At 41.3% G+C, this 54,613-nt stretch overlaps 2 protein-coding genes across 2 annotated transcripts; both read right to left on the reverse strand.

The window, feature by feature from the left end:
- Positions 1 to 222: 222 nt before the first annotated feature.
- Positions 223 to 16,954, reverse strand: PTGER3 (prostaglandin E receptor 3). The gene is made up of 2 exons (XM_083743116.1): positions 14,146 to 16,954; positions 223 to 1,979 (listed from the first exon to the last, which is right to left on the reverse strand). Exons 1-2 carry the CDS (start codon positions 15,067 to 15,069, stop codon positions 1,695 to 1,697), a joined length of 1,209 nt encoding a protein of 402 aa, XP_083599242.1. The 5' UTR covers positions 15,070 to 16,954; the 3' UTR covers positions 223 to 1,694.
- A 3,641-nt stretch (positions 16,955 to 20,595) lies between these two features.
- ZRANB2 (zinc finger RANBP2-type containing 2) lies at positions 20,596 to 35,107 on the reverse strand. Its single transcript, XM_083743127.1, has 10 exons — positions 34,764 to 35,107; positions 32,152 to 32,204; positions 31,953 to 32,061; positions 30,830 to 30,912; positions 29,476 to 29,552; positions 28,863 to 29,006; positions 26,512 to 26,684; positions 24,812 to 24,892; positions 23,215 to 23,376; positions 20,596 to 22,746 (listed from the first exon to the last, which is right to left on the reverse strand). Exons 1-10 carry the CDS (start codon positions 34,817 to 34,819, stop codon positions 22,683 to 22,685), a joined length of 1,002 nt encoding a protein of 333 aa, XP_083599253.1. The 5' UTR covers positions 34,820 to 35,107; the 3' UTR covers positions 20,596 to 22,682.
- Between the last annotated feature and the right edge of the window lie 19,506 nt (positions 35,108 to 54,613).

Raw genomic sequence — 54,613 nt, forward strand, 5'->3', positions numbered from 1 at the left:
ACCCCAGTCTAAAGGTTTTCTATAATGTAGCATCTATGTCAAAAAGCAAAAGAAAAGTCTTTCTTGGCTCAGATTCCAAATATTTACTCATAATGATTCATGAAGTAGATGCTGAATGACATCCGTATACCCAAATCTCATTTGAAATGTATTTTTTTGTCTTTTCATGGTGCAGCTGCTTTTCAATTACTGTTAAAGGTTATGAGTAAGTAGGAAAAAACATACTATTTAAAAGCAATTTATTTTCAGGAAGACTATCTCCCCTCATGGTAGATGAAGCAGCTCAAACACGTATAAAATGGGAGAACATTGCTAAAGCAATTTTAAAGATACATGCTAATGCGACTTTAAAATAAAAATACCTGAATAAAATAAAACAAACTGCCCATGTTTGAAATTCCCATGATACTTACTTCACACTGAGCAGATTATTTTCAACACAGAGTTAACATGAGAGTGCAGAGAGCAGTTTCCACTCATTTCTCTCTTTTACAAGAAAAGTAGTTGAGAGAAGGACTAGCTAGATACAAGGCCTTTCATCAAAAGTCAGAAATGAAGCTAGAAATACACTGAACAGGAGGCAGTTAGAGGTAGAAGTGCAAGGAGGAATCTTCTAATTAAAGTTGCAGGTGGTCTTTCCTGAACAGGACATTTTTCTATTATGTTTACGCAGAAGTAAACCCTGGGCTCCTTTGGAGGAAGGTGTGAGGTATAAATCTAATACATCATCATAATCTTAACTATTACTTAGAAGAGGTATAACATAGAGTATTTATGATAATCTGAAAAGGGGGTAATTAACTGTATAATATAGAATTATATTAAGTGCCTTGTGGAACCGCTATTTTATTTCTGCTTCTAATAGATTGAAGAAAAGCACTGCCTTTCCAGGGCCAAGAATGCTAATATAGAAGCAACAATTTTTTTCAGAGGCAAAATGCTGTAGTTTGAATATTAGGACAATGTACTTTCTCCAGAACATAAATTCTTCACTGAGAGTAGACACATGGATTCTCTGCAGCAGCAAATAACAAGGGCAACTTACATAAACAAGTGAAAATATACAACAGGTAACAAACTATCATTTGAAAAAGACCTTTAGTGTTTATTGAAAATGAGTAATTAGTGTGGTGACTCCATGCATTTGACAGGCCTCTTGCTACTTTCCCAACTTTAAGGAAAGGACACAGGCCATTAACACCCACACCATAGCATTTTTGATTCCTCAACACCCACCCTATCCCTCACTTCTGGAATCAGCATGAAAAAGGATCATCCTTCCTTTTCGGTTAAATCGGTAAGTCAAAAAGAAGACCGGAAACAAAGGAAATTTCTGACAATAATTTTAGAGTCAAACAAATGTAGAGTCTTCAATAACTTAATTGCCACTGAATATACAGTCAAAGTTCCGATTTTTAAATGGCAGGTTCTTCTCCCATGCAGTAGGAAAAATCCCTGCGATGTCTTTGGACGTACACAAAAAGCTGCACTCTTAGCTATGGATTTCAAAAGACAGGCAGGTTTCTTATTTATATCATTATAAGTTAACAATTTCTGGCAGACATTGAAAATACTAGTCAATGGAATATATTATGTCCTTGCAATTCAGTTACAGAGGGAAACGGACAGAACGTGGATGCCCATATTCACAGTAAGGTGGCGGTGCAAGGTAAGTTGTTGGCATGCAACCTGCTTCATGGTGTGCGCCTGATTTTGTCTGACAACATGATGTGCCGCCCTTTCCATCCCTCCTGGGAGCGGCAGGAGATGGCACTTGCCAACTGGCAAATCTTTCGCAGGAGGATCTTCCTAAGCAGCAGGTAAACCCAGGGGTCCAAGATCTGATTCAGTGAGGCCAAGCGGATAGCGGTCAAGAAGAAATTGCACTCTGTCTGCAGTTCTGTGCTTCGGGTGGAGTTGCAGGATTCTCTGCAATGATCCATAGAGGTGTGGTTGAACGTCACTTTCAGCATCATAATCTAAGGGAACAAGAGGTGCAGTAGAGACAGAGTCAATGATTTAAAGACATTCTTTGATGTGGAACAATAGTCTATATTAAGGCAATTTGACGGCATTCCCTGAAACCACTGCAGCCTATCAGATCAAAGACAGTCATGAGACCGTAGCACTACCTGCTTCAATTAGTTCTTACATGCCAATCCTCATTCCAGAAGGCTGCATTTATGGATGCCAAAATGTGACCTGGGCCATTTAATTTGATTTATGTCTCCCAAAGGAAGATAAGAGTTTGCCTCACAATTTCTAAGGCTTGAGGTAGACCATGTTTTTTAAGAGAGTTGAAGGAGCTGTGATAGAGGCATTGCTGTGATAGAGGCACGCATCTCTTTTGTCCTATTGTCCTCTCAGTTGGACGCTCAGCTCTCTCTGTTTGAAGTTTTTGCAGGTTTTTTCAGCACTGCAAAACTTGTAAACGTAAGGCAGCCATTTTGCATTTATAATATTTGTATACCAGTATTCATTAAACAAACAAACAAAAATCAAAGCAGTTTATAACAGTCATACACATATACAATAAAAAATTGGGAAAATTAAAAATCTGGGATCATCCCCGCCTCCGGCGAAATATGTATTCTTAATTGCCTGCATAAACTTGAAAGTACAGAAATTTTTTCACAGGTCAAAACAGAAGGTGCCTACTGAGTCTATATTAGAAGAGCATTCCATAGGACTGAGCTGATGACACCAAGTTCACATCACCAACTTGGGAGATGACCTGTAGATGATGGCAATGATTGAGCTGGGATATAAGGGTATAAGGTATGATGAGTCATGGACTGAGTGTGCACACCATTCCTCTATCACACTCCCTTCAACAAACAGTCCAGCATGAATCAAAACAAGACTTTTTCGGGGGGCTTTTTGGTGAGCTGGCAGTCCTATCCTTGAAGTCAAGCTCAATTAATGAGCAACAACTATGTTGTATATCTCGGATTGTATCCAATAAGTTTTACTCGGATCAGAACCAGTGAAATTAATGGGCCCAAAGTTGCCCAGGCCCATCAGTTTCAATGGGTCTACTTTGAGTAGGACTAACCTTGGACATAACCCCTGGAATTTTCCATCACTTCCAAATTAATACGGGACAGAAGGAGGAACGAAAGCCCCATTCTGTACCTATGTTGTAAGTCCATTTCCCTCATGTAATAACCATAAAATGTTATCAGCATTTACAACAACTCTGCAATCCAACTTTTATTTTATACAACACAGACAAACATGGGGTACCTTCTGATGAAAGGCAAAAAGGTATTTATTTTTCCATGGATTAGTTGGCATTCTTTCTTCTATTTTCCCTTCACTAAGCTCTGCCTATAAAAACACAGCTGCCATATATTTTAGTGCCTTTTAAAAGGTACTTGATCAGCTTCACCCATTTTAAGGTCCACCGGGTTCTCTGGCAAAATATTTCCCATACTTAAATAGTAAGAAATTAATCCAAAAGCCCGTGTGGAGTATTCTAAAGTGCACCTGTGGTTCATTTACTATGCCCCAAACACAGTATATTTTACAATGGCAATAATGAAAACCGAATTAGCATTTTAATGAACATAAAGGAAAATCAATTATATTGCCTGGGTTCACTAATTGGCTTGGCCATTCTGCAGAAAAGAAAGCATTTGGGCTGAAAATTCTGAATGGTACTTTTATTAAAAGGGCTCTTTAGAGACTCGACTGATATCACCCACATTATTTGGCTGTTCTGCTGCACATTATTCACACCGCATGCAGGGGGAGAGCAGGACTGTGCCCACTGCCATGACCCCACTGGCCCCCGTCCCAGTGTGAATCCATCGGAGGAAGGTCTGAAGAGGGGGAGGATGCTCTATATGTGTTAAGTTGTGGGTGAACATATCAGACGACACAGCGATTCTTCAAACAGCTCTTGTTTATTCACAGGCCAGAACAGAACTGAACTGAAGGGTTCAGCCAGCCTGCTTATATAGAGCTCCCCTACAACGCAACAGTAACCACTTTCTGTAACTATCCAATCAATGAACGTCACTTTCAATCCCTTATTTGCATATGTGGACCTGAGTGAAAACTATCTACAGTATCCCTCTGCTGGCCCAGGGTGAGAACTTCAGTACATAACAATATGAACCATGATTAACCAGAAGGCAAATTTCACAGCCAGCCCACAATGCTGGGAAGGCTGCACAACTTTTGTTATGAAAACAGAGGGTTGGATCCAGAGTTAACTGCATGTAATGTAGCTAGCACCCTGGTAGTAGGCAAGGAAGCAGTACTGCCACACTGCCAGAATATGCTAAGAACATAAGAAGAGCCTGCTGGACCAAGCCAATGGCTCCATCTAGTCCAGAATCCTGTTCTCACAGTGGCCAAACAGGAGGGTTGCCATAATTCCCGACACCCGCAAAGTTGCTGAGCTTAGAAACGCACTAAAATTGTTTAGCTTTTTTTTGAGAACAAACCCAAATTGTTGAACTTTGGGTGGGGTACCCCCCCAATAGTGATTTTAAAGCTTTTGGAGTTGTTTCTCCAACTTTTTGGAGGGCCTTCTTGGTAGTGGCTCCCACCCTGTGGAATGTCCTCCCATCAGATGTCAAAGGAATAAACAACTATCTGACGTTTAGAAGGTATCTGAAGGCAGCCCTGTTTAGGGAAGCTTTTGAATGACTGATGTTTTAATGTATTTTTAATCTGTTGGAAGCTGCCCAGATGGGCGGGGTATAAGTAATTAATAAATAATAATAATAATAATAATAATAATAATAATAATAATAATAATAATAATAATTTCTGATGCATTTTCCATTATGTTGCCATGCATACTGGCCCCCCGACACCATTTTTACACCCGAAAACCAGGACATGTCAGGAGCTTTCTTGACATATGGCAAGCCTACCAAACAGATGCCTGTGGGAAACCTGCAAGCAGGAGCTGTGCTCCAAAGCACTCTCTTCTCCTATGGTTTCCATTACTGCCTCCAAGCAGCGTTCGAAATTAGCAAGGCGCTAGGTGCATTTCGCGACTAAGAAATCCCTGATTGCGAACACTTCCAAAAGCACAGTACAGTGGTACTTCGGGTTAAGAACTTAATTCGTTCTGGAGGTGCGTTCTTAACCTGAAACTGTTCTTAACCTGAAGCACCACTTTAATTAATGGGGCTTGCCGCTGCCGCGCGATTTCTGTTCTCATCCTGAAGCAAAGTTCTTAACCTGAAGTACTATTTCTGGGTTAGCAGAGTCTGTAACCTGAAGCGTCTGTAACCCGAGGTACCACTGTAGTGGTATTTGGCGCCTGGCTGAGACTCAAGATGAAATTTAAAAATGCTGCCGCTGGCCATTGCCTCTCTGCAGGCAACACAACTTATATGGCTTTCTACTGCAAATGCATACAGCTTTTTCACTCTGCTCAATCTCTAATCTCTTGCTTATATATAGAAGCAATATTAATATTGTTCTGTCTAAATAAAACCACCAGAAAGAATGTTCTTTTTAATATGTGTGTGATGCATTTAATCTTAGCACACACACACACACACACACACACACACACACACACACACAGCATTTCCTGAAACCCTTCTTTAAAAAAAGCATCACCTCCATTTTGAAGAAGCTTCAATGATTGATCAGAATTCCTGTGTTCCATTTCCAAAAGACAAGATAAATTTGAACACTGTGTAGTATAAAAACTCAAACCCTTTAAAATCACTGTATGTTGCTTCTGAGTTTTGAGCAGACTAGTACCACTGGTTTTATGTTCTGCATAACATAGTTAACATACAGTAGATTAGTCAGAGACAGACCATTTCTAAATGCACCAACAATGTACCTCTTAGATTAACAGAAAATGCAGCAAGGGAAAGGGAAATAAACATAGCAAGAGATAATGTTGATATTAGATGCACTTGGGAATAGCAACAGACTTATTAATGTCTTATTATTTTTAGTAAATTGAGCTCAGGGGCAAGAGGCAGGAAGAGAGACTGAGGTTGAGTAAATTTATTATAACTGGGGTGGCTTAATCGAATGAATTTTTTAGGTCCACATGCATGTTGGTATTCCTGAGCTGAATCCAGGAAAGGTACAAAGTCCTTCTCCTCCCTTTAGATGCTTATTAGAATTCTGTGACCAAGCAGTGCTCAGGTCAGGTGAATGCATTCAGTCTACTCTGAGAGAAGGAAAGCTTCTGTTCAATCACAGAGCACCTCCCCCTTTAAAATTTAAACAAGACAGGGTTTGTTTGTTTTTTACACATTATAAATCTGGTGCATGTGGTGCAAAAAATCTCAGGTTGAATAGGTGTCATTTAGAAAGGGGTGAGAAGAGTAAGTGCAGGGAAATAACCAGAAGGGCTGCATATGGATATGTGTCAAGGTGGCAAAAAGACAGCTATGGCAGCTTGCTCATCATGTGGATCATGCGGTTCAAGCAGTGACTACCACAAGTGAAGCATGAGTATATGCTCATTCCAGTTTAAAGGAATTGCTCTCTTTCCTATATTTTAAAAAGGTAAAGGTGCCCCCGACCATAAGGTCCAGTTGCAGAAAACTCTGGGGTTGTGCGCTCATCTCACTCTATAGCCCGAGGGAGCCGGCGTTTGTCCCCAGACAGCTTCCGGGTCATGTGGCCAGCATGACTAAGCCACTTCTGGCGAACCAGAGCGGCTCACGGAAACGCCGTTTACCTTCCTGCCGGAGCAGTACCTATTTATCTACTTGCACTTTTACTTGCTTTTGAACTGCTAGGTGGGCAGGAGCTGGGACTGAACAATGGGAGCTCCCCCCCTTGTGGGGATTCGAACCGCCAACCTTCTGATCGGCAAGTCCTAGGCTCTGTGGTTTAGACCACAGCGCCATCCGCATCCCTTCCTATATTTTACCAGTGCTCAATTTAGAGGCGGCACTTTACCTTCTATGATTGCTTCCTTGGCTCTTGCTTTCAGAAAGCTATGGGTGACATAATTTGGCTAGGACTGTAGCTAGGCAGTGGTGTAGCTAGCCGCTCGGGTGCCTGGCGTGGTGCGCACGCCCTGCAGCCGGGGGCAGAGAGAGCCAAGGCAGGGCGCACTGCGTGGAGCTTCTCTGCAGCATCCCCCTCAGCTGTAGGGTGGCTGAGGCGGTGGGCAGATGCAAGCCCCATGCTGCTTGAAGGAAGAGAGCTGTCAAAGGCTACTAGCTGTGCTCTGCCTGCAAGGTTGGAGGCAGCAAACTTCTGGTTTCTGTTAATCACTGCAATAGCGTAGGAAGGGGTGTGCGATAGATACAGGAGTTATTTTTTCAAAAACACATATTTTTGCCATTTTGTCACCCCCCTCAGTGATGACACCCGGGGCGAGCCACATCCACCACACACCCCTTCCTACGCCACAGGATTCAGGGGTAGGAAATCTCCTTCAAATCTTCCTTAAGTGCAAGCCCCAACATGTTGCCTTTCTCAAGACTGTTCAATGGAACTGGAGGAACATAGCTGGGACTCGTACGGATCTGAGAAGCAGCTATGCAAAAGCAACAGTCACAAGTGGACTCCTGTGTTTAGAAAGAGTGGAGTACTATCCTGGCACAGATATAAAGCAACAAGTCACAAACCCTGCCCCATGTTAGTCTTAGATTTCTCTAGACTGGACACTTAGGCTCTCTGGAAATTTTACACCCCATCGAAACAAAAGGGATTTTAATCTCGTCCCCAATAATTTCAGTACTAGAATTAATGGTACAGTGGTACCTCGGTTTCAGAACTTTACCTCAGTCTAAGAACGGAATCTGAACACTGGAAGGGCACCAGCAGAGGGAGGCCTCATTAGGGAAAGCACACCTTGGTTTAAGAACAGTTTTGGTTTAAGAACGGACTTAACGGATTACGTTCGTAAACCAAGGTACCACTATACTTTGGTTTCCATTTCCCTAGTCTCCCTCCTTTCATCTCATGTTGCACCCCATTATGTGGCAATAACTCCCATTTATTCCCCTGGGTTGGGTTTGGCAAAAGCTTTCAGTAATCATGGTTTTTCAATATGTGAACACATTAGATTCAGGTTTGATTGGGCATTAAAAAATGGTTTTATACGAAAAGAAATATAGGAAATAGAAAATGATTGTTTCTATTCTAGAGCCTGAAGGCACTAGAGAAACAGGCAGGAGTGTGTCATTTGCTACTGTGCTAAGTTCACGTTATTATGTGAATTTCCACTCATGAGACACCTGGGTAGCTTTTGTCACACTATCAGAAAAAGAGCTCTCTCTCTCTCTCTCTTTTGTTGTCTTGTTGATATTCACCTTGAAGAGCTTTCATCCAGCTGTTGGCTGAGTGTGGTTGTGACAAGCACAGAAAGCAACTGTTAACACAAAGGCCCAGTGAACAGCAATTATGAGCAATGAACAAAGGGTAATTAAAAATGAGGGGGTTTATCCACATTGCATCTGTTTGCATAACTCCCTCAGAGCTGCGAATTCACCCAAGTGTGTGTAAAGCAGGGGTCAGCAAACTTTTTCAACAGGGGGCCAGTCCACTGTCCCTCAGACCTTGTGGGGGGCTGGACTATATTCTGAAGGGAAAAAATGAAGAAATTCCTATGCCTCACAAATAACCCAGAGATGCATTTTAAATAAAAGCACACATTCTACTCATGTAAAAACACACTGATTCTCGGACCGTCCGCGGGCCAGATCTGGCCCCTTGCCCCTAGTTTGCCTACCCATGGTGTAAAGCAATTTCCGGAATGGAAGAAAATAGTCACAGCAAAATTAAAAGATCTAAAGCTGTGGGCCTAGAGCCCTGAACCTCATAGGAAACCCCCTGTTGCTAGCTAGGGACAGGCAAAATGACATTCCCCACACTTCAAAATGCCTTGCTGCATAGTTCAGACACCAGTTCCTACATTCCCTAATTATACCCCTTCTTCCCCTGGCTTTGGTCATTTCACCCTGCTTGCATGGCAGGGCCATGGCGAGATGTATCTGACACATTCTCACTAAAGTCCAAGGACTTTTGATGGCCTCTGCATGTTTGAAGTCATGAAATCCCTCCATTGCCCTGAAGAGCTTCAAGACCATGGTTTCCATTCTCTCATTCAAATGCTCATACCGACACAGCATCTCAAAAGCATAGAATTGTAGAGTTGGAAGAGAACTGACATAGCTCAGTAGTACAGTATCCACTTTGCATTCTGAAGGCCGTAAACTCAATCCCTGGCATCTCCACATAGTGCTAGGAGATTACCAATGAGAGCCCCCACTAATCAATGTAGAAAATTCTCAGCTAGGTGGACCGATGGTTTGACTCAGTATAAGTTTCCTATGGTTCCCAGAGCTTATGTTGAGAGAGAGAGAGAGATGCGCCCTGTTCTGATGCTTTCTTGGTGCTACATGATGTTGGAATTCTCATGTCCAGGAAAACAATAGTGGGGAATGATTTTTTTTTTAATTATCCATTCCACATCTATTTGGCATTTTGTACATTACAGTTTATACAAAAAAATTCTATAGATGACAATCTATTCTCATCTACTATCGCAGGGAGTTATTGTACAAGGTGGGCCATTGAGCTGATTGTACAAACTCATTTTTCTTACTCATATGTAGAGATTACTGTTTTTTTGTTATTCCATAGAAGATAATAATAATAATATTAATAATAATAATAATAATAATAATAATAATAATAATAATAATAATAATAATAAATTATTTATACCCTGCTCATCTGGCTGAGTTTCCCCAGCCACTAAGATAAGGTTAAGATAGCCTTAGTAATTTGATTAAATCTCAGTTTCCTTTTCTGTGAAATAAACCAAATGATCAGATCTTATAGACCACATAGAGGACAAGATAAATCAATGTTTCCCAACCAAGCTGTGGACCTCAGACAGTTTTTAGACTAGATTTGTTCCAACCTTATGCTGTATCTACTGTACAGGCAATATTGACAAAACAAAATAGACTTCATGCTTGGACATTTGCTAAACATTTGAAATAATATTTTGAAAATATTAATCAGTAACATGACATTTTGATCTATTATACGTATGGGAGGTCAGGTCTCTTTTAAATTAATTGTCATCATTCATCATGATTCACTAGTATTCATTTTCTGAAACTCATTTTTTAATTTAAAATAACCATGTTAATTATGTTAGAGCACCTTTTCACCCCCCCCTACTGAAATTAAATACGTGTTCTCTAAACAACTACCCCTTCCAAAAGATTAACAAACATCTACAGTATTGCAATTTCTGGTCCTCCCTGTGATGGATGAAGACATAGTTTTAACCAAGTAAAACCACAGCATCTGATACTTAGAACTATAATTGAGTCAAGGACAAGTGAGCCAATACTTTAGCTATTTCTGTTTACCAGTCTATGAAGTTACACTTGATTCAGCAGATGGCAAACTGGGCCATCATATGATCATGTTAGCTGGAGGAGAAATACAGCACTGTAGCCTAGGGCTCACCAACATTTTAGGACCCAAGAGCTGGAGAAACATTCACTCCTTGTCCTGATTGAGAGGGAAATTCTGGTTGTTAAATGTCTTTTTATATCTATTTAAATGCATTTCACAGTGTAATGATCTCATCCACATGGGGCTTCCTGGGTTATTTACTTACACATTCTTTGTGAATGGGTTACTGTTGACATTTATACCTTCTACACCTCATTTGTATCTGACCTCACTTTACAAAGTACTCATTCACCCAGGAATCTCTGGAGGCCACTCTAGATGGGAGTTTAAATGCTCACTCTCTCCATTTAACTTGCTCCAGGTTGCTTTTAAAACTATGTAAATAGAATCTGTTTGGTATGGGGGAAGGGTGTGAATCTGAATGTGGGTGGAAAACTAAGCCCTCTCCTTATCTGCTGTGGTCTTGATGAAAATCTCTCCCTCTCAGGTTGGGAGTTTGCTTCTAATGCAAACAGCTTCTTTTAGAAGAGGGGTTTTCCTTAGGACTGCAGTAGGGGAAGAAAGGGTTAAATCCTCCACCACACAATTACCAGCCCCTCTTTAGCTGATACTGTTTCCTGTTAAATGCACTGATGTATTTAACATAGCATGTTGTTTGGCCAGCCACAAGCTCTTGATTCATTCAGTCCCACTTCACAGGTGCCCAAAGGTACAATCTATTCTCTATCCTCAGCAAAATTCTAACCTTTTTGCAAGCTTCCCTCCCAGTGCAGTAACCACAAGATCTTCCCCGCCCAGGAACTCCTTGGTAAATCCTGAGGAATCCTTTATCACCTCAGATGAGCAATTGGACAAAGGCAAACTATCGCTGCAATCAAATATCTCTCAGGGCTGTGCATATGTAGCCTTGCAGGATATTCACAATTGGTCTGCTCAGGAAGGGAAACGAAGGGCCTGGATTTTGCCACTCCCTACCATTCTCTTCCTTGACAAACATCTGGTTGCTGCAAGTGCCGCTTGTCTGGGAGGCTTATGCAAGAGCAGTGTTTTGGGTAGCTCATCAGTGATCTCAATTACAGCCCAATGATGATATACTCACCATTGCTCTTAATTACAGCCTAAAATGCATGCCCAGCTCTCTCTATAAGCTTTTGTGCACAATAATAATTTATTACTTATATCCCACCCATTTGACTGGGTTGCCCCAGCCGCTCTAGGAAAGGGAACCAGTGTAATGTAGCACTGAGATACCAGACTTCAATAAGGCAAACATGGCCTCACCCAAGCAGTTCACTGGGTGACCTTGGCTCCAGCACTCTCTCTTAACCCAGGGATGGGAAACCTGTGGGCCTAAGCTCCCATCATCTCCATCCACTGACCATTCTGCCTGGGGTTGAAGTCCAACAAGACCTGAGATGCCACAGGTTCCTGGTCTCCATCTAACCTCATTTATTTCTATTTACTTGTTTGTTTTCTTACATTGACATCCGACCTACTTTGCTACAGCAGCATTTTAAAGCTGAAAGGGAGAAAGAACCACGGCTGCATGTCAGGACAGAAACATAAGAAATGCATGAAACTAAATGCAACATGCACTACTAGTTGCAAGTGGCAAGGGAATCGCAAGAGGGACATTTTGTTCTCCCTGATCATCTAAACATCCCGCAAGAGTTATTTTTCTTTTTCTCCTGTCATGGGTGGCAACAGCTTCTCTGGAGTTTCATAAGCAGAGGAAATTCAGTCCTCTCTTTTCGTTGGACTAGTGAAACTGGGGGGTGGAACATGTTTAGCTTAACGGTGATGAAGTTTGCTGAGCTGTATAAATAGGGCCTAGGAAAAGACTTCAAAGATCAAACATCCCTTTTGCTAGATCAGCCTGATATAGAACTACAGCACAGTCAAACTAAACACGATTATGACAGACCCACATGTCAGGAGCAGGAAGTTTGCTACTGACTTCTAAGAGAGAGCACAACTTAAAATGATGCATGAGCAAGATACCCGTTTGCCTCAGCTGTTTTTCTCCTGGTGAGGCTGAGAGAACCCAAAAATAACCCCTGCTGGGGACAAAATGAAGAGCAAGAGGATTAAGCAGCTTCTACTTGCTTATTATTTGTCAAGTTTATAGCTTGCCTTTCCACCAACGTAGCTTAATGGCAAGAGGATGCAAAGTAAAATGCGAGAGAGCAATCAGAACCGCGAAAACAAGAGTAGATAAAATGTACCCATAAACTCCAATAAAGCTGAGAGTTGCAGCAATTTTTATGAAAGCCTATGATGTAGCAAGTCCAAAGACCAGTCTGAATTGAAGGTCTGTGGTGTCTTGGTGGGACATGGGTAAAAAAAAAACCCTCCCCCCCCCATGCTTGGAGCTTTTAAATTGCTCCGCCCATCTTACATAGGGAAATAGCTGCATTTTGGCACATAAAACATGTGTTTTCTTTCTTTCTTTCACAGAAAAGCATGGCAACCGGTTTGTGTCACCAACTGGTGCCCACACGCTTCCCCAAGTTATTCTCTAATTTATTTTAAAAGGTTACAAGTCAACCTGGTACGCAAATATCAATTGGAGCTCTCGTTTCTTATACTTGTGTGGCTTAAAATGTTGCAACCATTTCTAAAATAGCTAGAGTAAGTCCAGTAATTTTTATGCCTCATCCTCTTTTTAAAGACTGTTAAGCGGGGGGGGGGGGGGGGAGAGATGATCAATACTGTTTTTACAGGGTGCTGAAGGCAGTCCATAGCTCAGTGGCAGAAGACATGTTCTGCATGCAGAAGGCACAGAGTTCAATCCCTGGCATTTCCAGTTAAAAAGGTACAGGTAGCAACTTGATGGGAGAGATCTTGGAGATCTGCCCACCAATACTGAGCTAGATGAACAGCTGGTTTAAAGCAGCTTTGCTTCCTACTTTCCCATATGAGAGAAGAAGATGCTTCAGGTGTGTACATTCACCCTACTTTAACTTCTAGTGAAAAACCTCTTCACACTGCTTCAAATGTTTGCAAAACCTGTTGGGCTGGAAGCACCAGAGCGGCAAAAGAAATGAGCAGAGGGCAGGAAGGACATGGGAAGCAAGCTCTCTCAACCCTTTCATCTTTCCTTAAAACTATAGTTCAACTCTAGCCTGATGCAGCCAAGAGTGTGCACAACTCTTCAAAGAACATTTAAGATGTCTAAAGAAACTGGAAGGCAGGAAATACGTTTTCCAAATAATATACCTGCACAAAGTGCTTAGCATAACATCCAATAATAGGCTCCCTTGCATCGCCAACTCCCTCTCTCCTGCTAAATCACTTTCTAGCATTATGATCTTAAGAAGCGTGGCACACAAAAGCTTATACCAAGAACAAACTTAGTTGGTCTCTAAGGTGCTACTGGACAATTTTTTTATATATATTTTGACTGCGTCAGACCTACCTGTTTCTAGCATTATGGTAAAACTTGGGAAGTTTTGCAGAAGTTATTTGCTGTCCTCATCAGAGGGCTAAAAGCAGAAGCTATGCTTTTTAATTTTGCTCATGACTTCTTTTTGTGTGTGTTCAGGTATTCAAGCCCTCCAAATGGGCAATGCAAACTATAAAGTTTCGTGTTTATTTACATTTGTCCAAAAAAGGAATGATTCACATATATTTTATTCTGAGCACAGGTTTTCCCCCCTATTATTATTTTCCAAGGGGGGGGGGGCGGGTAGCCAGCTATTCTACGGTGAAGTTCGCCACACACACACAAACACAAGAGACAGGTTGTCCACCTACCAAGAGCGGCGACCAGCAGGCAAAGAGGACACACATGATCCCCAGCAGCTGGATCAAGGTTTCCATGGTGATTCTGCCCCACTGCCTCCTGGACTGAGACGCGGAGTTTTTGGAGCGGCAGCGGCACACCAGGGCGACGATGGTGGCCAAGTTGCAGGCCACGGTGACGGCGAGCGAGAAGAGGCCCAGGAAGGCGAAGGTGGAGGCGAAGATGACGTTGCCCACGTGGGGACCCCCCTGATCCCCGGCGCTGATGAAGCACCACGTGCCGGGCCACTGGAGGGCGTAGCGCCCGACGCCCACCACGGGCAAGCAGGCGAAGGCCAGCACGGCCACCCAGACGCTGAGCAGCACGGCCTTGGTGACGCGCGTCTTCATGTGGGCCGAGTACCAGTGGGGCGCGCGGATGGCCAAGGTCCTCTCGACAGCCATGGCGCTGGCGATGAAGAGCGGGCACAGCCCGAAGACGGTCATGCTGAGGCCGAAGAAGGTGCACAGGCGCAGGGAAGGGTCCACCGCCCGCCAGTCGCGGCCGGCCCGGTAGACGGCGATGACGATGGGGCTGGTGAGGAGCTGCCCGGTCAGGTCGGTCAGGGCCAGGGAGCCGATGCAGAGCAGGAAGGACTTTTTGCGCGCGTTCTGCTTCTTGTGGTAGGCGCGGTACACCAGCAGCAGCGCCAGCCCGTTGCCCACCAGGCCCGTGGTCATCATGGTCAGGGCGAAGACCACCGACACCGAGCCGCACACCTCCGGGCTGGTGGCGTTGCCCTTCTCCCGCCCCGCCGCCGCGGCGCTCAGCAGCGCCATGGGCGTGCAGTTGAAGCGCCCCTCGTAGGGCCCGTAGGAAGTCATGTTGCTGCTGGTCGGGAGGGCGGCGGGAGCGGCCGGGGCAGCGGGACGGGGCGGGCAGCGGGGCAGGCCCATCCCATGGTGGGGCGCCCGCGAGAAGGCAGCTGGGTGCGCGCGCTAGACGGCCACAAGCCAGACGGGCTAAAGGAGCAGAGCGAGCCGCGGCTGCCTTTTAAAGGCAGGCGAGGGGGGCGGAGCCCCGACGGCGGAGCGGCTCCATTGATCTGGGTCTGGCCGCGGGGCGGGGGCGGGCGGCCTTCCCGCAGCGCCAAAGAGGGGCGACATCCGCTTTCTTGCACCTGCCCGGCGCGGAAAGGGGGTCTTCCGTCCGCCAGCGAAACCGTTCAGCAGACCTTGTTGTGAACTCGCGGACCGATGTCAGGGAAGCCGCCGTCGGAAGTTAACCCCGGCGCCCATACCCGCCGCTTCGAGACTTACTAGGCTGCCAAGCGCGGGTGCTCTGTCGAGGATTTCTCGCCCTTAGAAACCGCTCGGGACAGCTTAAGCTTAAGTTGCCCTTCCGCGGCTCCTTTACACACCTAGCCGCTGTTTGGCCTCCATCGGAGAGTGGTTGGTCGAATCGCTCGTGAAGCGCGGTTGCTAACCGCAGCTACAAAACAGGAAAATGAACTTGACAATCCCGGCGAATCCCAGGGAAAAAACCCAAAAAAATCATATAGAAGTATAGAGAGGTGCTGATGCCATCTAGCGGGAAGGAACTCCCGTCGATTTCCTACTCAACCAAGATAGTGGCACATGCGGATTTAGGGGTTTATTCCATGTAAATAGCGGATAGGCGCCCGGCTCCCAACGTGCTGAATTTTTATAGTTGCGAAAACGTCAGTGGTCCCAAGGAAACGCAATACGCAGCAGACACCGCTATGTCACTTGAATGAACAGCGTGATCTGGGATTTCAGAGTTGCCTTCACTTACAAGAAGTCTAGCGCTTTGCAGAGGACATATTTGAAGGCATACACATAATAAAAAGGGCCTATGCCGCTTTCAGTTTTGGCAACTAGAAGGACACAGTGTTTATTTCTCGTCAGTTACTATTTGACCCATATTCTCATGCTAAATTAACTTTATTGGTAACTCAAAAGTGAAGATAGGCAGCCTTGTGTTTGTAGAACCAATGGGTTGAATGTGGGATATGTACATTAGATCACCTGATAAGCTCAAATGCAATGCTTTTGTCATTTCCTATTTTACAACCTGAACATCAGTTACTAGTGAGTGCCAAATGACAGTACTGTATCTTCAATCACATCACTTGTTGACATGCGTTTATGGACCATCTGCTTTGAGTCCTGCAGCAGCTTCCAGATTGTTGGAGGGTATTGGCGGATCCTTACAAAAGCCAAACTCTTGTTTACAAATGCTTAATGTATCTATGTACAGTGAGGGGGAAAAGTATTTGATCCCCTGCTAAATTTGCCCGTTTGCCCTCTGATGAAGAAATGACCAGTCGACATACAGGGACTTTGGGAGGTGTGGAACAGGGGATTCGAATACAGCCTAAACAATGGGAAATTGCTTTAGAATATAAACAAGAGTGTTTATTTAGATTTGAAACCAAGTTCGATCCAGCAAAAACACTATTTTTGGTATAGGAAGCCACAGGCCAATGCAGACAGATGTGGGAGCTGTAATGTTGAAAATGCCTCCTTGAAGCGTATTGTGTGGTCCAGTGATATTTACTTTTTGGTCTGAAGTTGTGTTGTGTGTATCAGTTGTGTAATGGTGAAATCTTTTATGTACTACAATTTTTCTTTTTGTACTATGGGGATTAATGACAGGACAACAAAAGTGGATTTTGTGAGTGCTTATGGTTGCTAAGATGCTTTGAGACCTGATGGATAAATACCCACGCAATGGTCTGAAGACCTCACTGCTTTGGCTATATTTGAACATATTTCATATAGACATCAGTTTCTTGAGGATACATGGTTGAATATCTGGAAGGCTTATACAGGAGTCTTTTAAAAGAGGCCCCGTGGAACATGTGTACTCTTATCCACGGGGCCTCTTTTAAAGGACTCACCCTGTATTATATATTATATTATGCTTTTTAAAGGTTTATTTTATTCTTCTGAGCATTTGAGTATGTGTAATTGGAATTGCTGTTGTTCTGGATTTACTATTTATGGTTTCTGCTTTTTATTTTTTATGTTTTATGTGAGCAGTTTTGTAAGCTTTACAACACCTGAGCCACACAGGATACGAATTGCAGGTAAAATAAAAAGCATTGCCCAAATGCTAACATTCTGCTTCTTATTGAAAAGAGCAAATGGTTTTGAGGAGGAATAAAAGAGCTACCTCAACCTTTTGCTGTTTTGCCTTTACTAACACCCTGATCTTTGTATTGGGGAAAATTTTTTTTCCATTTTAATGTATAAGGATTACACCATTGGCACAGAAGTATAGGCTATCAGTAAAACAACTGCACCATCTAGTGATCTGTTGGATATGACTGTGGTTAATTAACTTTTTTCAACCCACTTGACAGTTAGTAAACTCATACATGAGAAGCTGCATCATCTTGTTAAAACTGAAACAGTTTTAAGGAATTCAAATGCCAGGGTCCCAATACAGTTATCAAATTAAAATGAGCAAACAATACCGGTAATATTATTTTAAAAATATTTTATCTCAGCTTAACTTTACATGAGCTTCAGAGGTATATGTAAAATACTGCTCTCATGGCTTCACTGAATGATGCTTTAAATAGATCCTACCATATCAAAGAAAAGGTTGGAAAAACTGTTAGATCCACATCAATACAAGAGAAAATACAAACTGCTTCTCTCCAGTGAAAAAAACTGGAAATTTCTAAAGATTTTGCTTTCCAGAATAGGGCGGGGGCTATAAAACACAAATTTCAAGATTTAACTTAGGCTGCCTTGGCTAATCTTGTTGCAGCCAAACTTCAGGAACCATTTTGCTTTTCCATTCCCTGCCCGGTGACAAGAGTAGTGGGCTAAAACTACTTTTAAAGTGGCTCTGGACCTTACAAAAGAAGTTCCCACAAGCTGAAGTCATGAGTGACTGAATCTCTGGGTACGGATACTTCTTTACAATGTCCAAAGCTGCCGTTATTACATACCGATACTATTGGTATGCAATAGTGATATATATATATGTGTAAGACTTAACATCTGCCATGATTTTAAAAAACAAGATTTTTATAACTGTAAATGAGGAAAAGATAAAATTACAGCAGAAACCATCTATCACTTTTAACATACACTATCCATAAAATCCAATTGGAAGCTTAAATTTATAGAAGGGTTAAAAAGCTACCTAAGAGGAAAAATCTATAACGATAAGCTGTAAAAACTGTCTGAGGAATCTTATTCCAGTAACACCAACGCTGCCCTAGAGGGCATCTGTCCCCGCAGGGAAATTAAGTGATACATTTCTATTGCTCAGCTGCTTTTCTGTTACTGGAAACATCCCATTTCATTTTATGATTGTGCTTTAAAAAGACCCAATAATTTATAATACTTATCAATGGTATCTACATGGTATCTACATACTTTCAACATTCTCTCCCAAATAGCAATAAAATAATTCTGAGTAGCAAGTCAATGCCAAAAGTCAGCACATAAACTTTATGCAAGCAGTACTGAACTAGGCATTTAAGAGACAAGTTACTCTAAAATATAAATATAAATATGAATGCATATTCATAAAAACATTAAACCAAACAAAATTTTGCAAGCTTTTTAAACTCTCTCAACCTACTTGTCACCCTCTTCAGATTAAAAAAAAAAAAGGAACAACTTCAGCATAATTTCATCTTCGTGAGCAGGAATAAAACAGCTACCTCACCTTTTGCTGTTTTGCCTTTACTAATGGAGGAGAGGGTAATAATTCCCACCTCAATTTCCCTAGCACAGACTGATGTTGGTGCCTCTTCCACCTTAATGAACCCTGTATGGGGAAAACAGAGAGCAGCAACAAACTTGGGTCTCCAGCTGTTGTTGGATTACAATTCCCATCATCCCTAGCAAGCAGGACCAGTGGCCAAGGATGATGGGAACTGTAGTCCAAAAACGGCTGGAGACCCAAATTTGGGAAAACCTGTTCTAGGACTTCCAAAGTGTTGAAGCCTTTATATTTATGCAGTACTTGTGCCCTTTTTAGATTATATATCATGGGTTCTTTAGAACATCCCCCTGCGCCCGGGGAAATGTGAAAGCTGCTCTTATATACAAACACACAAATCTAGCCACTCTCATACACACAGGTACACATCACACTATCTATTTACACACCTGCATCCACAACAGGTCTGGACATAAACTAGTCTCTCACCCACACGACAATAGACTATTAGATTTTTTCCCCTTGAAGTGTACAATTTCATAGAATGTTTATGTTATGAGGATGGGGTGTGTGAGAGAATGAATTGGCCTAATCAAGCTGGCTGCAGTCTAATAAGTATCTCAGCAATAGGGATAAAGCTTTAAGGGAATACATACTATGGGGTTGAAACTCCTCCCTTTGCTATGTGAAACATTTCCCCTTCCCCACTCCTCAGAAATCTCATCCCAATATCTAAGTAACAAAATGCATATACTGCTTATTCAAAGAAAATACCTTTGAATAAAGCCTTCTGGTTTAGAGATGACACCCTTTTGTGCTATATAGCAAAACAAAGAAAAAAATTATGTGTGAGTGAGCAAGCGAGCACATGTGTAGTTTTAATTTTCCCCTCCCTTTCCCCATAAACTCCAGATCACTTCTACAACACTCCTGATACAATGCAGATGCAGCTCTGAAAATGAATACCCATCAGAAATGTATTATGGAAAACATTTTTACAGCCTTACAACCTGTACCTAGCAACAAACAGCTGCCCTTTGGGCCAGAAGGATCCCCAAATAAGAACAGTAAAGTTACGAAAGCTGGCTATTGATTTCAATGCCGCATTAATTTGTTCTAGATCAGATTTTTAAATACTAGGTTTACTTAATATTTAGTATGTATTTCTTGTATCTTATGTGGTGTTTAACTGCCATGGTCTCTGGCGAAGGTGACTTGTTCAAGTACTCATTAACTATTTTAGCACCCAACCCTTTCTACAATAGGATAGTTGTTTGTGTTCTTTTATTTTCAGTTCTATTAATCAACTGAACAGTAAGTGCTTGAGAAGAGCATGCTGTGAATTTTCTTATAGCACAGGGGGGAATTATAGTGATATTGCAGCATGTAAGAAACTACACTTTCCAAAAACTACTAAGTAATTTTTTTTTAAGTCTTAACAATAGAAAGCAAGCATTTCTAAATGATAACACCATGCAGCATAGGTTAAGAACTCTGCTATTGCTGGTGGTTACTATGATGCAATCTCTTACAGACCTCTTTCAGTTTTGGAAGATGAGCTTTGCTGAAAGTTAGCTAGTTAATCCACTGTAGAGGCACAGGAGGCAAGCCAAGGAGTGTAAATAACACATCTCTCTGATCTTAACCAACTAAATAAATACTCAGAATAGACCCATATGAATGCAAAATGGAACTAACTTGCAGAATATTCAATATTTTTGAAATTATTCAGACAGGTGTTACTTAAAACTCAAGTATATGCACACTTCATCTTTGACTGACATGCTTTATTTACATATGTCTACAGAATTGTATCATCATAGAACAAACCAGTACATTTTAATCCAAGCCAAATGAAACCCATAATTTTCCAGTCATCTCTAACCTATAATTTGCTGAGTTTAAGAACTTGTTAGGTACAATACTTTCAGAATACAAAGCACAAGAATAACTAAATTAACATGTAGCATCTAGCAAATCTGATTTTCACACTTTTAGACAGACTTTCAAGAAGTCAGAGGCACAGTTACAAAGACTATTTGTTCTTGTGCAACCTAAGCTATGCTTAGCAAAAAGGAAGAGAGAAAAGAAAAAGAAAAGATACCTAAGAGAAAGCAACACAGGATTACAGGGCATTTTTTTCCTGCAAAATTTATCCAAAATATTTCTACAGCAAAACCATTTTACTTTGTCTTTGATCAGTCCAAAAAAATTAAGATGTTCATAAAATAAAAATAAAATAAAGACAAGTTCTGCTCCATTTGTTGTTGTGCAGTTTGCTTTAAAATGCAGATGATCCAATATACAAGTAAGATATACAGCTTCTTTTCTAGAACCACTAAGCTTCCTTAACATACTTACCTTGGGATCTCACTGAAGACACATTTCTCCCAAGCAAATGGAGCTTAAGAATGGTCAGTATTTAACAAATATTTGCTAGTAAAACAAATTTAATGAAGCATTTTAAGCCATAAATTTACAGTCATCCAAAAAGATATGCGATGATTTGTGATTTGTTTAAGTAAGCATTTATACTTTAGAAGAGTCACAGTGTTTTCTGGGAGAGTTATAAATATATAGTTTTCTAGTGTAAATTGAATTTTACTGACTTAGAAGAAACTGATTTTGTTATTACATTTCTACACATTTCGAAAACATTTCACAAAATCTGAGCGCTTTGGATCTTAGTACAGGGCACAAATGTTTTGCATGGGGACTGAGTTCCTGACCCCTGCTTGCATCAGCGGAGTGTGTGTAAGCCCGTTACGTCCCTGCCCCACACCCTTTCCTGGCCACTTCCTGGTTGCAGTGATGTACACCCACAAGTTTGTACTTTGTGCGCAAAAAGGCCATTGCTTGTACTTAATTGTATCTTAATATACACTAGCGGCCCAATTTCTAACATGAACCCAAGATTCCATGCATGTGATGGAGGGTGGAGGGGGAGATGGCACACCAGCGCCCAGTTCTGGTACTAAAATTGAATGACTCAAGAGAGTACTTCAGGAACAGCTTTTTGGGGAAGGGACACACAGAGAGATGCCTGAAAAGCTCCAGTAGGAAGGAAAATTACACATTCCTTTAGATGCTGTGCATATATTTTTTGTGCTGCAGCAAAAACAGAGCTATTGATTAGCCAGGATGTGGCTGCCAGAAACTTAGGAAGTTACATGCCACCAGAAAGTACTCACAGATGGAGCATCAGGGCAAAATTGTAACCAAGTTTTGTTTCTGGCTGCCTATCTAAGAAGCAACACAAGGTAGCTTACATGTCTACTTTGATCCTGTCTACTGAAAGAGTAATTGTTTTCTAGTTTGATTTATTTTCACTTAGAAAGCACAACACTTGCTTATGGAAGGCAGTTCTCTCTCTGAAGTATCTCTTGATTTGCACCTGAAGATATACTACAGTAGCTTTTGTGATCCTTGCAGGAATGGCTGCTGGTGGGGAAGGAGTGGCCGGGACCAGTTTAGAAACCAGAGTGCATATTAACATCAAATGAACTGTCCCCTTGGTACTTTTGTGACTAGCAAACGTGAAGGCTAAATGACAGATCAGAATGGCAGCATAACATAGAAAGTTCTTCAACAAAATTAGAACTGGGAAGTAACAAACCAGTCAAATCAAGAAGGGGCAGGCACTTAGAAAAAAAAAGTCATGCTACTCACCTTTCTGGAGGCAATTTATGGCTTAAAATATTTCATTACATTTTGTTTCATGAATTAAAATAGCTGCAGTTTTCCATTAAACATGCATCTCTACTAGCAGGATTTAGCACTTCTGACCAAGTAAGACACCAACTTCTTAAAAATGTCTCATGCAGTGGACTATTTTCGTGTGTGTTTGAGTTTTAATATATTATTTCTTTTTAGAACTTGTACGGGATCCAGAATGAGAAGATCCAGATGATGACCTTCGGTGTCTGCAAGATAAAAGATGGAAGAAAGCATGCAAACAAGTAAGTTTGAATTGCAGTGATTTTCATTGGGGAGGGGGAATTGGGAAGCAGAAAGAAAATGGGGAATATATGAACTGGGAACGCAATTATTTGGACTTCATCTCTGTATCATAACTGCATTCCACAGTTCACATCAATATAGAACTTTTAGGTAATAATACTTTCATTTGTAATCTAGAAAAAATCTAAGAGTGCTTCAGGACTTTAAAAACATTTTTTCCTGATTTATTTGTGAGAAGTAGATATATGAAAAAATTTAACTAAAAAGTTTGACCATCTTTTAAAAGAAATGACATCAGCTGGGATAAATGGAATCTACAAAAAATGAACACAGCTATCTTCAAACACACAATACTTAAACATACTGTTCCTTTTCTAGCCCTTCCACAGTTAACATTTAAAGAACCATTCTTATTCTACAGAAACCCAAACCTTTCAGGTGACAGTGATTTCGTTCGCCTTTTTTTGCGATCACCAGATGAAGATCTAGATCGGCTTCTCTTTCTGCTTCTCTCGGGGGAAGATGATGAGCGAGAGCTTGAGTAAGATCTTTTTCTTGGGGTTGAAGAACCCCTGACGGATCTGGAGCTGGATCTTTATTAAGAAATAAATCAGACTTAATCCTAGCATAAATAACGAGGTTGCAACAATCTACTACATATATATCCAATCTAGAACACACCCTGCAAATGTAAAATGAAATTATATTAGGACATAAATACTTACTGCTGTGCCAATAAGAATTCTGCCTTAAGAGCTTCTCAATATGGGATTGTGGGCAAATTACTCACAGACTGACCAGAACTGATCATATAATGATCAAGACCAATGCAGAAGCAATCATTCAGCTTTATGCAATTGTTGCTTCTCAGCAACAGCAAACAATTTAAGTCTAAAGTGAGAAATGAACATTTTCACTTTCCCTACATTAAGAAAAAGGCTGAGGCATTAGTTTAGACATTTTACATAACTGTATGCATTTCACAGACCTTTGAAAACAAGTATAGTCATTAGGAAGACTGTACGGCCACAATAATCTTATATACATACAGAAGTCGCATTGCATAGGCACATGCAACTGCACACTGCATTGGCTCTCACACATTGTATTTCATTTACTTTATAAACCGTAGCTTCACAGAAAATATAACAAGGTAGTATACAACATAAAGCACAGTACTCAACAGTAAAAGTATCAGTAAGAAAGGATTGGTAGAAGGCTGTTACAAGGGTCTGAAAGAAAGCAGGGATGATTCCTGATGGACTTTTATATGGCGGGAACTCCACAGGATACACGGGCTATCACATTCAAGGTTCAGTTCCTGGTAAAGGTCAATTGAACCTCAGGGGCGTGGGGAACCACCAAAAGTGCCCCATCAGACTATTTCAGTGATCAAGGTGGAGCAGAAGGAATTAAGTGGTCTTCAAAGTATTTTGAACTCAAGTTGTGAATGAACACAAAAACCTTACACCTGTCTGGTAGTAAATAGCCAACTGGTGCAGCTCTCACAGTAAAGGACTAACATTTGCTCCTGTGAACAATTTGGCTGCTACATTCTGTATAGCATAAGCCAATGCTCTTCCTGTGTCATAGAGTACAACCCTTTATCTTCCCCCCTAGTGCTTATGGACACACACAAAGTATCAGGGCAGTCTGAGGGAGACCAGTGCACATATTCAATATTCCCAACTGGATTTCCCACTCTGTTTTGGGCAGGTTTTGTGAGGTCCATAACTACATAGACCCCTGTCTCTTTGTGCTGTCTATGAAAGAGAGAAATTGGGCTCTGTTGATTGAGATTTCTCAGAAAAGAGGACTGGTACATTTTTAAAGCCTTTTACATCAGTGAAGTATATTTATGACACAACAATTTTTATAACAAGTTCATTACTATTACTATTGTTATTGCATTGAACAAAAATTATATGTGAGAACAAAATATTCAAAATAAAACAGTAATTTCTGGTGATCTTTTCGCCTCTCTCTCTCTCTCTCTCTGACAAGCAGAGAGGTTGCTACCTCATTCACCTTGATTTCGACCCACGAGATCTAGAACGTTCTCTGGAAGTGGAATGAGATCTTGACCTTGAGCTGGAAGAGCTTCTTGACCTGAAACAACATGAAGGGTTTTAATTTTTTTGTGAATAAAAATTTAAGAATCAAATGGAAATCTACTCTTCCGTGTAATTTGTATTGGAAGCGAAAGTAATTTTTATTTCCTTCACAGCATTTAATAAGTGGTTGGTCAGGATCCATAAAGCTGCTTTGAGCTAACAGAAGCAGAATGTGCTAAGCTAGTTGAACAGATTTTTGCTTTGAATACCTAACTTCCATACAATGTCACAAGCTGGTTTTTAAACATTCTACAGTTTTAAAAGCAGTTTGCCACTTAGTAAAAAGGGAGTGTCATTAAAGAAATACAAGCATAAGGCCCTCAGGGGCTTTCGGGGTTCTTTGGATCCTGATCAATAAAAGATAAAATATTAAGTTACCTTAAAATGTTAAGAATATCATCAGTTATTAACCTCAGTGTATAAGCTGCATATACAAAATATTCTAAAATTTTACTTTTAAACATTAAAAGTTAGTAACAAATATTTGGTTCAAAACTGAAAACCAGATATTGTAAATAATGTAAAGAAGCCAACTTCCAATGTTATATTTGTGTCAAAAAATAAACGCTAGGATGCTCTGAAGGCAAGAGTTATAGACTTATTCTAATAGACCAGTGAACATTCTACAATTATTTTTCAAACAACTGTTTTCAGGAAGGGGCAGTTCAAGAAGCCTGGCATGTATGTATAAGCCAAACATGGAGGCACAGTGGATTCCACAATTCCCAAATTAAGACGTGTTCCCGTAGCACTGTTCCATATTAATGAAGAAGTTTGTCTAAAAATTTCAATTCCACTTGGGAAACATTTTTTATTGCCTGCTAGGAGTTTACTCTCAAAGAACATAACCACTAGGAAACACATTTGACATTAAAATTGCATTTGTGGCTTAACTAGCACCCAAATGGCATACGAGTGTCAACAACTTCAAAAATTATGTACCAAACTACATTTCTCCAAAGTTTCAACCAGCAAACTGACAAATTAAATATTTTAATTTATTCGATGTTCTGCAATAATTATGTAGAATTATCTTCTCTCAATAGTATTATTCTATATACAGGACAGTGGCTACATAAGGTGATCTCCAACACAGAGAATACAAAGTGCTGGGGAAAAATAACCATTGTTAACTGGATTATCCAGGCTATAAGTCACCAAAGAATGGTTGTATTTGCCAGGGTTCATAGAGCATTTCCTGCAACTGATACACCATGGAAATGTAGCATATAAGAGTACTTCTGATGAAGCAAAACACTGGTATCAAATATTTGGTGCCACCACAAACCTAACCAGCAAGAGTGACAGAGAAACCCTGTTTGTTTAGAGATATGAAATTAAAATTATAAGCTACAGTTTACTTGGTCAGTAAGAAAATGTTCACTTACACTGTCTATTACACTAACACGTACCCTGACATTTGTAGTGAGCACCTGCAATTTTCTCAGTTTAAGCACAGACTATCTGTGCAGGCTAGCTATGTAAGATTTATTAGCTTAACTCAAACCGTGAAAAATAAAAAGTAAAAAAAAATCAATCACAAAAGAGATGTAAATAAAGAAAGTTAGATACTGACATTTTGTCTGGCGTTACCCTTGACCTGTACCCGTTTACCTGGACCTAGACCTTGAGCTTGAGTGGGAGGATGAGCGAGATGAAGATCGTGAACGAGAAGATCGAGACTTGGAACGGCTGCGCCTAGTTGTAGATTTCTTCTTGGTGGAATCTTCTTCCTCGCTAGCATCAAGATTATATTTTGAGAGATCTGCATCTTCTTCATCTTCATCCTGAAAAAAACCCCAACAAGTTATTTTTGTTAGAAACAAAGCATTCAGAAAACTATTGTATTTATACGGTAGATGTTTCTCCTGCCTCAAAACAATGTAACACGGTGCAGTTAAACAACTTGCTACATACTTACCTTTATTTATAAAATAAATAAAATAAACTTCAGCCTGAGTCCAGGGAAACCTGGATGGAATCCTTACTTGGCCATGAAACAGACCAGCTACGGCTGCCATATGTCCAGGAAAACCTTGACACATCCAGGAATCGGACTTGGAAAATGGCAACAATGTTTGGCGGTCAGGGTTGTGGCCACTTTTGGGTGACAAGCCGTGTGTGGAAAGAAACTGCAGCTGCAGAGTTCTGCCTACTTCCCTGCAAGTAGTAGTGCAGGATGCCCAAGCAGTCGGGCCCTTCTACGCCCGTTGTCCTGTACCCGGGAGACATCAAGACCACCCCTGTCAAGACACCCCATGGAGGCAGCGACGGCCCCGCCCCACTGCTGCTGCCCATCCCCACCAGCCTGGGCTTCAGTGACTTCACGGTCTACCCGTGGCGCTGGGGGGAGAGCGCACACAATGTCACCTTCATCCTTCCACCTGCCACGTGCAGCCACTCCACAACGGCAGTAGAAGAACAGGGGGCTGCAGTGGCGTCTGAAGAGCCATGGGGCACTTGGGTAGAGAGGACGGCGATGTGTAAACAGATTCACGTATGCTAAAACAAAAAAAGGCTAAACAACTCTCGTCTGGATTTTCACTTTTGGAAATATGGCAACTCGAAGACCAGGTGGCCTCTGAAACCTAACTTAGGTCACAGAGGTGTGAAGATGAAGTGGAATAACTGAATGTGTGTTGCTCCTAGTTCATTTGAGGATGAAAAATGTGGTTAAAAAATTGAAGCATACAAATTTCTCTTGAGGGAAAAATTAATTTTCTAAGAACAAGCATTTCTCATACATTCATCTGTATTTGCCCGTTGTCAAAACTGGATATTTCAGCTGGCTACTGTGCATGCATGCACACACATTTGTGCATATGTGACACATGCATAACCCTAAGGAGCTGTCTTTACTAATTCAATACGAGGGGGTCACATCTGGCACTGCTTCCTTTTCCTGTAGCATACATTATCCTATGCCAATTTGGCATACAGGTTAGTACCTGGTTATGTGAAGAATTGCCGCCTCCTGTAGGAACCTGCTTCTAAATTATAGCCAACTTGCCTGAGATGTTGAGAAAGGCAGTCTAAGAACTGGTAGAGCTTGCCACTGCTCACACCAAGAGCAAGTGCAGGTATCATCTCAGCGGTAGTCAACCTTTCATGTAACCATTTTCTTTCATACTCCTGCAGTTGTGAAATGTGGCGGTTGCCATAGGGGACTTGAATAACATGTTTGTGAGTGCAATTTATGTGTTATTGTTACAGCTAACGTACAACTAAAGGTTATTGCTTTGCTGACTTCTGTAACCATTATGGTTGCATACATGTTAATGGCACAATATGTTGTTTTTTAATGTTTAAAAAACTGTAGGGTCAGGTAGACCCCACACACTGTTCTCATAGATTTACAGTCGTACCTCGGGTTACAGATGCTTCAGGTTGCATTTTTTTGGGTTACGGACCGTCGAAACCCAGAAGTACCGGAACGGGTTACTTCCAGGTTTCGGCAGTCGTGCATGCACAGAAGCGCCGAATTGCAACCCGCACGTGTGAGATGCGCCGCTGCGGGTTGCGAACATGCATCCCGCATGGATCACATTCGCAACCCGAGCGCCCACTGTATATACTTTACCTTGTGGGGTACTGTTGATCCCAATGAGCTCATTGCAACTATACCGAGAAGGAACCTTCTCAATTAAGGCAGTACTTTTAAAATTTGCACATGTTGTCATACTTAACACCTCCCCAATATATTTATTTTTATAGCTGTCTTGGAATATAGCCAACTCCAAAACTGGATTCAGTATTTTCTTCTTTTTTTATGGAGGGGCAAGGAAAACCGTGCCTTGTTTGTTGTTTGCCAGTGAACACAGGGAGAAGGCACCAAGAGAATGGATGAATTCCCAAATTGTTAGTTCACTCACATTAGCCATCTAAGAGTTCTGAACAGCAGTGAAATCAAGGTTTAGCTGTGTGAATTTAGCCAAGAAGGAAACAAGACAGAAGAATGGTTTTACCTCATCCAACTTATACTTCGACAGATCTCCATCCTCATCCTCCTCTTCTTCTCCTTCTCCTTCAGATTCCTTATCTTCAACTTCCTTTAGGATAGATGCAGGACCAACAGGCTTCCCTCTGTATTTTTTCTTTTTGCGACCAAACTGCAAGAGGTCGCATTGTATTCATAAGAGAGTGTACTGTTGTTCAATGCATGCATGATCATACATAAGCACATTGCAGCAACCCAGAAGCAGCCAGAAAAGGAGGTGGAGCGGGCTTACACGCACCCCAAAAACACGCAGGTGCCAGGAACACAACCCCCAGGCAAATCAGGGGTTGCCTGTACAACCCACATCTACAGAACTACTTTTAAGTACTTGGACAAAGCTTACTGCTATATACATAACTTATGCACATTTACGTTGCACTCATTTGGCTTTATGCGCTTGGCAATTTTTAAGAGAAAAATTATAAAGGGGACAGGTGCCTGGGAAAAAAGGCTTTGGCAATTCCACCTGCCATTGAACCCATGTGTTTTGACTATGCACGGTTTTGGCTTTATGCACTCCTCGGTTGCCTGTACTCAGTCTTGACAATTACATACACATTCACCAGGTACATACTGCCTACCTCATCATATTCCCCATCTGACTCTTCACGTTCTATGTATTCAACATTCTCTCTTTCATTAAAGCCGCCTCCATATCCTGCAAAAAAAAGTTTCAGAAATGTCAAAAAGCAAACATAAGGACAAAGAAGACTATACATTGTTTCTTTCTACAGCAGAGAGTAGAGAGGTCACTTAGTCTCAGTGCCAATTTTTCCAAGCTTGTCTAATACCACTCAGTGTTAAGTTGTGATCAGTGTAATTGCTGCTGCTGCCTCTACCAGTAAGTACATGTCACTTCTAGCCAAAGTCAACTGGATCAGAGAGTTGCATATGCACATGCTCTACTCAGTAGATAGTGATGGTTGCTTCCCACATGCTGAGCACTCCCAAGAACTGAGAAATGCTTGAGCAAAACTGACTAGGTGGTGGAGAGAGGATTTTTCCATGAAGCACAGGACCATGAAGACATCTGCTTTCTTCCTGCACTTGGAACTTGGAGACCCCTTTCCACAGCTGCTTTGTCCATCTCTGTGGCAGTCATTTCAGCCACCCATTTCCTTTGAAGTTAGGAAGAAGTTTCCTCCTCTCTTGCACCTCTCAATTTGAGGCAGTATTCAAAGCTCAAGCACTTACATTCTGCAGAGTGCTTGCACCTTCCTACTCCACATGGTCTGCAAGAGGCAAGGATACAATGGTAGAGAGGAGCGGTAACTCTCATACTGACCACTCCTTAGTGCTGAGAGGTGGCAGAGGAAGGGCATGTGCTAAGCATTGATGGAGCTGGGAAGAGGGGATTGACAAAACACGCAGATCAATGTAGCGGTGGTATTTGCTATGTATGGCAGAGGGACAAAGGCCTTTTGTTGTGTGTGTGCACATTAAGCTAACTTATTGACAAGCGTAATAATGTAGCATACAGAACCAAAACCAGCTTAACACAAAGATCTCAAGGGTCTAGTTATTAGCAACACAAGGGGGCTGAGAACAAGGCCAAGTCTCTTCACCTATGTTCTCTCAACATGTGAAGTAAGATGTCTGGAAATCTCAGTAACTCTTTTAAGAAGTTCTGGGATCTCTTATTTCACCATTATGGTCTACCATAATGGTTTTGGTGCCCTTTCAGCAGATTTTCATTTTCTTTCCAGGACACACCCAAATCTCTCAGAAACTTAACTTCAAATTGCCACAACCCCAGAGAAAATTGCTAAAGCAGAAGCAAAATTAAACAATGTGTGGAATGCTTTTGGTTCCAAGCCAACAGTTCCCAAAGTTCAACATTGCTTTATGACAAAAGCTGCTCACAAAGGAGGAGGGAACATGGTTGCATGTGCTGTATCTCTAAAAACATTATTTTAGATAATTTGAAACAAATACCTGTCCTTTCCTCAAGTTTGGCATATTTTGGAGTGTTGCACATATTGCATTCTGATCTCCTGGCCCAGTTAACGTTGCCACATCTTTGGGAAGAAAAACATCAGATTGACAGTTTAAATACCTACATTGGTTCAAAATACCTACAGTTTAAATACCTACATTGGTTCAAAAATTAAGAAATTAAACTAGTCAATACCTCAAATTTTAAAACCCATTTTTGAGACCTACAGGAGTCATTTTATTACTTCCAAAATACTTTAAGTATACAATAGTGAATATCACTGATATTTAAACAACTTCTAATCAAAATACAGAACTGACAACAATGATCTCCTTTTATAGCAGATAGATTGGTGAAGACTTATTTTGTGTAGTGAAAACAGTTCCAACAACATACACAACAAACCTATTCTCCTACTTGGATGACATCTGAACAAAGTACAATTAAGAAAAAGAAAGCAAAGCCCTGTAATTTGAGTCAGCAGGCAACCAAACTGATTTCTTTTTGCGGGTCAGCAAAATGAAGTTTGGGGAAATACTCTTCTACCACATACAAATTGTAGTGCAATTATGCAGTTCCCATATGATGTCAGTGAAATAAGGGAAAGGAGAAGAGAAACAGATGCCAATCAACTGATGCCACTTAATTCAGACTAAATTACTAATACAATAAATGTTTATAAATTCAGAAAGTTGACTTTCAATAGGCATCACATGGCTGCACTTTTATCTCAGGCTATATGAAAACCTTTAGGTCAATTTTATTTTCCAATATGAATTGCAAAAAGAGTGCTTAAGAATGAAGAGGAAATTAAAATATTTAGTGCTGTCAACTAAAGGATTTATAGTTGAATTTTTAATGTTTTAATATTTTTATAATGCATGTGGTTGTAAATAATATGGCAGTAGCACAAGCATAACACTGGAATCCTATGCGCACAATGGGACTTACTTCTGAGTAAACATACATAGGATTGGTTTGCATAAAAAGTAGGAAATACATGCGGATAATAAAGAAAAGGAAGAAAAACAGACAGCTAAAATAGACAATTAGATATTAAAAGAGAAAAATCACACGTTTAATAGAAATTAGAAATGAACTAGAGCTTTAGGATAAACGTACGTTTTACACTGCCAATCATTAGCACTGAATAGACCACGGCTTTTTTCAGCAAGTGTCTTCCCTATCTCAGTTCCCCCAGCTTTCATCATCTTGGCCTCTGTGGTTTTTTCTGAAAGGTTAACAAGATTCAGACAATTTATTATAAATTGGAGTTTCTGCAATAAATTTCCCTCTCAAAAGAACCATAACTTATAATTACCTCGACCACATCTGTTGCAGCTGGTTCTTCTAGCAAAGTTAACGTTTCCACACCTTCAAAAAAAGGAAACATGACTGAAGAGCCATTTTTTCTAAACATGATATTAAACAATAACTTTAAAGTTCTACCGAGTTTAATGGGATTTCCCCCCAGTTAGTATGCTTAGGATTGCAGTCTACATTTTAAAACTAAATTTCTAAATACAAATATAGTGTCAGTCTTAAGATATTCATGTTGCTTGCACCTCATTAACTTTTTGAATATTCTTCTCCCATGCAAAAGGTATGCAACACAGTATGTTAATAACTCACTAGAAACATTACAACTGTGTGACTTTATACCTAAACATTTCAGCAGTAACACCGTTACTGAAACTGAGTTTGTACTACCCCTGGCAAGATAATGGTCATCTTCTAAATAAGGCACTTGGGCAACAGGGCTTTCAGAAGCTTTGTATATATTAAAAATGCTTTATAGCTGGCATGTTTTAGCTCAGTGATAAGGAACCTGTGATGCTCAGATGTTGCTGGATTCCAGCTGCAATCAGCGTCAGCCTAAACTGCCAAAGTTAAAGGATTCTAAGAGTAGTCCAGTGGTTCTCAAAACACTACACTGGTGTGGCAGGAAAAGATGGCAAGTGTGGTGGAAATATTCAAGGACAACCAAAGAACTGATTTGTTGTTGGCTTATGGACCAGGGCTGTTTTAACAAATGCTAGGCATTATACCTGAACCCAGCAAAAGCAGCTGAAAGCAAGCAAAAAGAAAAAGGTGGAGCTTGTTTCCTCACTGGTGAGGTGATCTGTAGTTTGTTGAACAAGCCGTGTTTAAAACAAAACATGGCTCAGCAATGCATAAACACGGCCAATGACTCAATTTTATATGTTTTATACCAGTATATGTTAAGTGTTTAGAATTCACTGGCTTTTTAAAATACTATCTGAAACACATACAATGAGTGATAAAAATGTGTAAACAGCTGAACAATATAGTTTCCCACCAATGCCTTTTCAAGTTCTTAGCTTGCTCACTACTACATGGTATTTTAGCTAGTTCCAGCATGAGATTCGAAAATGTAATAATTTGAACTTGTTCCAACAGAGATTGGCACATTTATCTTTCATTTCTGGAGACATTATGATTGTCGTTACCCCATAACTTTCTAGTGCTATGGCAATTTAAGGCTGCCAGGTTTCCAAAAACAATTGTCAAAAAACATCCACAGAACATCCCATGCATCCCTCATAGCAAACATAGCTGCTTTGCTTCAAAAGGCAATGCAGCACATTTCGAACAGAAAAGCGTCCACTACGAGGCAGCAACCCCGCACATTGAGCCTAAACCACACTGAACTCAGCTGAACTTGCTTTGCCAGAATGGCAGTGCAAAAGAAAAAGAAAAAAGAGATGAGTAAGAAAAAGGGGGCATGTGATAAAAGATGTACAGAATTACACATTGCGTGGAGAAAATTTCAAAGTCTATCTCCCTCTCACAGATCCTCCAAGTGTCCCTATTTTCCAGGGACAGTCCCGGATTTCTGACTTGATCCTGGAATGTTCCACTTTTCCTTAGGACATCTATTTTCAGTGGAAAAATGTTGGTGGGGATGTCTCTATTTTCACTGCAGACCCTCCAAGTGTCCCTATTTTCCAGGGACATCCCTGATTTAGAGAAGCTGTCCCAGTTTCTGATTTGATCCCAGAATGTCCTACATTTCCTTAGGGATGTCCTATTAGCATTGGAGAAATGTTGAAGAGCATGCAGTTTTCTGACTCCTGAGCTGCCTGAAGGCAATCCTGTACAGGGAAGTGTTCTTTTTTTAAAAAAAGTTTAATGTTTCATTATGTTTTTATATATGTTCAAAGCCGCCCAGAGTGGCTAGGGCAACCCAGTCAGATGTGCAGGGTATAAATATCAAAAATGATCATTATGGAATTGGGCTGTCCCTATTTTCATGGGACTTTATTCTTATAATTATTATTAATGTTCTGTTGGGAGCTGCCCAGAGTGATTGGGGAAACCCAGCCAGATGGGCGGGGTATTATTAATAAATAATAATAATAATAATAATAATAATAATAATAATGATGATGATGATGTTGGAGCGTGTGCTCTCACTCACTACAACCCTGGCCTTTGCAATGAGGCCGAACGTTAGAAGAAAGGTGGGATACAAACTCAATAAACAAACAAATAAACGGCCGGAAACTCCCCACTCCCGGGTTTTCACCCGCAGGCAGGAATATTCTGCAGGGGGAAACGAAGCAGCTCAGGAGGACGACCGGCGCCAACGGCAACAACAACAACGGGCAAAGCGAAGACGCGCGTTTCTCCATCCATCCCTCTCCCCGCCTCGCCGCTGGACAAAAGGACCATTAAAGGGGCTGAGGGAAAGCGGGCCCAGCAGCAGCAGCAGCGGCGGCCTACCTCTCCGTTCCCCAGGAAAGCGGCGTGTGTGAGAGAAAAAAGCGCGCTCCCTCCGCCCGCCCGCGCCTTCGCTTCCCCGGCCCCCGCGACACCACGGGGGCCGAGGCCTCACTGCTACCCGCGTCCCGCCCCAGGCCTCTCCCTCGCCCGCCCGGCCTTTCTCCCTTCGCTGCCTCCTCCGCTCACTTTTTGTCCGGGCAGATCCAGTCGCCGTCGCTGACGCGGAAATTCTTGGTCGACATTTCGGAAGGCAGGCTCGGCCCGGTGTCTTGTCCCGCTCCTTCCCCTCAGGTCCCCGGAATGACACGAAGCGGAGGGGGGCTGCTGCGCCACTGCCAGCAAATGGGCCTCGGGTGAGGACCCCGGGGGGGGTCCTTACGGGGTGATAGGGTTGCCCCTGGTGCTGCCTGCTCCGCCGGGCCCGCAACTCTCACACGCTCTGACCCCCGCGTCAAGCGCTCCCTGCTCTCGCGGCTTCTCGGAGCTGCGGGACTCGCGCAGCTCGCCGACGCACACGTCACCACTTATTCAAATCACGATCAGGCGTTGCGGGTAGACGACTCTGCAACGCCCGCGGCGGGAAAGAGGAGAGGTTTGCGGAGAGCGGCACCTAGCGGGGGGAGGACCGTACAGCGCTGGGAGGGCCAGATACGGGGTCGTGCCAGAAAGGGTTGATTTGGTGGGCGTCGGAGAAAGGAAGAAGCTGCTTTTTTGGGTGGGGAAAGAATTATGGTTTGGGGGAAATAAGTTTGCTATGCGGAGTTGGAGGAAAGGAAGAGCTGGAATGACTGACGGATCTCCGTAAATAGATGGACAGCTGTGGAGAGGCTGCCACTTGAGCTTCGATCGCCTAGGTTTTGTTTTCGAAATGAGACTCAGGTCTCTCATCACTGATTCCCCGCTCAGGATTATCCGCCTTTTCCCAATGTGCATATACCTGCATTGGTTATTATGGTGTCCTATATGCAGATGGGGGTATCTTGTTCCCATCTGCATATGAAGTTCCTTTGCTTTTTTTCTTGTTGGTAAAGTAGGCAAGGGAGTGGCTGGGGAGGAGACACAGACTGTAATCTCAAAGACTCTCCCCAACTCTCTGGCATTTCTGTTGCTGTTCTTAGGAGCCTGTGACGAGTCTAGGTGAAATAGCTCCCTTCCGCGGCCAGAAAACATTTTAAGTTACACGGTGACTACAACAAAACGTTGCAGTGCAGAATGCTCCTGTTCCCTCTTACATCTGTGTCCTTCTACACCAGGGGTCAGCAACCCGTGGCTCCGGAGACGCATGTGGCTCTTCCTGAGCGGATACTAGCGAGGGGAGGAGGCGCATTGTGCGCCCCGACACTCCCCACTGTGGAAGGCGCTGTACTGGCTGTGACGTCGCATGGGGGCGGTGCGTGCGTTAGTCACGCACCGTCCCGACGTCACCTTCCCGCCCGCCCACCCGCTACATTGTAAGCGCATCTACACGATGCTGCACTGCAGATGTTGGGACTTTGGTCTTCCAGATGCTAAATGACAACGGCCACCACCCCTGGCCATTAAGCCATGCTTGCTGGAATTCATGCAGTTCTGCAGCATCTGGAGGGCCAAAGTTCCCCACCCTGCTCCATTGCAACCCTTCTTCCAGCTTGGTTTTCTATTCTTTCCATTCCACAACAGTCACTCTATGCTTGACAATAGCAATCCAGTATTTTACGTATTTCTTCAAATCTTGGAGTTCCCTCAGACTTCCTTACTATTGCATACTACTAGACTTAGTCTACCCACCAACTCTACCATTGCATCTTGAATCACATTGCTGTAGCAATAATTGAACAGCTTAGTGTGCACACATGTGAGGGCAGGTGCCTATCATGTATAAACAAGCATCTACATAGCACGAGACAACATTGCCTTACATTCAGTCATGTATCCTGAGAAATATCCTACTGTCTTTGGCACACTGACCTCCGCTTCCTGTTGGTATGTTGTCACTGTTGGTTCATTTATTTGCTTATAACATGTTTTTGGTGTGCCAAGAGATCATTGAGTTATAATTTGCTCTGCTAAAGTGGCAGATCTTTTCTGAAACTTGGTCTTGGAAGGAAGGTGCACCTTTAAATGAACTCTAGACAAGAACTTAGACTTAGACTGCTCCTGGAATAACTCAAAAGTATATTGCTGACACTGCCACAGAACGAACACCAGGGAGTGTGGTCTTTCTCCTTATAGGGCATTACAGATTCTTTACATCCACCCACCCATGTTCCCTTGGCATCCATGCCAAGGCAGTATGCCAGGACAGTCAGCGGCTTGCATGCCAGAAGGAAACAGCCTGTTAAGGGATGTTTTTTCCACCTTCTCTATCTGCACTCAGTCTTTTTGAGCTCTGGCGCTCGAATCTGAGAGGTTTGTTAGGGCAGGTGCATCCAGACCTTTTATTTTTCACAACAGTGCATAGGCTGCAGATGCACATGGCAGAAAGGAAAGGAACAGCACCACAGGGTTTGTTCCACATAAGCATACTGCTGTCCTGTGTGTGGTCTCTTGCCCCATGACAGGGATGGGGAACCTGGGGCCCTCCAGAGGCCATTGAACTCCAGTTCCCATCATCCTCAGTCAGCATGGCCTATAGTTGGGGGTTGTAGGAGTTGTAGTCCAATAGCACCTGGAGGGCCACACCCCTACTGTATGTTTTCTTTTTTTAAGCAGACCATAGGCTTGCTTCAGAAACAGCTTTTCACAAATGCTAATTAATAAAGGATATGACTTAACATCCTCTATCCACTTGCCTGAAAACCTAGCAAAAGTTACCCACAGGTCACAGAACTGGAGCTGTGTTTCTCAGAAAAAGTAGTCAAAGTTGTATTACCAGTGCTTTACTCCTGGTCCCACAGCTATGAGCAATCAGTGCAATTAATACCTAGAATATTCAGTAACACTGTAATTATTTTAGAAGTGAGAAGAGTACTTAAAATAAGGCACAGAATGCATGCACAAATCTCAGAAAGTGTGCAATTGCTCCCAGAGCTTGACCCTGACCTTGCAGACTGCACTGACAATCCCATAAGTCACATGATTGTTTTGCCGAGCCTGTGGCTGGGAGACTTCTGGGAGCAAATTGCACAGTTCTTAATCCTACACACAACTAAGAGTGTGTGTTGGCTTCCAAAACTTATGAGCAAGACTCACATTATCATGCCATGTATTGTTCCTGATGATACAGTAGGTGGCACTTTAGCAGCACACAATTTTAATACCCAGTGGCGACGGAATATTAACTTGGAGGGTTATCTTTTATTAAAGGTGTAAAAATAAATGTTTTTAAATATAATTGTCAGGTCTATCTGGCAAAATGTAAAATCTATTGTCTCTAGGCATGAGTCATGCTGGGGCTTGAAAGGCAAAATTAGCCATAATTATGGCATTTTAGAATGCAAGTGCGATAAAATGAATCGGAAGACTGTGCTGTCTCACTGCGTACTTTCCTCTTGATAACATATACCATTGATTTGACTCCTGCAAAGCAAAGGCTTTAAAAGGTATCTTCAAAATAGAATGGTCAAAGGAATGAGAAATAACAAGTCCCCCAACAGAGTAATAATTACATTTGTACTGTCAGTTCATATTTACTTTTACAACAAGTAAAATATTTACTCTTCAGAATCGGACCAAAATGTATCACGTATTTCTAGCTCTAAAAAGACTTAAAGCAGCGTTCTAAGTTTCCTACGTAAGTGCAAATGTTTAAACATTTATTACATGCTTTTTTTTGTCAGGGCTGAGGTGCAAAGGCACATACAGTAGTACCTGTACTTAATTCGTTCTGGAGGTCCGTTCTTAACCTGAAACTGTTCTTAACCTGAAGCACCACTTTAGCGAATGGGGCCTCCTGCTGCCGCCACGCCGCCAGAGCCCGATTTCTGTTCTCATCCTGAAGCAAAGTTCTTAACCTGAAGCACTATTTCTGGGTTAGCGGAGTGTGTAACCTGAAGCGTATGTAACCCGAGGTACCACTGTACCAATGAGATGCGGAGTGTTTCCTCAGAATGAGTTTGATTTCATGAAATCTCTTTCAGTGCCAAACACTGAACCCAATATCTACACAGTCTTTATCTGTGCTTCCTTTTATGAAATGAGCTGTGTGATCCACACCTCAAAGGGCTCTTCAATGTGATCGAGCATCCTAGAATAAGAACTCAATTAAAGGATGACTTGCATGTGTGAAACTGGCCTCATATGCAGAATCCAGGTGCAGCGGCTTCTGTTGGAGAATCATAGAACTGTAGAGTTGGATGGGACCACAAGTCTTATCTATTCCAACTCACTGCAATGCAGGAATCTCTTGCCCGACGTGGGGCTCTAACCTAGAACCCTGAGATGAAGAATCTCATGCATGTTATATATCACTTAACCCAAAATCCACTTGAACGAATGATCACATGTTCAGTCAGAAGCAACTGAATTCTGTGTTATATCGAGTAATGTAGAGGCATGTATGAATCAGTCCTGTATTTATCTTTTGAGAGGCAAGTCCTAACAAGATATAAAAATATTAATATCAAAAAAGTCCTCCTTACAAGATGAGAGGCTCCTGTTTCACCCTGGGATAAGTAACAGGATAAGCCAGGGATGGGGAAACCTGTGGCCCTCAGATGTTGTTTGACTGTTTGGGGTGAGCAAATAACTGGGTAAACAATGCCAGAAATGCTATCTCTGGTGGATGCAATTTAGTATGCAGATACAGTATCCTACGACTGAGCCAATTAAGTCAGTAAGGGAATGTGTTGTAAGACCCTGAAATTCCTGGTTTATTTATCTACTGGTTATTATTTTAGAATAATGACCACTCAATTTTAATTGTATAAGTAAGGCCTAACATCTTGTAACAAATGTGTTACTCAGATAGCACACTATGGGCCAGCTGTTCAGATTGCTGGCTTCGCCGGAATGAGTAATGGTCCCGTCTGCAAGATTATTTATTTATCAATTTGCAGGATTTATAACAGGGTTCTTGGGACAACTTGCAACATTTTAAAATTCAAAAGAATACTGAAGTACAACAACAAGTCCCAGAGAATAAAAACAGCTTAAAGCTAAAATGTATTAAAAGGTCCTAGAAACAGAAAATAGGTTTTCCCTGCTGCTAAAAAGACCGTAAGGGAAGTGCCAGGTGAGCTTCTCTGGGGAGAGAATTCTACTGCATGGATGCCACCATTGAAAAGGCCTCATCCAGCCCTCCTATGAGGGTAAGTAGTCATAGACTGGGGTAAGTAGTCATAGACCGATGGCCCTGTTATCTAACTGTTGTCTCCTGACTAAACGATCGGTGCCTCCTTCTATAACTGTTGGTTTCTTTGAGGTAATGGGGTTTTTGGCTGTGGGGATCACTCTTCAGGGCTCTCTTGATCTCCTCAGGTGTTTGGGAACCTGCCACTCAGGGTTCAGGACACAGGGAGCAGACCGCAATGTCTGTGCATCCACATGGAATGGACTGCAGTACAAACCCATCTCCTTCGAGCTGCAGTTGCTGAAGGACTCGGCTTCTGAGGAAGTCTTGACCTGTGGCCACGACAAATGCTAAATGTGTGCCATGGTGGCGCTTTTGGAATTAAGAAGAGTTCTGTTCTGGCTTTGATGGTAAGGCTACCCAATCTTATTTCATAGATTATCCCCTCATCTCTTGAACTGTTCCTACAAACCTCATGCATTCAGTGAATTTGTGCAGGGAGTGAAGCGGGCTGTGCCATGCACCAGATGCTGAGTCATCTTTTGGCCATGGCCCCTTGTGATGTTTGTGAGCAGGACCTTATAGGAATCATCTGCATGTACGGCATGCCCTGTATCCTGGGTTCCTGAAAGCATGGGAGACCTGGACACACAGCCTCCAGCATTTCTCTGACGAAAATAGGGACGTCCAATTCCATCATCATTTTCCTATTTATACTCCACCCATCTGACAGGCTTCCCCCAACCACATCGGGTGTCTTACAACATATATAAAAAATAAAACATTCAACTTTTTTTTTTTTTTTAGAAACTGTTCCCTATACAGGGCTGCCTTCAGATTGCTCTGGGGTTGGATAATTCCACACCCTGCAACATTTATCCAATGAAAATAGGGATGTCCTAAGTAAAAGTGGGACATTCTGGGATCAAATAAGAAACTGAGAAGCTTCTGTAAATCCGGGACTGTCCCTGGAAAATAGGGGCACTTGGAGGGTCTGTGGACATAGGGCCCATACTGTTAGGGGGCATGTTTAGTAATAAAGTCTTCGTTTTAGTTTGGGTTTTTACACCTATGTCTCCTGGAGTCACACTGTCCTCTGCTACCAGCTGGAACTCCCCCTCCAACACATACTGCCCCTTTCTCAGTAACACTGATTGCATAGCCATCAGGGGCATGGTCAGCAAAATTACATTTTTGCATGTGACCACCATGCACAGCCCCCCTCCCCCCATGTTGCACCTCACCTGCAGAAAGTTCAACCTATGATTGCTGCCTTTTTTTTTTTAGAAACCGTAAAAACTCCTGTTTTCTTGCCTGATGTGGTTAACTTGACTACGCCCACCCCCCAGCCTCGTGGTTTTGGTTGATTTTGCTTTATTAAACATTACCTTTTATCTGTTGTTTTTATTTTTGCACATGTCTAATCTGGAATAATTAAGGCATTCTTAGATCAGCCGGGAATGAAATGCACATTTAAAGCCCTTCTATGAAATGAACATTTAATTTTTTTTATTTTTTTTTTTAAAGCAATGGCTTTTGCTTTGTGCATATCTGATCACTCCTGGGAACAGCTCCTACTTGCCTATTTGTCCCAGAGGAAAACTTGTGCCATCTAAATCTTACTCTTTGGGAGGAAAGAAAACAAGGATCAACATTCTCTGAAATTAGTTAATGAGATAGCAATGGCACAACCATGCAAACTATAATCCACAGTGTTTTGAAACAATAATGGTTTTGATGTTGTTGTTTTTTAATATAATTTTTTATTAGCTTTTTAACATATCATTTTCATCAGTAATTAAACATACTTTAACATCTAATTCAAATTTTTGATTTCCATCAATCCTGTCTGAAAATTTTCTAATCTAATCTCTCAGTATGCATTTCTTATCTTCCCTATTATATTTCAAACTCATAACCAATATCTCTATCTTTTTCTACTTTATAATACTTCATATATTTCTCCTTACAAAACTTATTGTAGTCCTACTAGCGTAATTTGTTGATTACAGTTGCTCTTCAAATAATTCATATACTTCTTCCAATCTTCTGTAAATCTCTGGTCCCGCAGGTTTCGAATCCTTCCTGTCATTTTGTCCAATTCTGCATAGTCCATTATGTTTTGATGTTTTTTTAATGCAAATATGGGGAACTTGTGGCTTTCCCAAAGTTGTTGGACTTCAACTACTACCAGCCCTTCTAGGGAACATAATGGAACATTTGTATTTTGAAATAATTTTTACCACAAGCTTTTGTGTTCATGTCTTACAGGTGGGCTTCCCATAGGCATCTGGTTGGCTACTGTAAAGACAGAATGATGGGTTAGATGAGTCTTTGGTTTGATCCAGCAGGGCTTTTCTTAGGTTTGTGGGTGACCGCAGGATTTTTTCTGAAGTGGGGGAATTGATTAGAACAGGACAGAGCTGGTAGATCAGGTGACTAGGCACCTGATAACTGCTGAGGGCTAGACTAGGTAGGTCTACCCTCTGACAAACTTCCATGCTAGGTGTACAAATCCATTGCTTCTCAGTGGGTTGGCCTAGTATCCACTCACCAGTTGAAGTATGCAGTTCTTTTCTGGGGTCCTTTCAATTTCCTTTTTGAAATGAAGCCAATTGGATAGCAATACTGAACTACATTGCAGGGCTGTCCTACACTCACTCATTATCTTCAGACACCACTGCCCAATCATAACTACACTAAAATATTGGGGCTGCCACACGTCCAGATTTCCCCAGGTATTACCAGGATTTCAAAGGCAGAAGTGATGTCGGGGGGGGGGGGGATTTCCAGAAGGCTTGTCCTGGATCGTTGGCAAGTAAACCAAAAAAATCGTGTTTGGGGGTTTCCTTAAAAAAGCAACTATGGCAACCCTATTTCTATAGCAACCACTACTTGGGGGGGGGGGGGAGAGAACACAAAGAAACATGGGACTCAGCTACATTTGTAAAGAAACAAAGAATTGAATGTGTTTTAAACATGCAACACCAGATGGTGCCAGAGAGCAGGAATTGTTTGAAATGACGTTTCCCATAGGAATTTTTTTGTTTGTTAAAATAATCTAATTTCTGACTTATTTATAGCGGGGTCCCCCCCCCCGTGTTTAGATCACCCAATGATTAAAAATGAACAGGGAAGTTCTTCCAAACCATGAATGTGTCATTCTGCCCTTTTTGTTAATGGGCTAGCTCTGCTTCATTAAATGTGTATCATTCCTATGACCCTCATTCATTGGCTAAAAACACTGAAATGCAGGAGCAGGCTAGTTTTGCATGAAACAAACAGTGTCTGCACATCTTGCCTCCTAAAAGGACTGGAGTTTTCATAGTTTTTTTAAAAATATATATATATGGTGATGGTAGCTCATCTGGAAGAGGTAATAATGATCTCTTTCATCCCCCTTGCATAAGCACATGTAATATTATTGGGAAGTCACATTTCTTTGAAATGAGAGAGATCTTTCTACACGTTCTTGCTGAAAACAAGAAAATAAGGGAGCCCCAAAGCAATCCACCAATCTAGAGAATGCTAATTTATTTCACTTCTGTTTTCACAGGAACACTACTTAGTGCTCTGTTCCCAAAGCATTTTGCAAATGTGTGAATTTTGTAAACCATCAAGCTATGTGCTATTGTTTATAATTTGCATATATATATATATATATATATATATATGGGCTCTCTGTGATAGTAGTGGAAAACACCCCCCCCCCAAAGCATTGTAACATTTTAACTCTCTTGGTCTCCTACAACGTTTGTTCCAATTTTAAAGTGTGACAGACTTTCAGTAATAGAATTTCTGTAACAGATGCTTATAGAGGGGTGCTCACATGTCACTCAAGCTGACATCGCTTGGAAGATATTTTCTTCAACATGTAATTGTTGTAAAAGATAAAAGATTAGCGCTTGCATGTAAATCTCTCGTTACATTAAATGAAGAGTTCATACCTCCTGAGAATGTGCCAAAACAAAACCCAAAAGATAGCAGTAGCTCTAATAAAAATGCTAATACATTTTTTAGCAGCCATGCAGTATAATATCTGCACTCTTTTTTATTTATTTATTCCCACATGTCAGTTTTTCTTTTCCTTTGTCATCAATCTCGGTGCTCAGATTTTTATTTTATTTTGCTTCATTTATTATAAATGCAGGTTTGTTGGTTGGTTTATTGACAGCGATCTTTGTGATTCAGATTCATTGCAAAATTATCCCATTGTCGGGTTTGCAGGCAGAGAGAATGCAATGCCGCAGAGAGCACATCCCTAGTCTGAGCTGTAGGTCCCTTGGCATCTAGCCGTACAAGTTAGCAACAATACCTACAGATTTTTCCCAATCGACTCACTAGGGTGGAGTTGCTTCAACACAGTGGTCTTGGTTGCATCCATCAGGAAAGCTCAAGAGAAGGTAGGAGAAGGGTTTCTCAGTTGGAGTGCCTGCCTCACGTGTCATTCTCCATGGTAAAACACTGTCCCAGTTTTGCCTTTTGTAGATATCTTTTAATATTGTTGCTAAGGGATCCCACATGCACCAATGTTATCTAGGTTTCATTCCTGTTTCCTGGTTCCTTCCACTTTTTAAACACTGGATGCTTTGCTAGATGTGGCATTAAAATTAAGGTTCTTCACAAGCACTTCATATACTGACATACTATCCAGCAGTGGCTTTCTCTACAGTCAAGGTCAGACATAGGCAAACTCAGCCCTGCAGATGTTTTGGGACTACAGTTCCCATCATCCTTGACCACTAGTCCTGTTAGCTAGGGAAGATGGGAGTTGTAGTTCCAAAACATCTGGAGGGCCAAGTTTGTCTATGCCTGGTTAACATCTTTTTATAAGTTTACTTAAAAATGTTTTAGCTAAGGGACATGTACAATGTTAATTACCGGTAGTAGCTGCCTCTTTGGAGGTTCTGTCCTTTTAATTGGTTCCTGTTCAATGTGGTTATGGGATAAATGACGAGTGGTCCCTTAACCAGTGTCTTAGGCCATGTAAAAAAATGTACCTGGGTGTCATCATGATCCCAATTTCATGGTTTATATCTATTTTCCAAACATACAGCTTCTTATTCTCTGGCTAACCTCTGTGGTGTTTTGATTGGTAACAACCTCTCATCCAATCAGCACAGATGATTTTCTTCTGCACATTGCACTTGTCAAACAGATATTTTCAATAGCAGGGCTCCCATTTGGAAATAAATAACTCACAGTGCACTTGAGCTTATTGCTCTTCCAGCAAAACCCAGGCCTTTATTTGCCAGCAATTTAGCTGACATTTACAATACAGATTTGGATTTTCTTTATAGCCACTGAAGGCCCAGCTTGGATTTCATAAAACACATATCATATAACGGGCAGAGAGATATGTGGGAAGCATCTATGGATCAAGCTGTCACATCCATCTCCTTCAGATCAAGTTACAATTTTAGGTTGCAGGACTTTTCATTTTGTGTCCGGATTCAGATATCCAACTACAAAATACACACACCTCTCCTCAGGTGTGAAGGGTGCGCATGTGCACAAATCGAGGCATGCAGTCTTTCAAAAAATGGCAAACAAGGCTAAATGTAGGCTTTTAAAAAAAGGAACATGCACCAAATACTGATGACAGTTGCATGTATTTTGTGCTTGGACATCTGTACTTGGGTGTAATTTATAAACAGAAAATCACTTCCGAGAAAACATGGATCTAATATAAAATTAAAACATGCTCATGAAAGGCACATCTTATGAATTCACAACAGCAAACCATTTTTGCGATGGAACCCAAGAATTTCACACTTAGCAATTTCTGTGGATAACCTTACAGATGTATAAATTATCATGCTTGTAAACTCTTATGGACAATAATGTTACAAAAATGGGCCAAGCTTTTCTGCTGTAGACTTTGGAAAGCAGAGAATGATCAAGATGAATATATATTCACCTCCACCCCAAATGATTTATCTAGGTGAGACACAGCTCAGTAAATAATCAGACCAAAGCTGCAGATGGGGTCTTGATTCTAGGAAGCACAAAATAAATCCAAGCAATAACACAAACATGGATTTTTTTCAAGCCCCTTCATGGCACACAGATCTTTCGGCATCCAAACCATCTCAGCCTCTGTGCCACAAGAAATATATTTATGTTCTGAGGCAAAGTAAGTATATGGCATTTCAAATTCCTGAAATACATTGCGCCAGTAAGTGAAAAGGGTTTGAGAAATATTTTCACATATTTCTTTTTGAAATAACAAAGCAAATTGTCCTCTATCCAATATCCAGTGCCGTAGACTGCCTATGGGATGCTGACCGAGTGACCGTGGGAGAGGGGGCAGGGGGTGGGTGGAACAATGGCTGGCAGATGGAATAGAACAGAGTTTCCTAAAAGAGGGCATGGTTCACTGACTGGAACCCTGAACAGGAGCTCTTCACGCTGCAACAATAGACTGCAGGTTCTGGAACAGAGGACTGGCTTGTGCTGAGTCTGATAGTTAATCCATCTATGTCAGGCATTTCTGTGGGTCTGTGGGTCAAATTAGGCCCACCAGGAGTCCTCATTTGGTCTGTGAGGCCATCTTTTGCCAGTTATATGCCCACCTGCCCCACACCTGATATCATCTGATACCAGGTACGAAGCACCTCCATGAAATCTTTAATAAAAACATTTAGAAAAACCCTCCACATCACTTTTATAGTAAGGCAAGAATTCCCTTAGGAGAAACAGCTCTTAAGAGAGTTGAAGATGGCATGTTGGAGGTGCTATTGACATTCGTTTGTTTTGCTCCACCGTTATCTGTGGTCCAGGCCACTACAAACACCTGTAGAACTGTTTGGCCGGAAACAAGAATGGGATGGATGTGCACATCACAGGCAACGATGCCTCCATTACTCCGAAAAGACTATCATTTGTCTCCAGCTTAGTCCACCCACTCCAGTTAGCTTCCTCCTACTATCCATGCCTTGCATTATGGCACTGGATGATTGATGCTCTCCAGAGCAACAAAGCTATGCTGATAGCTGTCTCCTGGCGAAAGCAGATACAGGCATGGTCCTTAATCAACCTACAATTATTGCTATTACATATTAGTAACAAGGAGAGCTCAACAGAGCTTCCCACTGGGCAAAAAATCCCGTAATGCTATGTTTATAGCAGCCTTCCCTGTGTTTCCCCAAAAGGCACGATATGTACAAACACATGTAACAAAAGCCAGGCCATATTTTGAACTGGAAAAGCGATTCTGCAGGGTAAGATTCGGAGTAGAGAGGTGACAGAGAATGGAGAAGGTTGAGCCATTTCCCCTGCCTATTCTTTCCTCACCGGAAAGTAGATTTCCCCCTCCCTCATCCCATCTGGTGCAGCTTCAAGTTAGAATTTGCTCCTGATTGCATCATAGGAAAGGCTTTTCTGGTACCCAAATGGACCACTTCCAGGTAGTGGCAAAGTTGAGCATCTGATGGGAGCCTTAGGACCAGCACTCTTCTCTTATAGCACTGACATTCTCTTTGTATGGGCTATCCCAAAAGAACAAAAAACAAATGTCAGAATGTGTCTTCCAGACTAAAGGGACCCATCTGAGTGAAACTTGCCCAAGAGCTGTTCTCCCCAGATCTTGGAGCCAGCATTGAACAGGCTGCCTTTACCAGAGCACAGTATAAAGGTGCATAATACAGCCACACTACTGAAACTGAGGAGGTCTCAGTCTGGCCAATACCTGAGTGGGAGACTTTGTGGGAGTCACATTATCTGGAGCGGAGCGGGGGGAGATTATTAAATGTACTTAAATATAAAAGTCACATGTAAATCCATGTTAATTTAGTCCAGCGCTTCACTCTTAAGTGCTGTTTGTGTTGTAGTTTGGTGGAGGAGGGTGTGCTTCTTTTATGCTACTGCAAAATCAGCACTTTTAGTTAGTGCTTTTAAATCTTCTGATGTATTTTAATTTGCTATTGTGTGTGTGCTTTGGAAAAAACGTAAGCTGCTTTTAGACTTTTTTATAGTAAGCTAATGATGATGATGATGATGATGATGATGATGATGATGATGGTTCTGTTTGGCTTAAGAGGCAAAAGGAGCTACAGACACAGAAACTATTGTTTTGCGTGGTATTGCAGAGAAATGGCTTGGACTGGGTGGTATTCAACTAAATTTTAGTAGACCAAAAGAGAAAAGAAATAAGATTGGCTTCTTGCAGTAGGGAACATGATGGCACTGGAAAGTGTGGACAATTGTTTGATGTGGCCTCCCTGGAAACTAATCGGCATGGGTGCTCCAAAAACAGCTGAAGTCATATATAACCTCCCTGCAAACATTGTGCAAAAACATTGAGGATGAATCCACAATAAACAGGTCACCTGGTAGTAAAGATGAACAGTAAATCTGTTTATTTAGTTTCTCATTTTCCAATCCTATTTTCAGTTCTCCACATTAGTTTGCTTTTAAAAAAAGCACTTGTGAAAATTCAACAGCATTTTAGTACAAATTTCTACTAATTTACACAGGTGTGTATGCAGCTTCCCATAATATACATCCCCCCAGTGTAACACATGCTTGTATGTTATATTTATTAATATATATTACACAAATATATATTGTGTATGATTTTGTGCATATTACTTGCCTGGAGAACAGCATTGCAAAATTTGTAGAAGTGTGATTTTTGAAGGCTGGCTGTGTTTAGGTCCCTACCTGGAAGCTGCATGTCTCTCTTTATATGCATCTATTCAGCAACATTTCTTCTCCTGAGACAAGGAGTAAAAACTGCTATTTCCAGAATGATTATAATGCACCCCCAAGTGTCATTCCTCAATAGTTGTTCCCTCTTTCCCTGAGGCCGGTATCATACTCACAAAGTTCGTTGTCTCTTGCTATGTCCAGAGGGGCACAGGGAATCTGAATTTTGAGGCCTCTTACTTCTTTCCAGCTGAAGAAGAAAGTAGCTGAGGCTTTGTAATGGTGATTGACAATTTCATTTTAAGCTGTTTATCAGTTTACACTCTGCCCATCAGGTACCGAAAGAACATGACAACTCTTGTCAGTTAAACAAAAGATTTGGATGACAGCATTTCAGTGGAATGTATATTTTTTCCCACCTCATGCTCTCTGCATCAATACTGATAAAACAATTCCATTCATTATTCCAAAAATAAAATATAATAAAAATCTGGATGAGATCCTGACAGGTTAGATGAATATTGAAAAATAACAAAACAAACCTAAACTGCACCTGATCCTAGTTCTTCAGCACTTTCCAAATAACCTGTCGGGGTTCATTAGAAATCCTTTTATTTGTTGAAGACAATAAACCAGACGCGGTCATTCTGTCAATGGAAGTGAGTCACCCACCTGCTGCTGATCCTTCATAACAGGAATATTCTTTTTTTGGATTGTAAAGTGGAAGTAATATATATTCAAGAAGCAAGCGTTGGATTTTTTATTTTAAAAATCTAACTTTATAATATTCTCTGCCATTGTTCTTCCATCTAGCACCTGCTTCAGGTGTCCCGTGAAAAGTATGGAACCTCTCCATATGCCCTCTTAATTGTACACACATGATGATTTGTACTTATGAAACTATTGGGGGAATCATAGATGATTCCGCTATTAATACCATTTGTATCTGAAGAAGAGGTGTGTGTGTGTGTGTGTGTGTCTGTGTGTCTGTCTGTTTGTCACACTGCTTCATTTCCCTATAGTTAATGTTCTGTAACTTCTTGCGGAGATCTCTTACCTTTCTATTCCACAACGGTTCTGGTTTATTTTTGTTCCACTTTTGTTGTGCTGTTGCCCTTTCAGACAGCAGTAATATAGCAGCACGAGGGAAACCACTAATGAAGCAGAATAAATCGACCACCAATGCACCATTATTGTGTCAAAACTACGGTATGTTGCAGAATACATCCTCACTGAAACATAAATCTGAAGGGGCCCATATCTTTCTTTGCCCAGGTTTTCCCTGACCCACTAGATTAGGGATTGTTATTTCTCAATTCCTGCTTTTCCCTGTTTGTGCTCTTTTATAGATGTTTATGATAATGTTTTCTGCTGTTTGTGAATACCACTTTGAATTTCTAAAATATTAAGTGGTTTAGAAATGCTTTAAATTTAACAAAAAAATACATTGTAGGATCAGAAGAGACAAAGAAGACCAGCAACTCAGCCTTTTATATAAGCCAAGCAGGGCTGGTCCAGACATACAGATTGTCTAGGCAGCTGCCTGGAGTAGTACAATGAGAAGTTGCCTGCTGTCCACATGAACTGAATGCACATTAACAACAACAACTTCTTCTTCTTCTATTATTATTATTATTATTATTATTATTATTATTATTTTATTAAACAAATACAATTAAAATTAAAATAGAAAATAGAAAATAAAATGTTTCCATACCATATTAAATTCATATTTTGGTATTCCTCCGATCCCTTGACTTCCCTCCATTCCCTCCCCCAGTTCTTTTATATTTTCTTATGTTGTACATGTCTACAGTGGTAACTCAGGTTACATACGCTTCAGGTTACAGACTCCACTAACCCAGAAATATTGCTTCAGGTTAAGAACTTTGCTTCAGGATAAGAACAGAAATGTTGCTCCGGCAGCGCAGCAGCAGCAGCAGCAGGAGGCCCCATTAGCTAAAGTGGTGCTTCAGGTTAAGAACAGTTTCAGGTTAAGTACGGACCTCCGGAACGAATTAAGTACTTAACCCGAGGTACCACTGTATAATTTTCTTATCTTTAAATATTTCCAATTTCAAACATCGTCCTTAATATTACAAGTGTTTTTTAAAACCCTGCTACTGTGTTAACTTCTTTACAATGCATTTGTAAATATGCAATAAACATTTTCCATTCTTTTTTATATTTGTTGTCCTATTGATTTCTTACATCTTCCAGTTAATTTACCCATTTCAACATATTCCATTAGTTTACATTGCCAATCTTCTTTAACTGGGACTTGTTCTTCTTTCCAGAGTTGGGCTATCAATGTCCTTGCGGCTGTTGTTGCATACATAAATAAACTTTTATATTCTTTTGGTATATCTGTTCCCATTATACCTATTAAGAAAGCTTCCAGTTTTTTTTTAAAAAAGGTTATTTTTAACATTTTTTTCCAATTCGTTATAGATCATTTCCCAAAAACATTTTATAACCTTACATTGCCACCACATATAGTAAAATGTACCTTCTACCTCTTTACACTTCCAGCACTTACTATCTTTTGTTTTGTACATTTTTGATAGTTTAACCGGTGTTAAATACCATCTATACATCATTTTCATATAGTTCTCCTTAAGTGCTGTACATGCCATGAACTTTATATCATTTCTCCATAATCTGTCCCAGGCACATCAACATCTTCTGAAACTTTGCAGTTGGGGATACTGAGGCACACTCCGGTTTACATACCACTCTGAAATTCACAGATGTATATTGTCTTCAGACACACTTCTTTTGTAGTTCAAAGGGCTTCCCTCTTACTCACTTGACCTATTGCCTGACTCAGTTTCACTTCCTTAGAATTTCCCTTTCAATGGCTACAGTGACTCCCCTCTCCATGCCTCAATTTCCCTCCCAGGTTCCACAATGTGTTCTTTCTTCCTCAGCTCTTTGAACCCACAGTTGGGCCACCAAAAGGACAACATTTCTGCTTCTCTCTCCCAACCCACTTTCTCTTTCTTCCATGGTCAGCAATTCACCCCCCTCACATCTTTCTCTTCCCAAGGCAACCTATTCATGCTCTGAGGAAGATTTTCTTTAAAGTTTGTTTTTTGATTTTTCAGGTTTACAAACAACAAAGAAAACAATTAAGTTACACTGGTACCTCGGGTTAAGTTCTTAATTTGTTCTGGAGGTCCGTTCTTAACCTGAAACTGTTCTTAACCTGAAGCACCACTTTAGCTAATGGGGCCTCCTGCTGCTGCCATGCCGCCGGAGCACGATTTCTGTTCTCATCCTGAAGCAAAGTTCTTAACCTGAGGTAATATTTCTAGGTTAGCGGAGTCTGTAACCTGAAGCATATGTAACCTGAAGCGAATGTAACCCGAGGTACCACTGTATAATCAATAAATCCCCATTTAATTCCCTCCTCCCCTTTTGTGGATCCTTATGCCAACATTTTCTCCTGCATCTCATCTGTCACTCCAATTTTATCAAATCTTTAACTAATCCGTAATTCAGCTTTTAGCTATAAGTGTCATATCAGTCCTACTAATGATTATACTTGCTTACAATTTTTTTTAAAAAAATACATTATATACTTTCTCCATTCCTTATTGAAATGTAAGTCTTCCTGATTCCTAATTCTTCCTGTCAGTTTTGCCATTTCAGCATGGTCCACCATTATTATCTGCCATTCTTTCTTTGTAGGATCGTGTTTTCTTCCCATCTCTGAACTGTAGTCACATACTTGAATAATCTCTTCTGGTCACTTGGGATTTTGGCACCTAGAAAAGAAAAGCTTCTAGTTTCTTAGAAAATGTTATTTTAAACTTTTTTTTTCAACTCATTGTATATCATCTCCCAGAATTCTTTTACTACTTTACATGTCCACCACATGTGATAGAAGGTGCTTTCATTCTCTTTACATTTCCAGCATACATTTGATCTTGATTTATACATTTTAGCTAATTTACTGGGGGTTAAATACCAACAGTATATTGTTTTCATATAATTTTCTTTCAGAGTATAGCATGCTGTGAACTTTAAATCCCAATTCCATAACCTCTCCTATGCTGCCAATTGTATGTTATAACCAAAATCTCTCGCCCAGTGTATCATCACTGATTTGACCTCTGAAGAAGATTCCTAGAAGGGCTGGCTTCCGAGTCTCCGTACCATCCATTGCTTCTCTTGCACCTCGAAGTAGCTCAGACTAGGCCAGTGCGATCGCAGACTATTGTAGTACAAATATAGAGAAAAGAGTTGACTCCTTGATATCATGCAGCCTCTGTTATCTTGGTGCTGTAGCACAGCTCTCTTGCTGAGAAGGGATTTCTATTCTTAATGGGCAGGCTATAAATAAACAGCAAAGACAAACAGTCCTCTTGTTTCCATTCGAAATGCCGCAGCAAAGATTATTTCCTTGGCGCTTCTATCAGACCATGCCTCTCCTCTTTCACAGCCACTTCATTGTCTGTCTGTTAACTCTAGAATACTCAATAAGCTTATTGTCTTTACCTTTAAAGCCCTTGAGGGTCAGTCTCCTTCCTATCCCTCAACCCTGGTGTCCCGCTATGGACATAGTGGTTTTCTTTGTTCTTCTAATTCTGGACTTTATTGTTTTAGGGTTTTCTTGTTCTCTACTGCATCTTCATTCTTGCTGCTCCATATGCTTGGAATCATCTTCCATAACATTTGTGGGCTGCCCCCCCCCACTCCATACGTTCAAATCTCTCTTAAAAACTTATCTTTATTTCTGAGGCCTTTGGGTCTGGTTAGCTAGCTCAGTTATGCTCAGTATAATGGCTTGTGAACCAAGCATTTTAAGCTATTGATTTTTATTGTTTTGCTTATATTTGTTTTAGATTTTGCGCCCTTTGGGGTAGAATTTCTTACTTTAATTCTGTACGGAGCCATGTACATTGATGGAGCTATATAAATAAATGCTATTGCTACTAATGTTTCCAACAAATAACATTAAACAAAGTTTAGGCCATTTACTCAAGGAATAAAGTTGACAACTGTCTTTTCTCTTCTTCAGTCCCCAGGAACTGAATGAAGTAGCACACATCTTCAGTATACTGTGAGGCTCTCTTTCAGCTACAACAGTGATTTTAATTCACTGCTGTCTTACTCCTTAACCCATGCGATGCATGGCTTTCCAGCTAACGTAGGAGCCAACTTGTAGGGGCTGAGGGGTCTTGACCCCCCAAAAAATATTTGAGGAGGCTAGCCCGCCTCCAGTTGATGGGCATTGCCATTCAGACGGTGTCATAGCTGTCAAGCGTCCCTTATTTGGTGGGGCAGTCCCTTATCCCAGCGCCATGTCCCACTGCTGTCCCTTATTGATGATGTCCCTTAAATAAGCTACTGAAGGTAATGGGGCCCTTTCTATGTCCAGCTGTCCTTTGTCAACAACAAATTGTTGCTTTTTTATGTTGAATATATGCTATATGGTAATTTATGGACCTAATAGGTATCTAAAGCCATTTGCACGCAACAAAATATGTATTTTATCAAAGTAATTGTTGATCCCTTATTTTGGCTGCTGATCCCTTATTTTCGAGGCTGCTGGTCCCTTATTTTCAAATCTGTAAGTTGACAGCTATGGATGGTGTCCATGCACTGTGTCATGTGATCAGTTATGCAGAGCAGGGCTTACTTGCCCCCCCCTATTTTATTAAGGTTGATACCCCTGCTAGCTAACCTGTTTATTATGTTAAATTAAAACCTGTGACCTTCCAGTTGTTGCTGCACTATAGTTCCCTTGATCCCCGACCTTATGTCATGCTGATGAGAGCAGAAGTCCAACAATAGCTGGACAGCATCATATTGGCTGTTCCTGGTTTAGGTTTCAACAGTCAGTGCCCAACAGCATTTGAAAGGTTTCAGTTTCCCCATTACTGGTTCAGATTGGGGGTAGCCAGCACAGTGCCCTCAAGATGTTGTTGGACCATAGTCCCTAACTGTGGGCCACGCTGACTGGGGGTGATGAAGATTTCAGGAGCAGAAAATGGGGGCGGGGAGCACAGAGAAACACACAGTCACTAAAAGTCCAAAACAGATCTAAACTTCAGTGGGTTTTCATGTTCACAATTTCAGTTCTTGCTTTTTAATGTTTTATTATTTGTAAGATGCTTAGAGAATGCTGTCACTAAATAAATTTTCAAATGCAGTTAGTCAACTGCATTCC

The sequence above is a fragment of the Podarcis gaigeae genome, assembly GCF_964106915.1.
Source record: "Podarcis gaigeae genome assembly, chromosome: 6".
Classification (NCBI taxonomy): Eukaryota; Metazoa; Chordata; class Lepidosauria; order Squamata; family Lacertidae; genus Podarcis; species Podarcis gaigeae.

Coding starts and splice junctions, on each gene's coding strand:
- ZRANB2 (XM_083743127.1), bottom strand. CDS start 34,819: ATGTCGACCAAGAATTTCCGCGTCAGCGACGGCGACTGGATCTGCCCG. Junction 32,205..34,763: donor TGGATCTGCCCGGACAAAAA/GTGAGCGGAGGA, acceptor CTTTTTTTGAAG/GTGTGGAAACGTTAACTTTG. Junction 23,377..24,811: donor TCTCGTGGGTCGAAATCAAG/GTGAATGAGGTA, acceptor TTCTTAATAAAG/ATCCAGCTCCAGATCCGTCA.
- PTGER3 (XM_083743116.1), bottom strand. CDS start 15,069: ATGGGCCTGCCCCGCTGCCCGCCCCGTCCCGCTGCCCCGGCCGCTCCC. Junction 1,980..14,145: donor CCTGCTGGTCGCCGCTCTTG/GTAGGTGGACAA, acceptor TTGTTCCCTTAG/ATTATGATGCTGAAAGTGAC.